Source organism: Hyla sarda, unplaced genomic scaffold (assembly GCF_029499605.1).
Source record: "Hyla sarda isolate aHylSar1 unplaced genomic scaffold, aHylSar1.hap1 scaffold_2187, whole genome shotgun sequence".
Lineage (NCBI taxonomy): Eukaryota > Metazoa > Chordata > Amphibia > Anura > Hylidae > Hyla > Hyla sarda.
In genome coordinates this window covers 1-50,706 of record NW_026608858.1, presented here as the reverse complement: position 1 = coordinate 50,706, position 50,706 = coordinate 1, and the positions used below count along the sequence as shown (strand labels likewise).

Below are 50,706 nucleotides of genomic sequence, written 5' to 3'. Positions count from 1 at the left end.
GCAGACCATTACAACACCCCCCCCCCCCTGCAGACCATTACAGCAACCCCCCCCCCCCCTGCAGAGCATTACAGCAGGCCACTCATAGCCTCTGGGGATATGATCTGTGCTTCTCTCAGACTCCAGACCGGCTCTATAGGCCCCTGCAGAGTATTACTCGGCCCCCTGCAGAGTATTACTCGGCCCCCTGCAGAGCATTACTCGGCCCCCTGCAGAGCATTACTCGGCCCCCTGCAGAGCATTACTCGGCACCCTGCAGGGCATTTCTCGGCCCCCTGCAGGGCATTACTCGGCCCCCTGCAGAGTATTACTCGGCCCCCTGCAGAGCATTACTCGGCCCCCTGCAGAGCATTACTCGGGTCCCCTGCAGGGCATTACTCGGCCCCCTGCAGAGTATTACTCGGCCCCCTGCAGAGTATTACTTGTCCATGCACCAAGAGAACCCCTCCCCCCTACTAAAGGTCTTCTGCCCCTCCCCACTAGGGGTATTTATTATTAGTGGGAGGAGATTTCTCTTTTCTATATGTAGCGCATCTTTGCGCAGTTATTTTGGGTCTTTTTTGATAGAGCAAAAAGCAAGGACTGTATTATTTGTGTGTTGTGGAATGTGTTGTGCAGTGATAGTGACTTATTGTGCGTTGTTTTGTGTCTGATTCCCCTTATTTTCAGTATCAGCCGGATACTAAGCAGCATCAGATGTTACCAGGGTGGGCGAGGACCGTTGTTACTGCCCCTCCTGGCCGCAGCCTAAATAACACCAACCTGTTACCACCTAGGGCCAGGAGCGCCATTTTTTGACGCTCTGGGCCTGTTGGTATCAGTTCTTCCCAGCACCCCTGGGGAGGTGGGTGCTGGGGTAATAATTGGAGGTGAGCACTAACTGGAGACACACTGGTTGGGAAACAGTTAGGGTCTATTTCCTTACTCAATGTTTCCCAACCGGTGTGCCTCCAGCTGTTGCAAAACTACAACTCTCAGCATCTGCTGACAGACTGTGCATGCTGGGAGTTGTAGTTTTGTAATAGCTGGAGGTACACTGGTGCAGAAACCCTGCGGTAGTCTGTTTCCCAACCAGTGTGCCTCCAGCTGTTGCTCAACTACAACTCCCAGCATCCATGGTCTGTTAGTGCATGCTGGGAGTTGTAGTTTTACAACAGCTGAAGGTTTGCTCCCCCCATGTGAATGTACAGGATACAATCACACGGTCGGGTTTACATCGAGTTTACAGTTTCAAGTGTGAGCTGTGGCAAATTTTCCACAACAGCTCAAACTTCAAGCAGGAAACTCGCTGTGAACCCGACAGTGTGACTGTACCCTAAAAACACTACACCAACGACCCCCCCATAAAAATGAAAAACGTCTTGTACGGCACTGTTTCCAAAACATAGTAACATAGTTCATAAGGTTACAAAAAGACCAGAGTCCATCAAGTCCAACCTTTAACCCTAATGAGTCCCTACTGATCCAGAGAAGGCAAAAAACCCTCAGACTAGAGGTAAAGATTCCTTCCCGACTCCAAATATCAGAATCAATCCCTGGATCCACTTCCTGTCCCTATAAATCTAATATACATAACCAGCGATGTTATTATTCTCCAAAAATACATCCAGACCCCTTTTTGAATTCTTTTACAGAGGTCACCATGACACCTCCTCCGGGAGAGAATTCCACAGTCTCACTGCTCTTACAGTAAAGAACCCTTGTCTGTGCTGGTGTAGAATACTTCTTTCCTCTAGACGTAGAGGATGCCCCCTTGTTATAGATACAGTCCTGGGTATAAATAGATCACGGAGAGATCTCTGTACTGTCCTGATATATTATATATATTATTAGGTCACCTCCTTGTTATATATACAGTCCTGGGTATAAATAGATCATGGAGAGATCTCTGTACTGTCCTGATATATTATATATATTATTAGGTCTCCTCCTTGTTATAGATACAGTCCTGGGTATAAATAGATCATGGAGAGATCTCTGTACTGTCCTGATATATTATATATATTATTAGGTCACCTCCTTGTTATATATACAGTCCTGGGTATGAATAGATCATGGAGAGATCTCTGTACTGTCCAGATATATTATATATATTATTAGGTCCCCTACTTGTTATATATACAGTCCTGGGTATCAATAGATCATGGAGAGATCTCTGTACTGTCCTGATATATTATATATATTATTAGGTCATCTCCTTGTTATATATACAGTCCTGGGTATAAATAGATAATGGAGAGATCTCTGTACAGTCCTGATATATTATATATATTATTAGGTCACCTCCTTGTTATAGATACAGTCCTGGGTATAAATAGATCATGGAGAGATCTCTGTACTGTCCTGATATATTATATATATTATTAGGTCATCTCCTTGTTATAGATACAGTCCTGGGTATAAATAGATCATGGAGAGATCTCTGTACTGTCCTGATATTATATATATATATATATTATTAGGTCACCCCTTGTTATATATACAGTCCTGGGTATAAATAGATCATGGAGAGATCTCTGTACTGTCCTGATATATTATATATATATTATTAGGTCTCTTCCTTGTTATATATAGAGTCCTGGGTATAAATAGATCATGGCGAGATCTCTGTACTGTCCTGATATATTATATATATTATTAGGTCACCTCCTTGTTATATATACAGTCCTGGGTATAAATAGATCATGGAGAGATCTCTGTACTGTCCTGATATATTATATATATTATTAGGTCACCTCCTTGTTATATATACAGTCCTGGGTATAAATAGATCATGGAGAGATCTCTGTACTGTCCTGATATATTATATATATATATTATCAGGTCACCTCCTTGTTATATATACAGTCCTGGGTATAAATAGATCATGGAGAGATCTCTGTACTGTCCTGATATATTATATATATATTATTAGGTCTCTTCCTTGTTATATATAGAGTCCTGGGTATAAATAGATCTTGGAGAGATCTCTGTACTGTCCTGATATATTATATATATATTATTAGGTCACCTCCTTGTTATATATACAGTCCTGGGTATAAATAGATCTTGGAGAGATCTCTGTACTGTCCTGATATATTATATATATATTATTAGGTCTCCTCCTTGTTATATATACAGTCCTGGGTATAAATAGATCATGGAGAGATCTCTGTACTGTCCTGATATATAATATATATTATTAGGTCACCTCCTTGTTATAGATACAGTCCTGGGTATAAATAGATCATGGAGAGATCTCTGTACTGTCCTGATATATTATATATATTATTAGGTCACCTCCTTGTTATATATACAGTCCTGGGTATAAATAGATAATGGAGAGATCTCTGTACTGTCCTGATATATTATATATATATTACTAGGTCACCTCCTTGTTATATATACAGTCCTGGGTATAAATAGATCATGGAGAGATCTCTGTACTGTCCTGATATATTATATATATTATTAGGTCATCTCCTTGTTATAGATACAGTCCTGGGTATAAATAGATCATGGAGAGATCTCTGTACTGTCCTGATATTATATATATATTATTAGGTCACCCCTTGTTATATATACAGTCCTGGGTATAAATAGATCATGGAGAGATCTCTGTACTGTCCTGATATATTATATATATTATCAGGTCACCTCCTTGTTATATATACAGTCCTGGGTATAAATAGATCATGGAGAGATCTCTGTACTGTCCTGATATATTATATATATATTATTAGGTCTCTTCCTTGTTATATATAGAGTCCTGGGTATAAATAGATCATGGAGAGATCTCTGTACTGTCCTGATATATTATATATATTATTAGGTCACCTCCTTGTTATATATACAGTCCTGGGTATAAATAGATCATGGAGAGATCTCTGTACTGTCCTGATATATTATATATATTATTAGGTCACCTCCTTGTTATATATACAGTCCTGGGTATAAATAGATCATGGAGAGATCTCTGTACTGTCCTGATATATTATATATATATATATTATCAGGTCACCTCCTTGTTATATATACAGTCCTGGGTATAAATAGATCATGGAGAGATCTCTGTACGGTCCTGATATATTATATATATATTAGGTCTCCTCCTTGTTATAGATACAGTCCTGGGTATAAATAGATCATGGAGAGATCTCTGTACTGTCCTGATATATTATATATATTATTAGGTCACCTCCTTGTTATATATACAGTCCTGGGTATAAATAGATCATGGAGAGATCTCTGTACTGTCCTGATATATTATATATATTATTAGGTCACCTCCTTGTTATATATACAGTCCTGGGTATAAATAGATCATGGAGAGATCTCTGTACTGTGCTGATATATTATATATATTATTAGGTCTCCTCCTTGTTATATATACAGTCCTGGGTATAAATAGATCATGGAGAGATCTCTGTACTGTCCTGATATATATATTATTAGGTCACCTCCTTGTTATATATACAGTCCTGGGTATAAATAGATCATGGAGAGATCTCTGTACTGTCCCCTGATATATTTATACATAGTTATTAGGTCACCTCCTTGTTATATATACAATCCTGGGTATAAATAGATCTTGGAGAGATCTCTGTACAGTCCTGATATATTATATATATTATTAGGACGCCCCCTTGTTATATATACAGTCCTGGGTATAAATAGATCATGGAGAGATCTCTGTACGGTCCTGATATATTATATATATTATTAGGTCACCTCCTTGTTATATATACAGTCCTGGGTATAAATAGATCATGGAGAGATCTCTGTACTGTCCTGATATATTATATATATATTATTAGGTCTCCTCCTTGTTATATATACAGTCCTGGGTATAAATAGATCATGGAGAGATCTCTGTACTGTCCCCTGATATATTTATACATAGGTATTAGGTCGCCCCTAAGTCTTCTTTTTTCTAAACTAAATAACCCTAATTCTGATAATCTTTCTGGGTACTGTAGTCCTCCCATTCCCCGTATTACCCTGGTTGTCCTTCCAGCTGTTGCAAAATAAGAACTCTCTGTATTTCCGGACAGTCATTGACTGCCAGATATGCTGGGAGTTTTGCAACAGCTGGAGGCACCCTGTTTGCCATAGGGTATTTTTGGTGGAGGAGGCAAGCGCTATGCAGGCTTCCGGGTCCACCCTTATGAAAATTAACTTAGGCCTCAAATACGCATGGCGCTCTCCAGAGCCCTGACCTATTTCTAGGCAACAGTTTAGGGACACATATGGGGTATCTCCGTACTCGGGAGAAACTGCGCTACAAATTTTCGGTGACTTTTTCTCCTTTTACCCCTTATGAAAAGGTAAAGTTGGGGTCTACACCAGCATGTTATTGTAATAAAAAAAATTTTTTTTACACTAACATGCTGGTGTTGCTCCATACTTTTCATTTTCATAAGAGGTAAAAGGGAAAAAAGACCCCCAAAATTTGTAATACTATTTCTCCTGAGTACGGAAATACCCCATATGTGTATGTAAAATGCTCTGCGGGCGTACAACAAGGCTCAGGAGTGAGACCGCACTATGTACATTTGAGGCCTAAACTGGTGATTTGCACAGGGGTGGCTGATTTTACAGCGGTTCTGAAATAAACAGAAAAAAAAAATACCCACATGTGACCCCATTTTAAAAACCACACCCCTCACGGAACGTAACAAGGGGTATAGTGAGCCTTAACACCCCACAGGTGTCTGACAAATTTTTGTTAAAGTTGGACATGAAAATGAAAAATTAGATTTATTTCAGTAAAATGTTGGTGTTACCCCAAAGTTTTCCTTTTCACAAGGGGTAATAGGAAAAAGTCCCCCAAAATTTGTAGCAATATTTCTTCTGAGTATGGCACTTGACACTCCCGGAAGAAGGCGTGTTCGCCGAAACGGACGGGGTCCTTTATCCTATAGTATCAGCCTTTTTATGTAGCATAAGCTATTTCCTAATCATCAGATGGACCGGGTCCTTTATCCTATAGTATCCAGCCTTTTTATGTAGTATAAGCTATTTCCTAATAATCAGATGGACCGGGTCCTTTATCCTATAGTATCAGCCTTTTTATGTAGTATAAGCTATTTCCTAATCATCAGATGGACCGGGTCCTTTATCCTATAGTATCCAGCCTTTTTATGTAGTATAAGCTGTTTCCTAATCATCAGATGGACCGGGTCCTTTATCCTATAGTATCCAGCCTTTTTATGTAGTATAAGCTATTTCCTAATAATCAGATGGACCGGGTCCTTTATCCTATAGTATCAGCCTTTTTATGTAGTATAAGCTATTTCCTAATCATCAGATGGACCGGGTCCTTTATCCTATAGTATCAGCCTTTTTATGTAGTATAAGCTATTTCCTATTCATCAGAGGGACCGGGTCCTTTATCCTATAGTATCAGCCTTTTTATGTAGCATAAGCTATTTCCTAATCATCAGATGGACCAGGTCCTTTATCCTATAGTATCAGCCTTTTTATGTAGCATAAGCTATTTCCTAATCATCAGATGGACCGGGTCCTTTATCCTATAGTATCAGCCTTTTCATGTAGTATAAGCTATTTCCTAATCATCAGATGGATCAGGTCCTTTATCTTATAGTATCAGCCTTTTTATGTAGTATAAGCTATTTCCTAATCATCAGATGGACCGGGTCCTTTATCCTATAGTATCCAGCCTTTTTATGTAGCATAAGCTATTTCCTAATCATCAGATGGACCGGGTCCTTTATCCTATAGTATCCAGTCTTTTTATGTAGTATCAGCTATTTCCTAATCATCAGAGGGACCGGGTCCTTTATCCTATAGTATCAGCCTTTTTATGTAACATAAGCTATTTCCTAATCATCAGATGGACCGGGTCCTTTATCCTATAGTATCCAGTCTTTTTATGTAGTATCAGCTATTTCCTAATCATCAGAGGGACCGGGTCCTTTATCCTATAGTATCCAGCCATTTTATGTAGTATAAGCTATTTCCTAGTCATCAGATGGACCGGGTCCTTTATCCTATAGTATCAGCCTTTTTATGTAGTATAAGCTATTTCCTAATCATCAGATGGACCAGGTCCTTTATCCTATAGTATCAGCCTTTTTATGTAGTATAAGCTATTTCCTAATCATCAGATGGACCAGGTCCTTTATCCTATAGTATCGGCCTTTTTATGTAGTATAAGCTATTTCCTAATCATCAGATGGACCAGGTCCTTTATCCTATAGTATCAGCCTTTTTATGTAACATAAGCTATTTCCTAATCATCAGATGGACCGGGTCCTTTATCCTATAGTATCCAGTCTTTTTATGTAGTATCAGCTATTTCCTAATCATCAGAGGGACCGGGTCCTTTATCCTATAGTATCCAGCCATTTTATGTAGTATAAGCTATTTCCTAGTCATCAGATGGACCGGGTCCTTTATCCTATAGTATCAGCCTTTTTATATATTATAAGCTATTTCCTAATCATCAGAGGGACCAGTTCCTTTATCCTATAGTATCCAGCCATTTTATGTAGTATAAGCTATTTCCTAATCATCAGATGGACCGGGTCCTTTATCCTATAGTATCAGCCTCTTTATGTAGTATAAGCTATTTCCTAATCATCAGATGGACCAGGTCCTTTATCCTATAGTATCAGCCTTTTTATGTAGCATAAACTATTTCCTAATCATCAGATGGACCGGGTCCTTTATCCTATAGTATCAGCCTTTTTATGTAGTATAAGCTATTTCCTAATAATCAGATGGACCAGGTCCTTTATCCTATAGTATCAGCCTTTTTATGTAGTATAAGCTATTTCCTAATCATCAGATGGACCAGGTCCTTTATCCTATAGTATCAGCCTTTTTATATATTATAAGCTATTTCCTAGTCATCAGATGCACCAGGTCCTTTATCCTATAGTATCAGCCTTTTTATGTAGTATAAGCTATTTCCTAACCATCAGAGGGACCGGGTCCTTTATCCTATAGTATCAGCCTTTTTATATATTATAAGCTATTTCCTAGTCATCAGATGCACCAGGTCCTTTATCCTATAGTATCAGCCTTTTTATGTAGCATAAACTATTTCCTAATCATCAGATGGACCGGGTCCTTTATCCTATAGTATCAGCCTTTTTATGTAGTATAAGCTATTTCCTAATCATCAGAGGGACCGGGTCCTTTATCCTATAGTATCAGCCTTTTTATGTAGTATAAGCTATTTCCTAGTCATCAGATGCACCAGGTCCTTTATACTATAGTATCAGCCTTTTTATGTAGCATAAGCTATTTCCTAGTCATCAGATGGACCGGGTCCTTTATCCTATAGTATCAGCCTTTTTATGTAGCATAAGCTATTTCCTAGTCATCAGATGGACCGGGTCCTTTATCCTATACTGGAAATGAAGAAGGAGTCCAGCACTGCAGTGAAGGCAGCTTTATTATGTGAGGAGCAAGCATTAAAAGCACACTAGTCAGACATGTTTCAAGCGCGAACGCTCTTCCTCGGTGACGTCAGTGTGAGCACAGGTGAGCAATAATATACCCAATTCAAAGGGTGGGGCAAGGTGAAACAACGCCCATGTACCTGACATCACACTGATAGACAGGGATCGAGGTATACAGGTAAAATGCACATGCAGGATACAAAATACAAAAAGTATATATATGAAAGTGTATCAAAATACATAAGTAAAATGTATAATACCACATACCAAAAAGGCTAAAACCTAACAAAGAGTAACAGGACTAACAGGAAAAAAATATGTGAAAATAATAATGGAACAACAGTTCCCGTCGGATATTTAAACCTGTGGGACTACGTGTTCCTAAAGTGAACTGCCAAAAAGCTTCTCTGTCAGCTAATTTTTTCCTGATACATCCTCCTCTAATGTTAGATTTAACAAGTTCGATAGCATAGATGGTAAAGCCACTCGTATTACCATGATGCACAGTTTGAAAGTGAGCAGATGCAGCTGATCTGTGTCTGCTCGATGTGGTGGTACTGTCATTCAAATGCTCTAACGCTCTGGTTTTTAACTTTCTGGTTGTGTAACCCACATACTTAAGTTGACAGAGTGAGCATTCTATGATGTACACCACATTGGTATAATTACAATTAATGTATGACTTTATGAAAAAAGTCCTGGTGCCATCGGCAGAGGTGAAAGTTTTTGTGGGTTTTGCATAATTACAAGTGCGGCATATACTCTGTCCCCACTTGAAAAAAACCCTTTTGAGCTAACCAGTGTGAGTGACTGGATCTTTCACTCACCACCACACTTGGCGATAGCTGATCACCAAGTGTGGGGGCTCTTTTGGACACTACTTGGCATCCCTCACTCAGAAGGGATGATAGCGTTTCATCCCTCCTGAGGAAGTGAAGGTGTCTATTAATAATTTGTTTGATGTTATTGAAATAGGGTGAATAAGTGAGTGCCACAATGGGTTTTTTACTTTGTTTTGTTGGTGCGCGTTGTGGATTAACAAGAGCACTTCTATCCTTGTTGGCTACAATACCTTCAGCCCTATTTAAGGTATGATGGGAATAACCCCTATTAGACAACCTATTCTTTAATTCCTCGGCCTGAGATTTGTATGTGGTCATGTCGGAGCAATTTCTCTTGAGTCTAGTGAACTCCCCTACTGGTATGGATCTGGTGGTGTGTAATGGATGATTGCTGTCAGCTCTGAGGACAGTGTTAACGGAGATGGGCTTGCGGTGAGTTGAGGTGGAAATTTGACTTGATGAGTTGGTGGTGAAGGTTAAATCCAAAAATGCCATGGTCTGTGAATCAAACTGGTATGTAAATTTAAGATTGTATGGATTATCATTCAGATATGCAGCAAACAGTGGTACGGTCGCGACGTCCCCCCTCCAAATGAGGAGGAGGTCGTCCATGAAGCGACCGTACCACTGTATGCTGTTGGCAAATGGATTATCAGTAGTGAAGATGTAATTAGACTCCCAAAAGGACATAGTCAAATTGGCCAGGGATGGTGAGTGTTTGGCTCCCATGGAAACACCACTAGTCTGTACGTAGAATGTTCTATCAAATATGAAATAGTTGCGGGACATGAGGAACCAGATGACCATTTTGATAAATTCTTTAAGATCTGATGAATATTGGCTGTGGGTGTTAAGGTGGAATTCAAGAGCAGTCATGGCAACTACCCAAGGTATATTAGTGTACAGAGACACTACATCACAGGAGAGCCAATATGCGCCTGATGTCCACTGTACATTTTCCATGGCCCTCAAAACGTCCCTAGAATCCCTGAGATATCCCGGAACACGTTGTACCAGAGGTTGCAGTAGTAAATCAACCCAATTGGACAGTCGCTCCAACAAGGACCCACTGCTGGAAACAATGGGCCTCATGGGTGGAGGGATCGTCCCTTTATGGGTTTTGGGCAGGGCATACATAACCGGAATGACTGGTTCATTCACGAAGAGATAATCTCTATCCCTCCCAGTGATGACCCCCAGTGCAACACCTTCATCTAGTAGTTTGGATAGCTCAAGTTGAAATTTCATGGTGGGATCAGCAGTAAGTTTTTGGTATGTGGTGTGATCCCGCAACAGGGTATTGATTCCCTCAACATATATATCCTTATTCATAACCGTTACCAAACCCCCTTTGTCAGACATCCTGATGATAATATCATCATAAGTGGTTAATTCTTGTAGAGCGGTACGCTCCTTACGAGTAAGGTTGTCTGACCTGGGGGGAGTGGCAGAAGCGGTGTTACCAAGGGAGATGAGATCCTCCTCTACCGCGGCCTGGAAAAGATCCATACCGTCAGTGCGGGAGGATAGGGGGTAAAATGAGGGATTTTTGTTGACATGCATGAAATTTTTGGATACAACCTCAACTTGTTGAACATTATGAGCATTCAGCTCAGTGAGTTGACTCAAAGTAATCTGGTCAGGAAATGATTGTCCCTGAAATTCATTATTAGCATGCATATGGGAATGAGAATCAACTATTTCAATAGAGTCCTCACTGAAAAAAATTTTCTGACAGTGAGGTTACGTACAAAACGATTTATTTCACAAAGGGTGCCAAACACATTAAGTCCATTGACTGGTGAAAAATTCAACCCCCTGGCAAGTAATGAGATTTGATCCGGGGAGAGAACTCTGCTAGACAGGTTCATCACTACTAGTTCCTCCGAGCCTGACTGCGAAGGCGTGGAGGATCTTTTTCGATGTTTCCTGCCCCCCTTCCTCCTCCTCCTGGGTTTTTTGTCTTGCGCTCCACGTTTTTTGACTGAGCTGCATGACGCGGAGTGCCTATGGAGGTATGGGGGGCAGTGGATCCATCAGACTCTGTGCTCTCACCCTTGCGATCGGAGTCCATCTCAGAGGAGCTGAAGGTAACCTTCTGCAGGGGTGTGCGTATTTTATATCCACGTTTCTTATTTTTTAATATCGATCTGGGCTGCATGCGAGAATTGTCCCAGCGACCCCAGTCATATTGTTGCTTAAGTTCAAAGTCCCGCATATCCCTCTGCAACTTGATTTTCTTAGACTCCATAATACCCTCCTCTAACTTGGCAATGCGATCATTAGTAACTTTTAATAAATCAGAAAAGTCTGCCATACCTTGGAATGGCTCCAATTCTTGTTGTAGCTTGGAAATGTCCTCATTCAGGGTTTCCAATTTCTTGGTCTCATATTTAACAATGATATTCATGAATCGATTGGAGCATTCTTAAGCCCCTTGGGATTATGTCCTTGGAGATGTAATTAGACAGTGTGGTACAATCCCACCAAATCCTGGTTTCTTGTAGTTGTAACCTTTCAAGGTTGTGCATTAGAACCCGAAGGTTCACTGTAGAAGTGTCCACAGATCCAGACCCGGCAAACAGGTTAGCAGATTTCTGTGCCCGATCCATGGTAACAGTGGAAGGTGCAGTCGAACTCATGATGCCGCTCCACGTAGCAGTGTGTACGCTTGCTCTGTGAGGGCAGATTACTCTCACTAGATCTCACTGTTGCAGGCTGCTGGGAGGGAGCACGAGAGAGCCGGTAGCAAACAGCAAAGGAATGAAGAGAGTCCAGCTCACCTCCCGTGTCGTGCTGTGCACGGACCAGTGCCCGGCCAGGCGCCCCGGATACTGGAAATGAAGAAGGAGTCCAGCACTGCAGTGAAGGCAGCTTTATTATGTGAGGAGCAAGCATTAAAAGCACACTAGTCAGACATGTTTCAAGCGCGAACGCTCTTCCTCGGTGACGTCAGTGTGAGCACAGGTGAGCCATAATATACCCAATTCAAAGGGTGGGGCAAGGTGAAACAACGCCCATGTACCTGACATCACACTGATAGACAGGGATCGAGGTATACAGGTAAAATGCACATGCAGGATACAAAATACAAAAAGAAGTATATATATGAAAGTGTATCAAAATACATAAGTAAAATGTATACCACCACATACCAAAAAGGCTAAAAACTAACAAAGGGTAACAGGACTAACAGGAAAAAATATGTGAAATTAATAATGGAACAACAGTTCCCGTCGATCCCTGTCTATCAGTGTGATGTCAGGTACATGGGCGTTGTTTCACCTTGCCCCACCCTTTGAATTGGGTATATTATTGCTCACCTGTGCTCACACTGACGTCACCGAGGAAGAGCGTTCGCGCTTGAAACATGTCTGACTAGTGTGCTTTTAATACTTGCTCCTCACATAATAAAGCTGCCTTCACTGCAGTGCTGGACTCCTTCTTCATTTCCAGTATCCGGGGCGCCTGGCCGGGCACCGGTCCGTGCACAGCACGACACGGGAGGTGAGCTGGACTCTCTTCATTCCTTTGCCCTTTATCCTATAGTATCATCCTTTTTATGTAGCATAAGCTATATCCTAGTCATCAGATGGACCGGGTCCTTTATCCTATAGTATCAGCCTTTTTATGTAGCATAAGCTATTTCCTAATCATCAGATGGACCGGGTCCTTTATCCTATAGTATCAGCCTTTTTATGTAACATAAGCCATTTCCTAATCATCAGAGGAACCAGGTCCTTTATCCTATAGTATCAGCCTTTTTATGTAGTATAAGCTATTTCCTAATCATCAGAGGAACCAGGTCCTTTATCCTATAGTATCCAGCCTTTTTATGTAGCATAAGCTATTTCCTAATCATCAGATAGACCAGGTCCTTTATCCTATAGTATCAGCCTTTTTATGTAGTATAAGCTATTTCCTAATCATCAGATGGACCAGGTCCTTTATCCTATAGTATCAGCCTTTTTATGTAGTATAAGCTATTTCCTAATCATCAGATGGACCGGGTCCTTTATCCTATAGTATCAGCCTTTTTATGTAGTATAAGCTATTTCCTAATCATCAGATGGACCGGGTCCTTTATCCTATAGTATCAGCCTTTTTATGTAGTATAAGCTATTTCCTAATCATCAGATGGACCGGGTCCTTTATCCTATAGTATCAGCCTTTTTATGTAGTATAAGCTATTTCCTAATCATCAGAGGGACCGGGTCCTTTATCCTATAGTATCCAGCCTTTTTATGTAGCATAAGCTATTTCCTAATCATCAGATGGACCAGGTCCTTTATCCTATAGTATCAGCCTTTTTATGTAGCATAAGCTATTTCCTAATCATCAGATGGACCGGGTCCTTTATCCTATAGTATCAGCCTTTTTATGTAGTATAAGCTATTTCCTAATCATCAGATGGACCTGTTCTTTATCCTATAGTATCAGCCTTTTTATGTAGTATAAGCTATTTCCTAGTCATCAGATGGACCAGGTCCTTTATCCTATAGTATCAGCCTTTTTATGTAGTATAAGCTATTTCCTAATCATCAGATGGACCGGGTCCTTTATCCTATAGTATCAGCCTTTTTATGTAGCATAAGCTATTTCCTAATCATCAGATGGACCGGGTCCTTTATCCTATAGTATCAGCCTTTTTATGTAGTATAAGCTATTTCCTAATCATCAGATGGACCGGGTCCCTTATCCTATAGTATCAGCCTTTTTATGTAGTATAAGCTATTTCCTAATCATCAGATGGACCAGGTCCTTTATCCTATAGTATCAGCCTTTTTATGTAGTATAAGCTATTTCCTAATCATCAGATGGACCAGGTCCTTTATCCTATAGTATCAGCCTTTTTATGTAGTATAAGCTATTTCCTAATCATCAGATGGACCGGGTACTTTATCCTATAGTATCAGCCTTTTTATGTAGTATAAGCTATTTCCTAATCATCAGATGGACCAGGTCCTTTATCCTATAGTATCAGCCTTTTTATGTAGTATAAGCTGTTTCCTGATCATCAGATGGACCAGGTCCTTTATCCTATAGTATCAGCCTTTTTATGTAGCATAAGCTATTTCCTAATCATCAGATGGACCGGGTCCTTTATCCTATAGTATCAGCCTTTTTATGTAGTATAAGCTATTTCCTAATCATCAGATGGACCGGGTCCTTTATCCTATAGTATCAGCCTTTTTATGTAGTATAAGCTATTTCCTAATCATCAGATGGACCAGGTCCTTTATCCTATAGTATCAATCTTTTTATGTAACATAAGCTATTTCCTAATCATCAGATGGACCAGGTCCTTTATCCTATAGTATCAGCCTTTTTATGTAGTATAAGCTATTTCCTAATCATCAGATGGACCAGGTCCTTTATCCTATAGTATCAGCCTTTTTATGTAGTATAAGCTATTTCCTAATCATCAGAGGGACCGGGTCCTTTATCCTATAGTATCAGCCTTTTTATGTAGTATAAGCTATTTCCTAATCATCAGATGGACCGGGTCCTTTATCCTATAGTATCAGCCTTTTTATGTAACATAAGCTATTTCCTAATCATCAGATGGACCAGGCCCTTTATCCTATAGTATCAGCCTTTTTATGTAGTATAAGCTATTTCCTAATCATCAGATGGACTGGGTCCTTTATCCTATAGTATCCAGCCTTTTTATGTAGTATAAGCTATTTCCTAATCATCAGATGGACCAGGTCCTTTATCCTATAGTATCAGCCTTTTTATGTAGTATAAGCTATTTCCTAGTCATCAGATGGACCAGGTCCTTTATCCTATAGTATCAGCCTTTTTATGTAGTATAAGCTATTTCCTAGTCATCAGATGGACTGGGTCCTTTATCCTATAGTATCAGCCTTTTTATGTAGCATAAGCTATTTCCTAATCATCAGATGGACCAGGTCCTTTATCCTATAGTATCCAGCCTTTTTCTGTAGCATAAGCTATTTCCTAGTCATCAGATGGACCGGGTCCTTTATCCTATAGTATCAGCCTTTTTATGTAACATAAGCTATTTCCTAATCATCAGATGGACCAGGCCCTTTATCCTATAGTATCAGTCTTTTTATGTAGTATAAGCTATTTCCTAATCATCAGAGGGACCGGGTCCTATATCCTATAGTATCAGCCTTTTTATGTAGTATAAGCTATTTCCTAATCATCAGATGGACCGGGTCCTTTATCCTATAGTATCAGCCTTTTTATGTAGTATAAGCTATTTCCTCATCATCAGATGGATCAGGTCCTTTAGCTGCCCAGGATTTTAGCTGCCTTGTCTAGGGTTTGTGATAAATAAAAGTATCTGCTGCGTTTTATGTTCAGAAGAGACGATCTTCAAGAGAGACGCGCGGATCCTGTCTGATGCCTTGAATTAACGCCTTAATGACACATGACGTTCTCATACGTCTCCATTTCAGAGTCCTTAAGGACACATGACGTATGAGAACGTCATGTGCTTTACCGGCCCCTCGCAGCCATCTGGAGCGGAGCCGGTGCCCGATCCAGCAGGCATCGGGGCATATCGCCCAGGGGGGTCATGATGACCCCCCATGTCGGCGGTGGCCGCAGATCGCTGGACAATTCAGTCCAGCGATCTGCGGCGGATTCCGGGTCAGTCGGGTCTCCAGTGACCCGGAATTACTGGCTGATCGGGGCCGTCTCTAGCCAGCAGGGGTGAGATGGCACTGGTGCCACCTCACGATCGCCCTGATTCGTCGGCCGACCAATCAGGGCGCCTGCTGCGGGTGTCACTCCCGCAACCCGCTCCGCCCCTCTTCCAGAGGACGTGAGCGGGTGCGGGAAGAAGACCCCGGCAGCTGGGGACCCCGATCCCCGGCGTCCCTGTTGGGATCGGGGCCCCAGGAGTGGCGGCGGCGAGGGACTGACCTGCGCGGCGTCGTGGAGCAGCAGCAGTAGGTGGTGAGTGACAGCCTCCTGCTGTTGCTTAGCAACAGCTCCCAGCATGCAAAAAGGGCATGCTGGGAGCTGTAGTTATGCAACAGCAGGAGGCAGACCACCACAACACCCAGCATTCCCTTATGGGCATGCTGGGACTTATAGTTTTGCAACAGCTGGAGGCACATTTTTTCTATGGAAAAGTGTACCTTCAGCTGTTGTATAACTACAACTCCCAGCTTGCACAATCAGCTAAAGTGCATGCTGAGAGTTGAAGTGGTGCATCTGCTGGTTGCATAACTACAACTCCCAGCATGCCTGTTGGCTGTCGGTGACTGCTGAGAGTTGTAGTTTTGCAACAGCTGAAGGCACACTGAGTTAAGTAGCAAACCAGTGTGTCTCCAGCTGTTGCATAACTACAATCCCCAGCATCCCCAGCCAAAGTAGTATGCCTCCAGCTGTTGCATAACTACAAGACCCAGCATGCCCTTCCGCTGTCCGTACATGCTGAAGGCACACTGGTTGCAAAACACTGAGTTTGTTACCAAACTCGGTGTTTCACAACCAGTGTGCCTCCAGCTGTTGCAAAACTACAACTCCCAGCATGCACTGACAGACCGTACATGCTGGGAGTTGTAGTTTTGCAGCAGCTGGATGTCCCCCCCCCCCTCCCCAATGTGAACGTACAGGGTACACTCACATGGGCGGAGGTTTACAGTAAGTATCCGGCTGCAAGTTTGAGCTGCGGCAAATTTTCTGCCGCAGCTCAAACTGCCAGCGAGAAACTGTGAACCCCCGCCTGTGCGACTGTACCCTAAAAACACTACACTAAAAAAATAAAATAAAAAACACTACATACACATTCCCCTACACAGCCCCCCTCCCCAATAAAAATGAAAAACGTCTGGTACGCCACTCTTTCCAAAACAGAGCCTCCAGCGGTTGCAAAACTACAACTCCCAGCATGCACTGATAGACCGTACATGCTGGGAGTTGTAGTTTTGCAACAGCTGGATGTCCCCCCCAATGTGAATGTACAGGGTACACTCACATGGGCGGAGGTTTACAGTAAGTATCCGGATGCAAGTTTGAGCTGCGGCAAATTTTCTGCCGCAGCTCAAACTGCCAGCGAGAAACTACTGTGAACCCCCGCCCGTGCGACTGTACCCTAAAAACACTACACTACACTACTACAAAATAAAATAAAAAGTAAAAACACTACATATACACACACACCCCTACACAGCCCCCCTCCCCTCCCCAATAAAAATTAAAAACGTCTGGTACACCACTGTTTCCAAAACGGAGCCTCTAGCTGTTGCAAAACAACTACTCCCAGTATTGCCAGATAGCCACTGACTGTCTAGGCATGCTGGGAGTTTTACAACAGCTGGAGGCACCCTGTTTGGGAATCACTGGCGTAGAATACCCCTATGTCCACCCCTATGCAATCCCTAATTTAGGCCTCAAATGCACATGGCGCTCTCACTTTGGAGCCCTGTCGTATTTCAAGGAAACAGTTTAGGGCCACATATGGGGTATCGCCGTACTCGGGAGAAATTGTGTTACAAATTTTGGGGGGTATTTTCTGCTATTACCCTTTTTAAAAATGTAAATTTTTTGGGAAAACAAGCATTTTAGGTAAAATTTTTTTTTATTTTTTTTACATATACAAAAGTCGTGAAACACCTGTGGGGTATAAATGTTCACATTACCCCTTGTTACGTTCCCCGAGGGGTCTAGTTTCCAAAATGGTATGCCATGTGATTTTTTTTTTGCTGTTCTGGCACCATAGGGGCTTCCTAAATGCGGCATGCCCCCAGAGCAAAAATTGCTTTCAAAAAGCCAAATGTGACTCCTTCTCTTCTGAGACCTGTAGTGCGCCAGCAGAGCACTGTTCACCCCCATATGGGGTGTTTTCTAAATCGGCAGAAATTGTGTTACAAATTTTGGGGGGTATTTTCTGCTATTACCCTTTTTAAAAATGTAAAATTTTTGGGAAAACAAGCATTTTAGGTTAAAAAAAATATTTTTTTTACATATACAAAAGTCGTGAAACACGTGTGGGGTATAAAGGTTCACTTTACCCCTTGTTACGTTCCCCGAGGGGTCTAGTTTCCAAAATGGTATGCCATGTGTTTTTTTTTTGCTGTCCTGGCACCATAGGGGCTTCCTAAAGGTGACATGCCCCCCAAAAACCATTTGTCGCTCCTTCCCTTCTGAGCCCTCTACTGCGCCCGCCGAGCAATTAACATAGACATATGAGGTATGTGCTTACTCGAGAGAAATTGGGTTTCAAATACAAGTAAAAATTTTCTCCTTTTTACCCCTTGCAAAAATTCTAAAATTGGGTCTACAAGAACATGCAAGTGTAAAAAATGAAGATTTTGAATTTTCTCCTTCACTTTGCTGCTATTCCTGTGAAACACCTAAAGGGTTAATACACTTACTGAATGTCATTTTGAATACGTTGGGGGGTGCAGTTTTTATAATGGGGTCTTTTATGGGGTATTTCTAATATGAAGACCCTTCAAATCCACTTCAAACCTGAACTGGTCCATGAAAAATTCTGAGTTTGAAAATTTTGTGAAAAATTTGAAAATTGCTGCTGAACTTTGAAGCCTTCTGGTGTCTTCCAAAAGTAAAAACTCATAAATTTTATGATGCAAACACAAAGTAGACATATTGTATATGTGAACCCCCAAAAAATGTATTTTGAATATCCATTTTCCTTACAAGCAGAAAACTACAAAGTTAGAAAAATGCTAAATTTTTGGGGATTTTTCACCTAGAAAGGATGCAAGTTACCATAAAATTTTACCACTTAGTTAAAGTAGAATATGTCACGAAAAAACAATCTCGGAATCAGAATGATAACTAAAAGTATTCCAGAGTTATTAATGTTTAAAGTGACAGTGGTCAGATGTGCAAAAAACGCTCCGGTCCTTAAGGTATAAAATGGCCTGGTCCTTAAGGGGTTAAAGGGGTATTCCAGGAAAAAAAAACTTTTTATATATATATCAACTAGCTCCAGAAAATTAAACAGATTTGTAAATTACTTCTATTAAAAATAATTATATATATAATTATCAGCTGCTGAAGTTGAGTTGTTCTTCTTTGTCTGGCAACAGTGCTCTCTGCTGACACCTCTGTCTGTCTCGGGAACTGCACAGAGTAGAAGAGGTTTGCTATGGGGATTTGCTTCTACTCTGGACCCGAGACATGTGTCATCAGAGAGCAGTTAGACAGAAAAGAACTCAACTTCAGCAGCTCATAAATACTGAAAGGATTAAGATTTTTTAATAGAAGTAATTTACATATCTGTTTAACTTACTGGAGCCAGTTGATATATACATATATATATAAAGTTTTTTCCAGGATAACCCTTTAAAGTCTCTATAATCATAATGAGAAGGGGGCGGGGACAACACTGACGCGTTACATTCCCTATATACAACCTCAGGGACAATATTACATTTATTATAAGTCCAGTGTGCGGAGATGAATATAAGAATAATAAATCATATAAGAGAGAAAACTTTTATTAACAATTGGTAACAAGTTTGGAGATGCAGTATATCGGGGTCTCAAACTGGTGGCCCTCCAGATGTTGTATAACTTTAACTCCCAGCACGCCAGGACATGCCCGGACAGCCGTTGGCTGCAGATAACCGTTGTCGGCCATGTTAAGGAATTTAACCAATTCCTTCAGGTACATTTGCTGTTCGAGGCCAAATTGGAAATGTTTTATCAATGAGGCCTGATAGATTGGAAGAAATGACACAGACTGGGATCTGTATACAGCGTCTTCTGACGTTTACTACATACAGCAGAATTCTTATAGGCAAAGATGAAAGGACGGCAAACTGCCCAATGATACCTGGTTACAAACAGGCGTCTTATCTCTAAGTAGGAAGGACGGGAAGTGTGAACGTCTTCAGACTCAGTAGCCTTGGAGTTTTCTGTACGCTCAGCAGTTGTGGTTCTTGTTTACAAGTTTCCTGGTTATAATTCTGGTAAAGTTCACACTCAGTTCATAATGAAGGAACATAGACAAGATGGTGGACTATAGACAACATGGTGATGATATACAAAATGGCGTATAATCATATAAAGGATTATTATAAAAGGTTATATAAAAACCTATAACAAGCTGACTCCCCTCACAGGCATGCTGGGAGTTGAAGTTTTTCAACATCTGGAGGCCGCCAGTTTGAGACACCTGCATTCTATGATATATATAAATGTCAGATATCCTATGTACATGGTTAATATATAGATGTGTTATCTGCGTAATTTATTGCTCTAAATTGGCTTCTCTCCTGTGTGAGTTCTTATATGTCTTTTAAGTGTTGCTTTCTTAATAAAACATTTTTCACATTCTGAACATGAAAATGGTTTCTCCCCTGTGTGAATTCTTTGATGATGAACAAGACTTGATTTATTAGTAAAACATTTTCCACATTCTGAACAAGAAAATGGCTTCTCTCCTGTGTGAGTTCTTTCATGTTTAACAAGATCTGATTTCTGAGTAAAACATTTTCCACATTCTAAACATGGAAATGGCTTCTCCCCTGTGTGAGTTTTTTGATGATAAACAAGATTTGATTTATCAGCAACACTTTTTCCACACTCTGCACACGAAAATGGCTTTTCCCCTGTGTGAATTCTTTGATGTTTAACAATATGTGATTTCTTAATAAAACATTTCCCACACTCTGAACATGAAAATGGTTTCTCTCCTGTGTGAATTTTTTGATGATCAACAAAGCTTGATTTCTTAGTAAAACATTTCCCACATTCTGAGCATGAATATGGTTTCTTTCCCGTATGAGCTTGTTGGTGTCCAACACCCCTTCTGTGACCTTTCTGTGATGACTGAGAAGACAGGACCTGTATATAAGGATGAGATGACAGATCTTGGCTGTGAAGGGCTGAGGGTGTATCTGGGATAATGGAATGTTCTTCATATGTATCTTGTGTGATATCATCATCTGCTTTATAATCTGAAGATATAAGATTCTCCTCTGATCTCCTGCTACAAGAATCTGCAGAGAATAACACAGATTTTATTATCAGTATTAACCTCTTAACAACCCAGGAAATTTAAGCTTTCCTCTAATAGGCAAATCTCTTATTTTGCCATAACTAATTATTTGCGGCGCCGATCCTTCACTCACTGTGCGGTAAAATTATTTCTCAGGTGAATATGATCACAAGGATACTCAGTTTGCATAGTTTTTGTTACCCCCAATTTTTGCATAGTTTGAATCCCCCCATTTCCATTTTTTTAAATATATATAATAAAAAAGTTTTGGGTAAAAATGACACCTTCTCTTTATTCTGTAGGTCCATACGGTTGAAATGATCCCCTACTTATATAGGTGATTTTGTCGGACTTCTGGAAAAAATCATAACTACATGCAGGAAAATTAATGTTTAACCTGTTAAGGACCCAGGACGTACCTGTACGTCCTGAGTCCGCTCCCGATCTATAACGCGGGGCCACAGCGGGTCGGGCCCGGCCTCTAACAACGGCCGGGACCCGTGGCTATTAGCGCGCGGCATTGATCGCGGTGCCGCGTGCTATTAACCCTTTAGACGCGGCGTTCAAAGTCGGCTAGCTCAGGGAGCTGTTCGGGATCGCTGCGGCGAAATCGCGGCATCCCGAACAGCTTATATGACAGCTGGAGGATCCCTACCTGCCTCCTCGCTGTCCAATCGCCGAATGACTGCTCAGTGCTTGAGATCCAGGCATGAGCAGTCAAGTGGCAGAATCATTGATCACTGGTTTCCTATGAGAAACCAGTGATCAATGTAAAAGATCAGTGTGTGCAGTGTTATAGGTCCCTATGGGATAACAATGATCAGTATAAGATCAGTGTGTGCAGTGCTATAGCCCCCTATGGGATAACAATGATCAGTATAAAAGATCAGTGTGTGCAGTGTTATAGGTCCCTATGGGACAACAATGATCAGTATAAAAGATCAGTATGTGCAGTGCTATAGCACCCTATGGGATAACAATTATCAGTATAAAAGATCAGTGTGTGCAGTGTTATAGGTCCCTATGGGATAACAATTATCAGTATAAAAGATCAGTGTGTGCAGTGCTATAGCCCCCTATGGGATAACAATGATCAGTATAAGAGATCAGTGTGTGCAGTGTTATAGGTCCCTATGGGATAACAATGATCAGTATAAGAGATCAGTGTGTGCAGTGTTTTAGTCTCCTATGGGATAACAATGATCAGTATAAGAGATCAGTGTGTGCAGTGCTATAGCCCCCTATGGGATAACAATGATCAGTATAAGAGATCAGTGTGTGCAGTGTTATAGGTCCCTATGGGATAACAATGATCAGTATAAGAGATCAGTGTGTGCAGTGTTTTAGTCTCCTATGGGATAACAATGATCAGTATAAGAGATCAGTGTGTGCAGTGTTATAGTCTCCTATGGGATAATAATGATCAGTATAAGAGATCAGTGTGTGCAGTGTTATAGTCTCCTATGGGATAACAATGATCAGTATAAGAGATCAGTGTGTGCAGTGTTATAGTCTCCTATGGGATAACAATGATCAGTATAGGAGATCAGTGTGTGCAGTGTTATAGGTCCCTATGGGATAACAATGATCAGTATAAGAGATCAGTGTGTGCAGTGCTATAGCCCCCTATGGGATAACAATTATCAGTATAAAAGATCAATGTGTGCAGTGTTATAGGTCCCTATGGGAGCTATAACACTGCGGAAAAAAAAGTGAATAAAGATCATTAACCCCTCCCCTAATAAAAGTTTGAATCACCCCCCTATTTCCCATAAAAAAAAAAGTGTAAATAAAAATAAACATTTATGGTATCACCGCGTGCAGAAATGTCTGAATTGTAAAAACATATTGTTAATTAAACCGCACGGTCAATGGCGTACGCGCAAAAAAATTCCAAAGTCCAAAATAGCGGATTTTTGGTCACTTTTTATATAATGAAAAAATTATTAAAAAGTGATCAATAAGTCCGATTAATACAAAAAGGATACCGCTAAAAACTTCAGATGACGGCGCAAAAAAACGAGCCTTCATACGGCCTCATAAGCGGCAAAGTAAAAAAGTTATAGGGGTCAGAAGATGACAATTTTAAACGTATAAATTTTCCTGCATGTAGTTATGATTTTTTCCAGAAGTCCGACAAAATCCAACCTATATAAGGCTGGGTTCACACTACGGTTTGTCATTACGGTTCCCGTATACGGCTGGAAGGAGGGGTGGGCAGGGCTTAATCGCGGCGCCCGCACTCAGCCGTATTCGGGAACCGCAGTTAATGTATTTCTATGAGCCGACTGGAGTGAACCGCAGCCTCCGGTCGGCTGCTTTTTCGGCCGTATGCGGTTTCCCGACCGCAGGCAAAAACGTGGTCGACCACGTTTTTGCCTGCGGTCGGGAAACCGCATACGGCCGAAAAAGCAGCCGACCGGAGGCTGCGGTTCACTCCGGTCGGCTCATAGAAGGGAGGTGAGGGAGGCATGGGAGGTGAGGGAGGGCATGAAAGGCAAGATGACAATCTGACAGAAGGCCTCTTCAAGGGGTCCCAAAATGGTGGTCTCTCTTCTTGAAACCCAGCGGCCGGCATATATCATTGTAGATGTAAGTGAAGTATTTTTCTGCACCTTGTGCTGTGATGTGTAGAAGAACCAAACTTATTAAATTGTCACAGAGCATTTGATACATTTTGTGCCGGTCACATTTTCTGACATTTCTCTCTTCACATTCATCAAAAAGCTAAGTCTGGGCCGGTGTAGTTTTAGAGAGACTTTTCTGTGGCTTTGCGCCTTTTTTGCGCCTTTTCACAAACAGGTGCAGTTCATAAAATCCGTCCATATCATGTGTATTACTAAAATCAGTGGATTACAACTCAAAATCAGGAGAAATGTGTAAACCAAAAGGAACAAAAAAGTGCAAATAAACCCGGCTTGCGCCTTTTCTAGACACAAAAAACTGTCTAAAGACAATGATAAACGTCGGCCAGTGTCAATTAGGATAGTAAAAGACAAAAGCTCCTCGAGATCTCTGACCACAATCTCATCTTGTATAATATCGGAGAGTCCAGAAGAGAACGTGTCCACCAGCGCTTCCTTATCCCAGCACACTTCTGCTGCTACAATACAGAACTCTATTGAATTCTTGGCCACAGTTCTCGTCCCCTGTTACATGGACATGAGCTGCTCTGCCGCAGAGGGAGAACGGACAGGGAGATTAAAGGGGAACTCCACTGCCCCAGCGGTCAGATCATTTAGTTCCAAACGCTGGGTGTGGGCTGCGGGGGTCATGATGTCACACCGTGCCTCCTCAGTGCAAGTCTATGGGAGCGGGTGTGATGGCCTCGTACACATAGGGATATTTCTTCTCCATATTCAAGCTGTAGTATCACATTAGTTTGCTTTTAGGGTGAATAGAAGAATATACAGCAAGAGACAGGACCGAGAGATTAAAGAATTCTACACAATTATTACAGCAGAAGAATCTGTGACTCTTCTCTATATAAAGTTGTTTCTACTCACCTGGGTGGTTACCTGTAGGAATGTTCTCATTATACTGCTCATCACTGCTCACATCTGTCTCTTCTTCTTCCTTTATGTCTGTAGCATTAATATTGTTCAGATCTTTCCCTGTAGGAATGTCCTCCTTATACTGCTCATCACGGCTCACATCTGTCTCTTCTTCTTTCTTCATATCTGTAGCATTAATATTGTTCAGATCTTTTCCTGTCAGAATGTCCTCATTATACTGCTTATCACTGCTCACATCTGTCTCTTCCTTTATGTCCATAGCATTAATATAGATCAGATCTTTCTCTGAAAAAATGTTCTCCTTATACTGCTGATCAAGAGGACGGGGACACCTCTCCGGTGCTGATCTCTTACTGGATCTGACTGTAGGGAACACATACAGAGACTGAATTCATTCTTTACATTCAAATAATGAGAGGACGTGTGTATATAGTCATGTCTATTACCTGGTGATGTGAGGGGCTGCTGATCCTCCATCATCACCTGATCCTTGTACTGATCCTTGTGTCCTTCTACATACTCCCACTCCTCCATGGAGAAATAGACCGCCACGTCCTGACACCTTATAGGAACCTGACACATAATGATACAGTCATCACCCCGACCCCTCCAGTGGTGTTACTGTATAATGTCCCAGCATTCCCAGCAGTGTCACCTCTCCAGTCATCACCAGACCCCTCCATTACTGTATAATGTCCCAGCAGTGTCACCTCTCCAGTCATCACCAGACCCCTCCATTACTGTATAATGTCCCAGCATTCCCAGCAGGGTCACCTCTCCAGTCATCACCAGACCCCTCCATTACTGTATAATGTCCCAGCATTCCCAGCAGTGTCACCTCTCCAGTCATCACCAGACTCCTCCATTACTGTATAATGTCCCAGCAGTGTCACCTCTCCAGTCATCACCAGACCCCTCCATTACTGTATAATGTCCCAGCATTCCCAGCAGTGTCACCTCTCCAGTCATCACCAGACCCCTCCATTACTGTATAATGTCCCAGCAGTGTCACCTCTCCAGTCAGCACCAGACCCCTCCATTACTGTATAATGTCCCAGCAGTGTCACCTCTCCAGTCATCACCAGACCCCTCCATTACTGTATAATGTCCCAGCAGTGTCACCTCTCCAGTCATCACCAGACCCCTCCATTACTGTATAATGTCCCAGCAGTGTCACCTCTCCAGTCATCACCAGACCCCTCCATTACTGTATAATGTCCCAGCAGTGTCACCTCTCCAGTCATCACCAGACCCCTCCATTACTGTATAATGTCCCAGCAGTGTCACCTCTCCAGTCATCACCAGACCCCTCCATTACTGTATAATGTCCCAGCAGTGTCACCTCTCCAGTCATCACCAGACCCCTCCATTACTGTATAATCTCCCAGCAGTGTCACCTCTCCAGTCATCACCAGACCCCTCCATTACTGTATAATGTCCCAGCAGTGTCACCTCTCTAATCATCACCAGACCCCTTCATTACTGTATAATGTCCCAGCAGTGTCACCTCTCCAGTCATCACCAGACCCCTCCATTACTGTATAATGTCCCAGCAGTGTCACCTCTCCAGTCATCACCAGACCCCTCCATTACTGTATAATATCCCAGCATTCCCAGCAGTGTCACCTCTCCAGTCATCACCAGACCCCTCCATTACTGTATAATGTCCCAGCAGTGTCACCTCTCTAATCATCACCAGACCCCCCCATTACTGTATAATGTCCCAGCAGTGTCACCTCTCCAGTCATCACCAGACCCCTCCATTACTGTATAATGTCCCAGCAGTGTCACCTCTCTAATCATCACCAGACCCCCCATTACTGTATAATGTCCCAGCAGTGTCACCTCTCCAGTCATCACCAGACCCTCCATTACTGTATAATGTCCCAGCAGGGTCACCTCTCCAGTCAGCAGTTCCATCATCTTGTTGATGAGTTCTCGGATCTTCTGTTCATCCATTTCCTCATGTATCAGGGAGTGAGGTGGGGGCCCCGGGATTGGGCTCAGGGTTCTTCCCCATCCTTCACACACAGGGGCCCGACAGCGCCCACTAGAGGACTTCTTCACTACTGTGTAATCCTGTGTATGGAGAGACACATTAATATCCCTGCATACATTCCCAGAATCCCTCACCACTCCAGTCATATCCATCTGTTATTACATAGATAAGAATGAGGTCATGTGACATCACTCCCAGAATCCCTCACCTCTCCAGTCATATCCATCTGTTATTACATAGATAACAATGAGGTCATGTGACATCACTCCCAGAATCCCTCACCTCTCCAATAATATCCATCTGTTAATCCATAGATAAGAATGAGGTCATGTGACATCACTCCCAGAATCCCTCACCTCTCCAGTCACATCCATCTGTTATTACATAGATAAGAATGAGGTCATGTGACATCACTCCCAGAATCCCTCACCTCTCCAGTCATATCCATCTGTTATTACATAGATAAGAATGAGGTCATGTGACATCACTCCCAGAATCCCTCACCTCTTCAGTCATATCCATCTGTTATTACATAGATAAGAATGAGGTCATGTGACATCACTCCCAGAATCCCTCACCTCTCCAGTCATATCCATCTGTTATTACATAGATAAGAATGAGGTCATGTGACATCACTCCCAGAATCCCTCACCTCTCCAGTCATATCCATCTGTTATTACATAGATAAGAATGAGGTCATGTGACATCACTCACAGAATCCCTCACCTCTCCAATAATATCCATCTGTTATTCCATAGATAAGAATGAGGTCATGTGACATCACTCCCAGAATCCCTCACCTCTCCAGTCATATCCATCTGTTATTACATAGATAAGAATGAGGTCATGTGACATCACTCCCAGAATCCCTCACCTCTCCAGTCATATCCATCTGTTATTACATAGATAAGAATGTGGTCATGTGACATCACTCCCAGAATCCCTCACCTCTCCAGTCATATCCATCTGTTATTACATAGATAAGAATGAGGCCATGTGACATCACTCCCAGAATCCCTCACCTCTCCAGTCATATCCATCTGTTATTACATAGATAAGAATGAGGTCATGTGACATCACTCCCAGAATCCCTCACCTCTCCAGTAAGCCGGAAAAGTATCTGTACGGTGAGGTTTATGATTCTGTCGGCCATCTTGTTCCTGTCTCTCTCCATGGTTGATGGGTCATCCAGGAGAATTCTCTTATATAGAAGATATCAGCAGAGGATCCTGGATTGGAGAAACCTGAAGGGAAGAAGAGGAGACGATGATAAACCGCACCAGATTCTATGGAGAAATAAAATCCATTTCCTGGAGATAATCTGGGGAAACATCTGAGGAGACATTATAGGAGTTTTCTGATTTCTCTATAAAACAAAATCCATTGTCCGAGGGCTGTAAAATAAGAGACTAGAGCGCACTCCCCTCTCCCGTCCGGTGGTGGCGCTCTGGTCCTCCAGGTCTTCTGAGGTCGCTCTCCCTGCTCTGCTGAAGACGTTGTGAATCCATTTCTCCTAATCTCTGAGGCTGCGGTGTATTCAGAACGTCTTCATCAGAGCAGGGAGAAGAATAGAGGGATTCAATATGACATTGTCCAATGAAGAATAGTGAAATGTGTCCACTAGGGGGCACAATATACATCACAATTACATCAGGATTTTATGTGAATTGTGATATGTCCCCCCGGAAGAACCTGCTATTACCTGCAGACATCCCCTGGGGGGCAGTATAGGCAGGAAATCAGGCAAACAACCGCTGGCACGGAGCTCCCTAGAAAAACAACCGCACAGCACCATGTCTAAGCCACGCCCACCTACATTATTTTATTACAAAAATGGGATATAAACTTATTAGGGGAGGAGCTTCTATTACAAACCCTGAATAACGTTCTGCCATAGTGATCAGTGTTATCGGTGCTCGGCTTATACAGGCTGTGGAGGTGTCTGTATATTGTAAGGATTCCTCCTTGGGGATAGCTCCGGGATCGTCCTGGACACGGCCACGGGACACGTTTCCACTCAATAAACCCGCAGACAACGGTTATTCATGCACGCCTGGCACCTTGCCAGCTTTATTTAGACAGGTAAAACAAAACATAACTCAGGAACAAACCAAAGTCCTAGACCGTCTGGTCACTGACTACACATATCAGCATGCCCTGACTACTATCTGGTGAGCTACCCTCAGCCAGCATAAAACATGTGCCCCTGCAACCTGTTACTCACAGTTCACACCACTTCTTCACTTCTTGGACCGCTCACAGTTCGCTGTGTGTTTCCTCAACAGGGTCCGTGTGTCTCCCCCTACAGCGACATAACAGGGTCCGTGTGTCTCCCCCTACAGCGACATAACAGGGTCCGTGTGTCTCCCCCTACAGCGACATAACAGGGTCCGTGTGTCTCCCCCTACAGCGACATAACAGGGTCCGTGTGTCTCCCCCTACAGCGACATAACAGGGTCCGTGTGTCTCCCCCTACAGCGACATAACAGGGTCCGTGTGTCTCCCCCTACAGCGACATAACAGGGTCCGTGTGTCTCCCCCTACAGCGACATAACAGGGTCCGTGTGTCTCCCCCTACAGCGACATAACAGGGTCCGTGTGTCTCCCCCTACAGCGACATAACAGGGTCCGTGTGTCTCCCCCTACAGCGACATAACAGGGTCCGTGTGTCTCCCCCTACAGCGACATAACAGGGTCCGTGTGTCTCCCCCTACAGCGACATAACAGGGTCCGTGTGTCTCCCCCTACCGCGACATAACAGGGTCCGTGTGTCTCCCCCTACAGCGACATAACAGGGTCCGTGTGTCTCCCCCTACCGCGACATGCTGTTACCCAGGGAGAGCCCCAACTATTATGTTTCTTTTCCTTTTAAACACTTTCCCTTCCTGATACCTCATTAATCAGGCCATAGGTGGAGCATTCAGCAGAGTTAGCAAGGGAAATACACCCTTTCCTTGCCACACTGCCACAATACTTAGAGCACCGATCTGAGCACAGAGCACGGTAAGGGGCCCTCCGGCCGTCATCTCAGCTGATCTAGACTCCGCCCCCCCAACAACTGCATTTTACTAATATTAGATCCTGCAATCAACTTTGATCATAGAATTTAAAGGGTTAATGGTGATGAGCGTCATTAGTGGTGAGTCCTAGCTGCTTATACCTCCTGAGCTCACCTCAAAGTCCCATGTGGGGCACAGAATGTAAATATACATCGTGTCCTTAAAGGGGTAGTCCAGTGGTGAAAAACGTATCTCCTATCCTAAGGATAGGGGATAAGTGTTACGCCGAGCGCTCCGGGTCCCTGCTCCTCCCCGGAGCGCTCACGGCGTCTCTCTCCCTGCAGCGCCCCGGTCAGTCCCGCTGACCGGGAGCGCTGCACTGACATTGCCGGCGGGGATGCGATTCGCATAGCGGGACGCGCCCGCTCGCGAATCGCATGCCAAGTCACTTACCCGTCCCGGTCCCCGGCTGTCATGTGCTGGCGCGCGCGGCTCCGCTCTCTAGGGCGCGCGCGCGCCAGCTCTCTGAGACTTAAAGGGCCAGTGCACCAATGATTGGTGCTTGGCCCAATTAGCCTAATTAGCTTCCACCTGCTCCCTGTCTATATCACCTCACTTCCCCTGCACTTCCTGGCCGGATCTTGTTGCCTTGTGCCAGTGAAAGCGTTTAGTGTTGTCCAAGCCTGTGTTACCTGAACCCTTGCTATCCATATTGACTACGAACCTTGCCGCCTGCCCCGACCTTCTGCTACGTCTGACCTTGCCTCTGCCTAGTCCTTCTGTCCCACGTCTTCTCAGCAGTCAGCGAGGTTGAGCCGTTGCCGGTGGATACGACCTGGTTGCTACCGCCGCAGCAAGACCATCCCGCTTTGCGGCGGGCTCTGGTGAACACCAGTAGCATCTTAGAACCGGTCCACTGGCACGGTCCACGCCAATCCATTGCTGACACAGTGGATCCACAACCTGTAAGCCGAATCGTGACAATAAGTTTGAGATCGCGGGGGGTCCGACCGCTGGGGCCCCCTGCGATCTCTCTGTACGGGGGCCAGGCTCTCCGGCCAGATAGCGGGTGTCGACCCCCGCACGAAGCGGCTGCCGACTCGCCCCCTCAATACATCTCTATGGCAGAGCTGGAGATTGCCAAAGGCAGTGCTTCGGCTCTGCCATAGAGTTGTATTGAGGGGAGCGTGTCGGCCGCCGCTTCGTGCGTAGGTTGACACGCCCCCTTCCCGCGGGCTGTCGGGGCTCTGTACAGGAGATCGCAGGGGGCTCCAGCGGTCGGACCCCCCGCGATCTGCAACTTATCCCCTATCCTAAGGATAGGGGATAAGTTGTTCACCACTGGGTCACCACTGGACTACTCCTTTAAGGGTTAATAATAAACATCCCCAATAATCCTGATCTGATGGTGACCGCACACACATACCTGTATCTGTAGAAGAGCCATGTGCTTACAGGACCTGCGATGATGTCACCGTCATGTGATCAGTCACATGGAGGAGGAGTCACATGATCAGGGGCTGCTGCTCTGAGCGATCTCCACACACAACACAACAGCAGTGACTGCCCCACCAGGACCTGTTCTGTATCTGCTACATGCTGGAGATGTAGGACCTGTGATGATGTCACAATCATGTGACCAGTACATTTGGGGGTAAAGTTTCTCATTATAGATGTGACTGTGGCTGAAGGACCTGTGGGGAGGATCATGTGACAGCAGTGGACCTGAAGGACCTGTGATAATGGTCATGTGACAGCAGAGTCCTGCATACACTGAGCAGATGAGCCTAGAGCAGCAGCCCCTGATCATGTGACTGATCACATGACGGTGACATCATCGCAGGTCCTGTAAGTACACGGCTCCTGTACAGCTTCAGGTGGAGGTATGTGTGTGGTCACATGTGGAGGCTGTTAGATGGTTTTTGTTTTATTAACCCCTTCAGGACCCAGCAGTTTTGTGTTTTAACCTCTTAAGGACTCATTGATTTCTCATTTTTGTGTTTTAAGTTTTTTTCTCCTCGGTTTCTAATAGCCATAACACTTGCCATTTCCTCTTTACAAACCCATATTTTTGTACAAAAATATATGTATCAGATTGTCCTACCTTGACCCCTATAACTTATTTCGTATACAGGGATGTATGAAAGTCATTTTTTGCGCCCTGATCTCTAATTTATATCGGAACCACTTTAGTTTTGATGACACTATTTGATCGCTTTCTAAGAATCTTTTTCTGGATCATGAAGTGTTAGTTTTTTTTATGTTTACGCCATTGACCGTGCGGTTACACATATGTTTAGGTTTATTTTTGTTTACATTATTTTATTTAAAAAGAATTAATAAAAATAATTGGTAAATGGGGAAGATTCAATCGTTTATTAGGGGAGGGGCTTATTCACAGTAAGTTAATGTTCTTTTTACCTTATTCCCAGTTTTTTAGTCGCTGTAGTAGACTATTACATGGAATCTATAGATTACATACACTGATCAATGCTGTGATGCTGAGGCTGCCTGCAGGATTGGAGCGTCGTTCAGACAGCGTGGAGCGAGGTTAGGGACCTCCACCCGTTCTCTCAGCTGACCAGGACCCCGCTATTTCACTGTGGGTGTCCTTATCAGCTCCACCGGAAATAGATTTTTGGCATTGGTGATGTCCGGCATTAGCAATGAGTCCCAGATGCTGATAGCAGGTAGGTCCTAGGGGCTATGAATTGTGCTAAACTCCTGACTGTGCTTCATAGACTGGCAGCGGCCTCCCCCTCCCCTCCAAATCTTATCACTTTAATGACAGGAGTCCCTGCTCTGAAAGGGGTTTCCTGCACAAGAGCAGAAGATATGTCAGATTTGATGCGTCTCCTGCTCCGGAGCTGGGCCCATGGCTATACTTTATATACCTCCTGCCCAGTCAGCCATGAAGGAGTTAAATGGTGGTGATGCATTGACACTTAACTTTTTTGGGGCCACACACTATACAGATAGCTGCTTATCGTCCCTTCTACTCGCTGGGATAAGAACAACCAGTCTATCTAGGGTTAAGTGGCGCACAGCACTGCCAATTCTATCCTTAGTGGCCAGACAGTAAGCAGCCATCTATATAGTCCCGGGGGAGGGGAGCAGTGATACTATGAAATATCACTTAACTCCTTACACTCCATGGGACGGGCGCTTTGGGTATAATGACCTGAACTGACAGCTGGATCATCAGACTTGCGGTCAGTTGGGGACATGTGACCATAATATAGAGGATCTGCCCCGACAAGTATTCACCTCATCATCCGAGAGCAAGAAGATAAATCATGTGCAGGAATATCCCCTCAAATGTCTCCATATAACATCCTGGAATTGTATAGAATTAAATGTTTATTCACAATACAGGTTCCTATAAGGTGTCAGGACGTGGCGGTCTATTTCTCCATGGAGGAGTGGGAGTATGTAGAAGGACACAAGGATCAGTACAAGGATCAGGTGATGATGGAGGATCAGCAGCCCCTCACATCACCAGGTAATAGACATGACTATATACACACGTCCTCTCATTATTTGTATGTAAAGAATGAATTCAGTCTCTGTATGTGTTCCCTACAGTCAGATGCAGTAAGAGAACAGCACCAGAGAGGTGTCCCCGTCCTCTTGATGAGCAGAATATGGAGGCCATTCATACAAGGAAAGATTTGATCTATATTAATGCTACAGACATAAAAGAAGAAGAAGAGACAGATGTGAGCAGTGATGAGCAGTATAAGGAGGACATTCCTACAGAGAAAGAGCTCATCTCTATTAATGCTACAGACATAAAAGAAGAAGAGACAGATGTGAGCAGTGATGAGCAGTATAAGGAGGACATTTCTATAGAGAAAGATTTGATCTATATTAATGCCACAGACATAAAGGAAGAAGAAGAAGAGACAGATGTGAGCAGTGATGAGCAGTATAAGGAGGACATTTCTGCAGGGAAAGATCTGATCGATATTAATGTTACAGACATAAAGGAAGAAGAAGAGACAGATGTGAGTGGTGATGAGCAGTATAAGGAGGACATTTCTACAGAAAAAGATCTGATCTATATTAATACTACAGACATAAAGGAAGAACAAAACACAGATGTGAGCGGTAATGAGCAGTATGAGGAGCACATTCCTACAGTTAAAAATCTGATCTATAATAAAACTACAGACATAAAGAAAGAAGAGACAGATGTGAGCTGTGATGAGCAGTATAAGGAGGACATTCCTACAGGGAAAGATCTGATCTATATTAATACTGACACAAAGAAAGAAGAAGAAACAGATGTGGGCAGTAATGAGCAGTATAAGGAGGACATTCCAACAGGGAAAGATCTGATATATATTCATGCTCCAAACATAATAGTAAAAGCAGAAGAGACAGATGTGAGCTGTGATGAGCAGTTTAAGGAGGACATTACTACAGGTAACTACCCAGGTAAGTAGTGATCATTAAATATAGAGAAGGGTCACAGATTCTATTCAGTCACTGGCTACAATAATATTTTGGGGGAAGTAGTGGTGTAACTAGAATCTCTGGGACTACAGGACAAATTTTGGATTACCATCCCCCTCCCCCAAAACATATGTCAGGCTGGGGGCCTCCCAGCTCTCTCTAGGCACAAGTGACCTCCGCTCCGTGCAGGGATTACTGTCAACCACTGCATGAAGAGGTGCCCGACATACCTCTCTATAAATCTCTATGGGAGAGCCGGAGATATACAAACGGGATGCCAGGCAGGAGATCGCGGGGGTCTCAGTGGTCGGACCCCTCACAATCAGACATTTATCCCCACAGGATTCTATGGTTAGGGGATAAGTACTCATGTCAGAAGTGACCGCGGACTGTAAGTGTTTTGACAGAGGGAGCTCTCTCTGTCTTCCCTGCAGCGCAATCGTAGGGTGCTGTGTGTAATCCCTCTGTCTCTCTCCTACAACACCGCGGAGGATCATGTGACAGCAGTGGACCTGAAGGACCTGTGATAATGGTCATGTGACAGCAGAGTCCTGCATACACTGAGCAGATGAGCCTAGAGCAGCAGCCCCTGATCATGTGACTCCTCCTCCTCCATGTGACTGATCACATGACGGTGACATCATCGCAGGTCCTGTAAGCACACGGCTCCAGTACAGTCTGCAGGTGGAGGTATGTGTGTGGTCACATGTGGAGGCTGTTAGATGATTTTTGTTTTATTAACCCCTTCAGGACCCAGTGGTTTTGAGTTTTAACCTCTTAAGGACACAGTGATTTCTCATTTTTGTGTTTTAAGTTTTTTTCTCCTCGGTTTCTAATAGCCATAACACTTGCCATTTCCTCTTTACAAACCCATATTTTTGTACAAAAATATATGTATCAGATTGTCCTACCTTGACCCCTATAACTTATTCCGTATACAGGGATGTATGAAAGTCATTTTTTGCGCTGTGATCTGTAATTTATATCGGAACCACTTTAGTTTTGATGACACTATTTGATCGCTTTCTAAGAATCTTTTTCTGGACCATGAAGTGTTAGTTTTTTTTTACGTTTACGCCATAGCAGCACCCTGCAACGATTGCAGGGTGCTGCTAGTTACCTGGACAGCCGGGGGTCTTTACAAGGACCCCCAGGTCTGCCCCGGTTATTGCCAGAGGTACATCCTGATATGCTGCCTACTAGTGTAAAACTGTCAGGCAGGATATAACTGCAATGCTTTGGAATACTAAGTGTAAAAATAACAGCCGCAGCAGTGATCTCGCTCTTGTGACTGCCGGGGGCATCCGCGGTGTGAAATACTCTGCGCTCTATGTGACCCTACACTGCGTCCCGTTCATACTGCGTTTCAGCGTTATGTTACAGGTATCCGTCAGCATCACGTCAATAATAATGATTCTGACATATACTGTAGCAGCTCCAGTCATTTCTGAATGAGACGGGTCCAGTATACATTGGATCCCTTTTCTGACATGACAGCGGACACCGATACTGCAGAAATGCCGTATGAATGGGGACGATCACCCAAACGCCCAGTGATGGATATATTCACCATGAGCGGATGATTATTCCCACAACATGGCGGATATATCCATCAGGAACTATAACTGTCACAGACAGCCGCGCGTCACTGCTAGAAGACAAAGGACCAATCAGAGCGCTCCCTGGTCCAGACAATACACTTGTGGGGGTGCGGTATTGTTCTGACAGCTCCGATCCTTTGCAGGCATGGAGTGGGGTCTATAATTCATATAATGATGTCCTGATGGCCAAAGGGGGCTCCTCTCCTTCTTGGTCCTACCAGGTGGTCAGGCAACCAGATATGGCCTAAGTAGGGGTACTGCCCAGCCCGGGACAAACAGCATGATGTGGGGCGCATTTCCTACTTTTCAGAAGCAATGTACAATAAATATGTCCCACAAATGGGACATTTTCCCACTGAATTTGTAACCATTCCAGCCCCACAAAAAGGGACTCAAAGTTCTCACTTTTGGTCTAGGTGAATACTTCAGGGGGTGTAGTTTCCAAAATGGGGTCGCTTGTGGGGTTGCGGTATATATAATGGGGTCACTTGTGGGGGTTCTGTATATATAATGGGGTCACTTGTGGGGGTTCTGTATATATAATGGGGTCACTTGTGGGGGTTCTGTTTGGTTCTGGCAGCTTAAACTGTCACGATGCCGGCTGGCAGGAGGTGGATCCTCTGTGCCAGAGAGGGGTAGCGAGGACCGTGCTAGTGGACCGGTTCTAAGACTCTACAGGTTTTCACCAGAGCCCGCCGCAAAGCGGGATGGTCTTGCTGCGGCGGTAGTGACCAGGTCGTATCCACTAGCAACGGCTCACCTCTCTGGCTGCTGAAGATGCTGAAGATAGGCGCGGTACAATGGAGTAGGCAGAAGCAAGGTCGGACGTAGCAGAAGGTCGGGGGCAGGCGGCAAGGATCGTAGTCAGGGGCAACGGCAGGAGGTCAGGAACACGGACTGGGAACAGACTAGGGAACGCTTTCACTAGGCACTGAGGCAACAAGATCCGGCCAGGGAGTGCAAGGGAGGAGACTAGATATAAGCAGGGAACAGGTGGGAACCAATTAATAGGTAATTGGAAGATTGGGCCAGGCACCAACATTGGTGCACTGGCCCTTTAAATTGCAGAGACCCGGCGCGCGCGCGCCCTAGGGAGCGGGGCCGCGCGCGCCGGGACAGGACCGACGGAGAGCGAGTCAGGTACGGGGACCGGGGTGCGCATCGCGAGCGGGCGCCACCCGCATCGCGAATCGCACCCCGGCAGGAGGCGGGACCGCAGCGCACCCGGTCAGTGGATCTGACCGGGGCGCTGCAGCAACGGGGATGAGGCGAGCGCTCCGGGGAGGAACGGGGACCCGGAGCGCTCGGCGTAACAGTACCCCCCCCCTTGGGTCTCCCCCTCTTCTTGGGGCCAAAGAACCTGAGGAAAAAAAAGTCAATTTTTCCGTGAAGAGGTCCGATGCACATTAGGAGGGGTTCTGTGCGGAAACGCATGAGACAGTCCAAAAAAAATTTTCCTGCAGATCCGGAATCCAAGGGGACCATAGTAGAGAAGGAGAAGGTAGAGGCAGATATCCGCACCGGCACAGTAAGGCGTGGAGAAGCAGAGTTGACATCAAGAACTGTGTCACCTTTGTGCGGAGTCAGCGTACGTCTTTCCAGGCAGGGAGGACGGATAGGACAGTCCTTCAGGAAGTGTTCGGTACTGGCATAGTACAGGCAAAGATTCTCCATGCGGCGTCGTGTCCTCTCTTGAGGAGTCAAGCGAGACCGGTCAACTTGCATAGCCTCCGCGGCGGGAAGCACAGGAACGGATTGCAGAGGACCAGAGGAGAGAGGAGCCGGGGAGAAAAAACGCTTCGTGCGAACAAAGTCCATATCCAGGCGGAGCTCCAGACGCCATCCGGAAGAACGCATGTCAATGCGAGTGGCAAGATGAATGAGTTCATGTAGGTCAGCAGGAGTCTCTCGTGCGGCCAGAACATCTTTAATGTTGCTGGATAGGCCTTTTTTAAAGGTCGCGCAGAGAACCTCATTATTCCAGGACAACTCGTAGGCAAGAGCCCGGAACTGAATGGCGTACTCGCCAATGGAAGAAACACCCTGTTCCAGGTTCAGCAGGGCAATCTCGGCAGAAGAAGCTCGGGCAGGCTCCTCGAAGACACCACGGACCTCAGCGAAGAAGGACTGGACTGTGGCTGTGGCAGAATCATTGCGGTCCCCATCAAACTTGTCCGGCAGGGACAAGCAGGGGTTAGGAACGGCCGGTTGCTGCGGAGGAATTGCAGGATCCGGCGGAGGAGATGGTTGTTGCAGCTGAAGCTGTGACTGAAGTTGCTGTACCTGCGGCAGCAGCTGCTGTGACTGAAGTTGCTGTATCTGCGGCAGCAGCTGCTGTAACTGTGAGTGAAGACGCTGTGTCTCGGAGATCAAGTATGCCAGCTGTTGATCTCGTTGGGCGATCTTTCCGCCAAATTTGTCCGGCAGGGACAAGCAGGGGTTAGGAACGGCCGGTTGCTGAGGAGGAGTTGCAGGAGCCGGCGGAGGAGATGGTAGTTGCAGCTGTAGCTGTTGCTGTATCTGCGGCTGCAGCTGCTGTATCTGTGACTGAATACGCAGTGCCTCGGAGGTCAAGTATGCCAGCTGTTGATCTCGTTGGGCGATCTTTAGGGCTAGCTGGGCGACCAGTGTAGGATCTTCAGCGGGATCCATGGCCGGATCTACTGTCACGATGCCGGCTGGCAGGAGGTGGATCCTCTGTGCCAGAGAGGGGTAGCGAGGACCGTGCTAGTGGACCGGTTCTAAGACTCTACAGGTTTTCACCAGAGCCCGCCGCAAAGCGGGATGGTCTTGCTGCGGCGGTAGTGACCAGGTCGTATCCACTAGCAACGGCTCACCTCTCTGGCTGCTGAAGATGCTGAAGATAGGCGCGGTACAATGGAGTAGGCAGAAGCAAGGTCGGACGTAGCAGAAGGTCGGGGGCAGGCGGCAAGGATCGTAGTCAGGGGCAACGGCAGGAGGTCAGGAACACGGACTGGGAACAGACTAGGGAACGCTTTCACTAGGCACTGAGGCAACAAGATCCGGCCAGGGAGTGCAAGGGAGGAGACTAGATATAAGCAGGGAACAGGTGGGAACCAATTAATAGGTAATTGGAAGATTGGGCCAGGCACCAACATTGGTGCACTGGCCCTTTAAATTGCAGAGACCCGGCGCGCGCGCGCCCTAGGGAGCGGGGCCGCGCGCGCCGGGACAGGACCGACGGAGAGCGAGTCAGGTACGGGGACCGGGGTGCGCATCGCGAGCGGGCGCCACCCGCATCGCGAATCGCACCCCGGCAGGAGGCGGGACCGCAGCGCACCCGGTCAGTGGATCTGACCGGGGCGCTGCAGCAACGGGGATGAGGCGAGCGCTCCGGGGAGGAACGGGGACCCGGAGCGCTCGGCGTAACATAAACCCTTTGCAGGCATGAAGTGCGGCCTATAATCCATTTGGCCTAAAATGATGCCCTGAAAGCCAAATTGGGCCAAAGCTACAATAAATCCAAACCCCACGGCCGAAGTCCGGGGTAAAACCCCTATATATACAGAACCCTAAAATATAACATTTAATAGGGTCACTTAAAATGTCCCCAAGGTGAAGGGTAAAACTGACACATGACAGGATAATGTGTTGTCTCCTCTCTTCATACTGATAATGTGTTGTCTCCTCTCTTCATACTGATAATGTGTTGTCTCCTCTCTTCATACTGATAATGTGTTGTCACCTCTCTTCATACTGATAATGTGTTGTCTCCTCTCTTCATACTGATAATGTGTTGTCTCCTCTCTTCATACTGATAATGTCTCCTCTCTTCATACTGATAATGTGTTGTCTCCTCTCTTCATACTGATAATGTGTTGTCTCCTCTCTTCATACTGATAATGTCTCCTCTCTTCATACTGATAATGTGTTGTCTCCTCTCTTCATACTGATAATGTGTTGTCTCCTCTCTTCATACTGATAATGTGTTGTCTCCTCTCTTCATACTGATAATGTGTTGTCTCCTCTCTTCATACTGATAATGTCTCCTCTCTTCATACTGATAATGTGTTGTCTCCTCTCTTCATACTGATAATGTGTTGTCTCCTCTCTTCATACTGATAATGTCTCCTCTCTTCATACTGATAATGTGTTGTCTCCTCTCTTCATACTGATAATGTGTTGTCTCCTCTCTTCATACTGATAATGTGTTGTCACCTCTCTTCATACTGATAATGTGTTGTCTCCTCTCTTCATACTGATAATGTGTTGTCACCTCTCTTCATACTGATAATGTGTTGTCACCTCTCTTCATACTGATAATGTGTTGTCTCCTCTCTTCATACTGATAATGTGTTGTCTCCTCTCTTCATACTGATAATGTGTTGTCTCCTCTCTTCATACTGATAATGTGTTGTCTCCTCTCTTCATACTGATAATGTGTTGTCTCCTCTCTTCATACTGATAATGTGTTGTCTCCTCTCTTCATACTGATAATGTGTTGTCTCCTCTCTTCATACTGATAATGTGTTGTCACCTCTCTTCATACTGATAATGTGTTGTCACCTCTCTTCATACTGATAATGTGTTGTCTCCTCTCTTCATACTGATAATGTGTTGTCTCCTCTCTTCATACTGATAATGTGTTGTCTCCTCTCTTCATACTGATAATGTGTTGTCTCCTCTCTTCATACTGATAATGTGTTGTCTCCTCTCTTCATACTGATAATGTGTTGTCTCCTCTCTTCATACTGATAATGTGTTGTCTCCTCTCTTCATACTGATAATGTGTTGTCACCTCTCTTCATACTGATAATGTGTTGTCTCCTCTCTTCATACTGATAATGTGTTGTCTCCTCTCTTCATACTGATAATGTGTTGTCTCCTCTCTTCATACTGATAATGTGTTGTCATCTCTCTTCATACTGATAATGTGTTGTCTCCTCTCTTCATACTGATAATGTGTTGTCTCCTCTCTTCATACTGATAATGTCACCTCTCTTCATACTGATAATGTGTTGTCTCCTCTCTTCATACTGATAATGTGTTGTCTCCTCTCTTCATACTGATAATGTGTTGTCACCTCTCTTCATACTGATAATGTGTTGTCTCCTCTCTTCATACTGATAATGTGTTGTCTCCTCTCTTCATACTGATAATGTGTTGTCATCTCTCTTCATACTGATAATGTGTTGTCTCCTCTCTTCATACTGATAATGTGTTGTCTCCTCTCTTCATACTGATAATGTCACCTCTCTTCATACTGATAATGTGTTGTCTCCTCTCTTCATACTGATAATGTGTTGTCACCTCTCTTCATACTGATAATGTGTTGTCACCTCTCTTCATACTGATAATGTGTTGTCTCCTCTCTTCATACTGATAATGTGTTGTCTCCTCTCTTCATACTGATAATGTGTTGTCTCCTCTCTTCATACTGATAATGTGTTGTCTCCTCTCTTCATACTGATAATGTGTTGTCACCTCTCTTCATACTGATAATGTGTTGTCTCCTCTCTTCATACTGATAATGTCTCCTCTCTTCATACTGATAATGTGTTGTCTCCTCTCTTCATACTGACAATGTGTTGTCTCCTCTCCTCATACTGATAATGTGTTGTCTCCTCTCTTCATACTGATAATGTGTTGTCTCCTCTCTTCATACTGATAATGTGTTGTCACCTCTCTTCATACTGATAATGTGTTGTCTCCTCTCTTCATACTGATAATGTGTTGTCTCCTCTCTTCATACTGATAATGTGTTGTCTCCTCTCTTCATACTGATAATGTCACCTCTCTTCATACTGATAATGTGTTGTCTCCTCTCTTCATACTGATAATGTGTTGTCTCCTCTCTTCATACTGATAATGTGTTGTCTCCTCTCTTCATACTGATAATGTCTCCTCTCTTCATACTGATAATGTGTTGTCTCCTCTCTTCATACTGATAATGTGTTGTCACCTCTCTTCATACTGATAATGTGTTGTCTCCTCTCTTCATACTGATAATGTCTCCTCTCTTCATACTGATAATGTGTTGTCTCCTCTCTTCATACTGATAATGTGTTGTCTCCTCTCTTCATACTGATAATGTGTTGTCACCTCTCTTCATACTGATAATGTGTTGTCTCCTCTCTTCATACTGATAATGTGTTGTCTCCTCTCTTCATACTGATAATGTGTTGTCTCCTCTCTTCATACTGATAATGTGTTGTCTCCTCTCTTCATACTGATAATGTGTTGTCTCCTCTCTTCATACTGATAATGTGTTGTCTCCTCTCTTCATACTGATAATGTGTTGTCTCCTCTCTTCATACTGATAATGTGTTGTCATCTCTCTTCATACTGATAATGTGTTGTCTCCTCTCTTCATACTGATAATGTGTTGTCTCCTCTCTTCATACTGATAATGTGTTGTCTCCTCTCTTCATACTGATAATGTGTTGTCTCCTCTCTTCATACTGATAATGTGTTGTCTCCTCTCTTCATACTGATAATGTCTCCTCTCTTCATACTGATAATGTGTTGTCACCTCTCTTCATACTGATAATGTGTTGTCACCTCTCTTCATACTGATAATGTGTTGTCTCCTCTCTTCATACTGATAATGTGTTGTCTCCTCTCTTCATACTGATAATGTGTTGTCTCCTCTCTTCATACTGATAATGTGTTGTCTCCTCTCTTCATACTGATAATGTGTTGTCTCCTCTCTTCATACTGATAATGTGTTGTCACCTCTCTTCATACTGATAATGTGTTGTCTCCTCTCTTCATACTGATAATGTGTTGTCTCCTCTCTTCATACTGATAATGTGTTGTCTCCTCTCTTCATACTGATAATGTGTTGTCTCCTCTCTTCATACTGATAATGTGTTGTCTCCTCTCTTCATACTGATAATGTGTTGTCATCTCTCTTCATACTGATAATGTGTTGTCTCCTCTCTTCATACTGATAATGTGTTGTCTCCTCTCTTCATACTGATAATGTCACCTCTCTTCATACTGATAATGTGTTGTCTCCTCTCTTCATACTGATAATGTGTTGTCTCCTCTCTTCATACTGATAATGTGTTGTCACCTCTCTTCATACTGATAATGTGTTGTCTCCTCTCTTCATACTGATAATGTGTTGTCTCCTCTCTTCATACTGATAATGTGTTGTCTCCTCTCTTCATACTGATAATGTGTTGTCTCCTCTCTTCATACTGATAATGTGTTGTCTCCTCTCTTCATACTGATAATGTGTTGTCTCCTCTCTTCATACTGATAATGTGTTGTCTCCTCTCTTCATACTGATAATGTCTACTCTCTTCATACTGATAATGTGTTGTCTCCTCTCTTCATACTGACAATGTGTTGTCTCCTCTCCTCATACTGATAATGTGTTGTCTCCTCTCTTCATACTGATAATGTGTTGTCTCCTCTCTTCATACTGATAATGTGTTGTCTCCTCTCTTCATACTGATAATGTGTTGTCTCCTCTCTTCATACTGATAATATGTTGTCTCCTCTCTTCATACTGATAATATGTTGTCTCCTCTCTTCATACTGATAATATGTTGTCTCCTCTCTTCATACTGATAATGTGTTGTCTCCTCTCTTCATACTGATAATGTGTTGTCTCCTCTCTTCATACTGATAATATGTTGTCTCCTCTCTTCATACTGATAATGTCTCCTCTCTTCATACTGATAATGTGTTGTCTCCTCTCTTCATACTGATAATGTGTTGTCTCCTCTCTTCATACTGATAATGTGTTGTCTCCTCTCTTCATACTGATAATGTCTCCTCTCTTCATACTGATAATGTGTTGTCTCCTCTCTTCATACTGATAATGTGTTGTCACCTCTCTTCATACTGATAATGTGTTGTCACCTCTCTTCATACTGATAATGTGTTGTCTCCTCTCTTCATACTGATAATGTGTTGTCTCCTCTCTTCATACTGATAATGTGTTGTCACCTCTCTTCATACTGATAATGTGTTGTCTCCTCTCTTCATACTGATAATGTGTTGTCTCCTCTCTTCATACTGATAATGTGTTGTCTCCTCTCTTCATACTGATAATGTGTTGTCTCCTCTCTTCATACTGATAATGTCTCCTCTCTTCATACTGATAATGTGTTGTCTCCTCTCCTCATACTGATAATGTGTTGTCTCCTCTCTTCATACTGATAATGTGTTGTCTCCTCTCCTCATACTGATAATGTGTTGTCACCTCTCTTCATACTGATAATGTGTTGTCATCTCTCTTCATACTGATAATGTGTTGTCTCCTCTCTTCATACTGATAATGTGTTGTCTCCTCTCCTCATACTGATAATGTGTTGTCTCCTCTCTTCATACTGATAATGTGTTGTCTCCTCTCCTCATACTGATAATGTGTTGTCACCTCTCTTCATACTGATAATGTGTTGTCATCTCTCTTCATACTGATAATGTGTTGTCTCCTCTCTTCATACTGATAATGTGTTGTCTCCTCTCTTCATACTGATAATGTGTTGTCACCTCTCTTCATACTGATAATGTGTTGTCTCCTCTCTTCATACTGATAATGTGTTGTCTCCTCTCCTCATACTGATAATGTGTTGTCATCTCTCTTCATACTGATAATGTGTTGTCTCCTCTCTTCATACTGATAATGTGTTGTCTCCTCTCCTCATACTGATAATGTGTTGTCTCCTCTCTTCATACTGATAATGTGTTGTCTCCTCTCCTCATACTGATAATGTGTTGTCACCTCTCTTCATACTGATAATGTGTTGTCATCTCTCTTCATACTGATAATGTGTTGTCTCCTCTCTTCATACTGATAATGTGTTGTCTCCTCTCCTCATACTGATAATGTGTTGTCTCCTCTCTTCATACTGATAATGTGTTGTCTCCTCTCCTCATACTGATAATGTGTTGTCTCCTCTCTTCATACTGATAATGTGTTGTCTCCTCTCCTCATACTGATAATGTGTTGTATCCTCTCTTCATACTGATAATGTGTTGTCTCCTCTCCTCATACTGATAATGTGTTGTCTCCTCTCTTCATACTGATAATGTGTTGTCTCCTCTCCTCATACTGATAATGTGTTGTCACCTCTCTTCATACTGATAATGTGTTGTCACCTCTCTTCATACTGATAATGTGTTGTCTCCTCTCTTCATACTGATAATGTGTTGTCTCCTCTCTTCATACTGATAATGTCTCCTCTCTTCATACTGATAATGTGTTGTCTCCTCTCTTCATACTGATAATGTGTTGTCTCCTCTCTTCATACTGATAATGTGTTGTCTCCTCTCTTCATACTGATAATGTGTTGTCACCTCTCTTCATACTGATAATGTCTCCTCTCTTCATACTGATAATGTGTTGTCTCCTCTCTTCATACTGATAATGTGTTGTCTCCTCTCTTCATACTGATAATGTGTTGTCTCCTCTCTTCATACTGATAATGTGTTGTCTCCTCTCTTCATACTGATAATGTGTTGTCTCCTCTCTTCATACTGATAATGTGTTGTCTCCTCTCTTCATACTGATAATGTGTTGTCTCCTCTCTTCATACTGATAATGTGTTGTCACCTCTCTTCATACTGATAATGTGTTGTCTCCTCACTTCATACTGATAATGTGTTGTCTCCTCTCTTCATACTGATAATGTGTTGTCTCCTCTCTTCATACTGATAATGTGTTGTCTCCTCTCTTCATACTGATAATGTGTTGTCTCCTCTCTTCATACTGATAATGTGTTGTCTCCTCTCTTCATACTGATAATGTGTTGTCTCCTCTCTTCATACTGATAATGTGTTGTCTCTTCTCTTCATACTGATAATGTGTTGTCTCCTCTCTTCATACTGATAATGTGTTGTCTCCTCTCTTCATACTGATAATGTGTTGTCTCCTCTCCTCATACTGATAATGTGTTGTCTCCTCTCTTCATACTGATAATGTCTCCTCTCTTCATACTGATAATGTGTTGTCTCCTCTCTTCATACTGATAATGTGTTGTCTCCTCTCTTCATACTGATAATGTGTTGTCATCTCTCTTCATACTGATAATGTGTTGTCTCCTCTCTTCATACTGATAATGTCACCTCTCTTCATACTGATAATGTGTTGTCACCTCTCTTCATACTGATAATGTGTTGTCTCCTCTCTTCATACTGATAATGTGTTGTCTCCTCTCTTCATACTGATAATGTGTTGTCTCCTCTCTTCATACTGATAATGTGTTGTCTCCTCTCTTCATACTGATAATGTGTTGTCTCCTCTCCTCATACTGATAATGTGTTGTCTCCTCTCTTCATACTGATAATGTGTTGTCTCCTCTCTTCATACTGATAATGTGTTGTCATCTCTCTTCATACTGATAATGTGTTGTCTCCTCTCTTCATACTGATAATGTGTTGTCTCCTCTCTTCATACTGATAATGTGTTGTCACCTCTCTTCATACTGATAATGTGTTGTCTCCTCTCTTAATACTGATAATGTGTTGTCTCCTCTCTTCATACTGATAATGTGTTGTCTCCTCTCTTCATACTGATAATGTGTTGTCACTTCTCTTCATACTGATAATGTGTTGTCTCCTCTCTTCATACTGATAATGTGTTGTCTCCTCTCTTCATACTGATAATGTGTTGTCTCCTCTCTTCATACTGATAATGTGTTGTCACCTCTCTTCATACCGATAATGTGTTGTCTCCTCTCTTCATACTGATAATGTGTTGTCTCCTCTCTTCATACTGATAATGTGTTGTCTCCTCTCTTCATACTGATAATGTGTTGTCACCTTCTCTTCATACTGATAATGTGTTGTCTCCTCTCTTCATACTGATAATGTGTTGTCTCCTCTCTTCATACTGATAATGTGTTGTCTCCTCTCTTCATACTGATAATGTGTTGTCTCCTCTCTTCATACTGATAATGTGTTGTCTCCTCTCTTCATACTGATAATGTGTTGTCTCCTCTCTTCATACTGATAATGTCTCCTCTCTTCATACTGATAATGTGTTGTCTCCTCTCTTCATACTGATAATGTGTTGTCTCCTCTCTTCATACTGATAATGTCTCCTCTCTTCATACTGATAATGTGTTGTCTCCTCTCTTCATACTGATAATGTGTTGTCTCCTCTCTTCATACTGATAATGTCTCCTCTCTTCATACTGATGTGTTGTCACCTCTCTTCATACTGATAATGTGTTGTCACCTCTCTTCATACTGATAATGTGTTGTCTCCTCTCTTCATACTGATAATGTGTTGTCACCTCTCTTCATACTGATAATGTGTTGTCTCCTCTCTTCATACTGATAATGTGTTGTCACCTCTCTTCATACTGATAATGTCACCTCTCTTCATACTGATAATGTGTTGTCTCCTCTCTTCATACTGATAATGTGTTGTCACCTCTCTTCATACTGATAATGTGTTGTCACCTCTCTTCATACTGATAATGTGTTGTCTCCTCTCTTCATACTGATAATGTGTTGTCTCCTCTCCTCATACTGATAATGTGTTGTCTCCTCTCTTCATACTGATAATGTGTTGTCACCTCTCTTCATACTGATAATATGTTGTCTCCTCTCTTCATACTGATAATGTCTCCTCTCTTCATACTGATAATGTGTTGTCACCTCTCTTCATACTGATAATGTGTTGTCTCCTCTCTTCATACTGATAATGTCTCCTCTCTTCATACTGATAATGTGTTGTCTCCTCTCTTCATACTGATAATGTGTTGTCATCTCTCTTCATACTGATAATGTGTTGTCTCCTCTCTTCATACTGATAATGTGTTGTCATCTCTCTTCATACTGATAATGTCACCTCTCTTCATACTGATAATATGTTGTCTCCTCTCTTCATACTGATAATGTCTCCTCTCTTCATACTGATAATGTGTTGTCACCTCTCTTCATACTGATAATGTGTTGTCTCCTCTCTTCATACTGATAATGTGTTGTCTCCTCTCTTCATACTGATAATGTGTTGTCACCTCTCTTCATACTGATAATGTGTTGTCACCTCTCTTCATACTGATAATGTGTTGTCTCCTCTCTTCATACTGATAATGTGTTGTCTCCTCTCTTCATACTGATAATGTGTTGTCATCTCTCTTCATACTGATAATGTCACCTCTCTTCATACTGATAATGTGTTGTCTCCTCTCTTCATACTGATAATGTGTTGTCTCCTCTCTTCATACTGATAATGTGTTGTCATCTCTCTTCATACTGATAATGTCACCTCTCTTCATACTGATAATGTGTTGTCACCTCTCTTCATACTGATAATGTGTTGTCTCCTCTCTTCATACTGATAATGTGTTGTCTCCTCTCTTCATACTGATAATGTGTTGTCTCCTCTCTTCATACTGATAATGTGTTGTCTCCTCTCTTCATACTGATAATGTGTTGTCACCTCTCTTCATACTGATAATGTGTTGTCTCCTCTCTTCATACTGATAATGTGTTGTCACCTCTCTTCATACTGATAATGTGTTGTCTCCTCTCTTCATACTGATAATGTGTTGTCTCCTCTCTTCATACTGATAATGTGTTGTCTCCTCTCTTCATACTGATAATGTGTTGTCTCCTCTCTTCATACTGATAATGTGTTGTCTCCTCTCTTCATACTGATAATGTCTCCTCTCTTCATACTGATAATGTGTTGTCTCCTCTCTTCATACTGATAATGTGTTGTCTCCTCTCTTCATACTGATAATGTGTTGTCTCCTCTCTTCATACTGATAATGTGTTGTCTCCTCTCTTCATACTGATAATGTGTTGTCTCCTCTCTTCATACTGATAATGTGTTGTCTCCTCTCTTCATACTGATAATGTGTTGTCTCCTCTCTTCATACTGATAAGTGTCTCCTCTCTTCATACTGATAATGTGTTGTCTCCTCTCTTCATACTGATAATGTGTTGTCTCCTCTCTTCATACTGATAATGTGTTGTCTCCTCTCTTCATACTGATAATGTGTTGTCTCCTCTCTTCATACTGATAATGTGTTGTCTCCTCTCTTCATACTGATAATGTGTTGTCTCCTCTCTTCATACTGATAATGTGTTGTCTCCTCTCTTCATACTGATAATGTGTTGTCTCCTCTCTTCATACTGATAATGTGTTGTCTCCTCTCTTCATACTGATAATGTGTTGTCTCCTCTCTTCATACTGATAATGTGTTGTCTCCTCTCTTCATACTGATAATGTGTTGTCTCCTCTCTTCATACTGATAATGTGTTGTCTCCTCTCTTCATACTGATAATGTGTTGTCTCCTCTCTTCATACTGATAATGTGTTGTCTCCTCTCTTCATACTGATAATGTGTTGTCACCTCTCTTCATACTGATAATGTGTTGTCTCCTCTCTTCATACTGATAAGTGTCTCCTCTCTTCATACTGATAATGTGTTGTCTCCTCTCTTCATACTGATAATGTGTTGTCTCCTCTCTTCATACTGATAATGTGTTGTCTCCTCTCTTCATACTGATAATGTGTTGTCTCCTCTCTTCATACTGATAATGTGTTGTCTCCTCTCTTCATACTGATAATGTGTTGTCTCCTCTCTTCATACTGATAATGTGTTGTCTCCTCTCTTCATACTGATAATGTGTTGTCTCCTCTCTTCATACTGATAATGTGTTGTCACCTCTCTTCATACTGATAATGTTGTCTCCTCTCTTCATACTGATAATGTGTTGTCTCCTCTCTTCATACTGATAATGTGTTGTCACCTCTCTTCATACTGATAATGTGTTGTCTCCTCTCTTCATACTGATAATGTGTTGTCTCCTCTCTTCATACTGATAATGTGTTGTCTCCTCTCTTCATACTGATAATGTGTTGTCTCCTCTCTTCATACTGATAATGTGTTGTCTCCTCTCTTCATACTGATAATGTGTTGTCTCCTCTCTTCATACTGATAATGTGTTGTCTCCTCTCTTCATACTGATAATGTGTTGTCACCTCTCTTCATACTGATAATGTGTTGTCTCCTCTCTTCATACTGATAATGTGTTGTCACCTCTCTTCATACTGATAATGTGTTGTCACCTCTCTTCATACTGATAATGTGTTGTCTCCTCTCTTCATACTGATAATGTTCACCTCTCTTCATACTGATAATGTGTTGTCTCCTCTCTTCATACTGATAATGTGTTGTCACCTCTCTTCATACTGATAATGTGTTGTCTCCTCTCTTCATACTGATAATGTGTTGTCTCCTCTCTTCATACTGATAATGTGTTGTCTCCTCTCTTCATACTGATAATGTGTTGTCTCCTCTCTTCATACTGATAATGTGTTGTCTCCTCTCTTCATACTGATAATGTGTTGTCACCTCTCTTCATACTGATAATGTGTTGTCTCCTCTCTTCATACTGATAATGTGTTGTCTCCTCTCTTCATACTGATAATGTGTTGTCTCCTCTCTTCATACTGATAATGTGTTGTCTCCTCTCTTCATACTGATAATGTGTTGTCTCCTCTCTTCATACTGATAATGTGTTGTCTCCTCTCTTCATACTGATAATGTGTTGTCTCCTCTCTTCATACTGATAATGTGTTGTCTCCTCTCTTCATACTGATAATGTGTTGTCTCCTCTCTTCATACTGATAATGTGTTGTCTCCTCTCTTCATACTGATAATGTGTTGTCTCCTCTCTTCATACTGATAATGTGTTGTCTCCTCTCTTCATACTGATAATGTGTTGTCTCCTCTCCTCATACTGATAATGTGTTGTCTCCTCTCTTCATACTGATAATGTGTTGTCTCCTCTCTTCATACTGATAATGTGTTGTCTCCTCTCTCATACTGATAATGTGTTGTCACCCTCTCTTCATACTGATAATGTGTTGTCTCCTCTCTCATACTGATAATGTGTTGTCTCCTCTCTTCATACTGATAATGTGTTGTCTCCTCTCTCATACTGATAATGTGTTGTCTCCTCTCTTCATACTGATAATGTGTT

At 42.9% G+C, this 50,706-nt stretch overlaps 2 protein-coding genes across 3 annotated transcripts; one reads left to right on the top strand and one right to left on the bottom strand.

Moving 5' to 3' along the window:
- Positions 1-19,732: 19,732 nt before the first annotated feature.
- On the bottom strand, positions 19,733-31,301 carry LOC130320012 (oocyte zinc finger protein XlCOF7.1-like). Of its 2 annotated transcripts, none has more exons than XM_056553011.1 (6): positions 31,149-31,301; positions 27,820-27,967; positions 26,624-26,803; positions 25,171-25,297; positions 24,716-25,087; positions 19,733-21,210 (listed from the first exon to the last, which is right to left on the bottom strand). In XM_056553011.1, the coding sequence occupies exons 2-6, from the start codon at positions 27,895-27,897 to the stop codon at positions 20,468-20,470; spliced, it is 1,500 nt and encodes a 499-aa protein (XP_056408986.1). In that variant the 5' UTR covers positions 27,898-27,967; positions 31,149-31,301; the 3' UTR covers positions 19,733-20,467. The 2 variants fall into 2 exon arrangements, with proteins under 2 accessions (XP_056408986.1, XP_056408987.1); XM_056553012.1 differs by having other exon boundaries at positions 24,728-25,087.
- A 283-nt stretch (positions 31,302-31,584) lies between these two features.
- LOC130320011 (gelsolin-related protein of 125 kDa-like) lies at positions 31,585-34,162 on the top strand (the record flags this gene model as incomplete). The annotated part of the gene is made up of 3 exons (XM_056553010.1): positions 31,585-31,605; positions 33,098-33,224; positions 33,308-34,162. Coding segments are annotated over exons 2-3 (943 nt in total), but the record flags the coding sequence as incomplete, so codon positions are not given.
- Between the last annotated feature and the right edge of the window lie 16,544 nt (positions 34,163-50,706).

What these genes read in the sequence shown, in the direction of transcription:
- LOC130320012 (XM_056553011.1), bottom strand. Translation starts at nt 27,897, where the DNA reads ATGGAGAGAGACAGGAACAAGATGGCCGACAGAATCATAAACCTCACC. An exon ending in TGGAACTGCTGACTGGAGAG is followed by an intron (nt 25,298 to 26,623) that starts GTGACCCTGCTG and finishes ATTATGTGTCAG; the next exon opens with GTTCCTATAAGGTGTCAGGA. An exon ending in TCCTACAGGTAACCACCCAG is followed by an intron (nt 21,211 to 24,715) that starts GTGAGTAGAAAC and finishes TATTCTCTGCAG; the next exon opens with ATTCTTGTAGCAGGAGATCA.